The sequence below is a fragment of the Dermacentor albipictus genome, unplaced genomic scaffold, assembly GCF_038994185.2.
Source record: "Dermacentor albipictus isolate Rhodes 1998 colony unplaced genomic scaffold, USDA_Dalb.pri_finalv2 scaffold_25, whole genome shotgun sequence".
Classification (NCBI taxonomy): Eukaryota; Metazoa; Arthropoda; class Arachnida; order Ixodida; family Ixodidae; genus Dermacentor; species Dermacentor albipictus.
The window spans coordinates 1,035,675-1,107,763 of record NW_027225579.1 but is presented as its reverse complement, the minus strand read 5'-3'; the positions used below and the strand labels follow the sequence as shown (position 1 = coordinate 1,107,763).

Below are 72,089 nucleotides of genomic sequence, written 5' to 3'. Positions count from 1 at the left end.
CTATGGTAATGTTTGTACATTGTTGAAATGTTAAATTAGGTATGTTAAGTAGTAAGGTGGCAACATATTGGCCACCCAAGCTAGCATGAAAGAATGCAGTTGTTCGATTTCACTCAAAATAAGTTTGGTTATCAGCAATATAAATTATATGCTTTCAAATAAATAGTCCCCTGGGAAATATCTTATGAGTATACATATATCTGCATAAGGTCACCGCTATACATACATATTGCTTTAAGCCAGTCATAATGAATTGTACACTCACTGCTTAATCTTCAATTCTTTGCTGCATGAAGTTAACCACTCATGCACAACGTTCATGCACACGGTGAGAATTTCATTCATCGCTGAGCACATCATTTAAGGTTATAATTTGCTTAGAAAGTTTACAAGCAGGAAGTATTACATTTCTATGGTGCATGTTTCATGCCTCATCTTTGCTGTGTTTATATCTGTAAAAGAAGGAAAAGGCATTCTATGCATCCAACTGCTTTAAGCACTCTCTTAAATTTGGCAGAGTTAAAAAAAGAAAGCATGGACAAGCGTATCAGCAAGCTGTACCTGGCTGTACTGGGAGCCTCACACGCGTGCTCAGTGGTAAAAAGGTGCGTCTTGGCGACCTGCGCAAATGCACTCCGCGACAGATGTGCGCGTGTTCCGTATTCTTGCAAGCTGTCACAAGCACAACAGGAACCGCGCCACCGCGCTTTCGGCGACACTATCAGCTTCGCGTGACGCAGAACGCAGCACGTTGGATAATTAGAGAGGTTTTGTTCAACCAGCCAAGGCAGCGCGCACTGAACGTAATCATCCAAGAATACGTCGCGTGCTGCGACGTGATGTGATTGCAATACATCTGTAAAAGCTGGCGCTGATAAGACGACTGTGCAATGTTTCGAAGGAGGATGACGGTGCCAATGCAACACATACGGGTGCAGAAGAGAATGTCGCAGCCTAGAGTCGCATTTTCACCGGGACGCGGAAACTTGAAATCGCATCTGCAGAAATATGCCAGTGTCGTCTGCTGTCAAAGGTCGTTGCCAACCTTGAACACCTTTGCTCCGCCAAACGGTTGCCAGCTGTCAACAGGCCACGTCGACCAATAGGAGTGCGCGTGTGATCCGCTCGTGCGGATTGAGCCTGCATCGAATTTCGCGACACCATCCGCCTTTTGGGCGTCCGCACGCGGGCGGGCTAGGGCGGAACGGACGGGCGGATCGACCATGTACGGGCCCTTACGTCGACCACCCGCCGCCCAACCACCGTCCTGGAGCCACATGTGTGGGGGGCGTTTTGCGGCGATAGACGGCTCGAACGCAAAAAGGCCTTACGGGAGCTACAATCAGGATGGTTCCGCCAGAATGGGAAAAGTGGGAAGTACATGGATTCACCTAAACTTCCTCCTTCTGTCTTAAACATCCGCTTGAGTTTATAGGTTCATCATTTTCAACAACGCACTGTAAAATGAACGTTTAAAGGAACATTATTCAAATCATCAGCTGGCAGGATTCGAACACAGGACTTCTATAGCACAGTAGCCTACATGAAACAATTACGCCATGGACGCATGCATCGTGAAGTGGCATAGAACATTCTTAGGAAGTTTTTGTGGGAAAGCCAGCTTCGTGAGACACTTGGCGCGCTCTAAGTTGGGTACCTCGACAGGTTGAGCCGTTATTAGTAGCGATTGTGCGTGTTCGCAGAGTATTCTATAGACTCAGAAGTGAATTGTCCCAAAATGCGCAAACTTTTTAACTCAATGATGTGCTTTGTCTATTTTAGAGCTCCGCTGGTTGCCCACAGTCAAGGAGTGCAATGGCTGAAAATTTCTTCACGCTCTCTGGCTGGACCTTTGCACCTTCAACTACGCCGCCTTGGCGATTCGCGCGTTCGATACGAGGCGCCTCACCTCGTCCACCTTTCTTGTGTAGCGCCTGCGTCTTTTTTGTTTGGCATCCTTCGCAGAGCCTACGGCATGGAGAAACGTACTTGAAGTTACCTTGTGCTGGTGGCGTTTCACAATGTGTCTGCCTTTCAACAGCACGTGTTCTGGCCTATTCGAAAAGAAATAGCCGACTTTTTCTTACGGGCTGGCCGTAATTGCCTCCTCTCTGCACACTTGGCCTAATGGCCCTCCATTTCTGAAGTGGGAAAACCACCGCTCTCTTCAGCAACTGCCTTCCCTCGCTTCCGGCTACTAACAGTTTGACAAGTTACTGCTCTCAGCTGCCTGTAGAATGGTTTCTTGGTCCTCTGACCGCTGCTCATTAGGGAACGCGCCTATCACTCTCTGAGTCTCCTCACGTGCTTTTTCCCTGAACGCTCCCTTACTGGAGAAGTATTCCCCTTGTTGCTTCAACATTTCCTCCGACCTATTATAATATAAGTAGTGGACGTTATCTGGCAGGCTGGCAGAAACTACCTCCACCTTACACACTTGGCCTAAAGGGCTTTCTGTTTCTTAGGTGGGAAAATCGGTGCTCTCTTCAGCAACTGCCTTCCCCTCGCTTCCGGCTACTAACACGCTTGACTCGTTACTGCTCGCAGCTGCCTCGGAAATTGTTTCTTGGTCCTCTGACTGCTGCTCTATAGCGAACACGTCTATCTGTCTCTGGGTCTCCTCACGTGCTTTCGCACTAAAAGCTCCCTTACTGGAGAACTATTCCCCTCGTTGCTTCAGTATTTACTCCGACCTATCAGAAGAAATATTAGGGATATTCTCTGGCAGTCTGGCCGAAGTTGCTGGCTCCATACTCAGTTGGCCGAAAGGGCCCTCTATCATTACTCTCAAAATTGAAAGGAAAACGCTTTCCTCTTCCACTACTTGCCGAATCCAAGTGGTCTCTCCTGTGAAATGTTCGGAAGATACACCGCCGTGGTCAACTAGGGTGGTTGCTTGGTCTAGTTTGTAATTCATGATAAAAAATGATGTATGGCGCAGTGTATCTCGTTTCTCGCACTCCTTGGCCTTCGTGCGCCAAGCTCAGCTATATACATTGTTGCCGCCGAGTCTCTCATTACTCTATGCACAGGGCCATTCACTGAAAGCTGTCGCATATACGCCTTCAACAACTGCAGAGCTGAATAGTGGCAAATACCACCTGCTTCTCAAAGCTCCTGGCCATGTGGCTTATCTCCGCAATCGTAACAAAGAACTTTCTTCCGTGCCTCACATGCGCGCGCACTGTCAGCGGGCGCCCTCGTATCTTGAGCTACTTCCATGTGCATCACCACCTTTCCCTTGATGCGTGCTTGGGGAATTTGAAGTCTCCGGTGTAAAATTCCTGCAGAAAGACTTGTTATCCCCTGGCTTCCCTGAACTAAGTCCCGCTTTGTCGCTTCTCTCTAGTCGTCCCGGCGTAGTGCGGGAACTTTGGCACTTGCAGTAATCGTCGGCGAGTTCTGCCACTCTCTGTACACCTAAATCTGCTATCCCATCTTGCACCCAAAGCCTTCATTCCTTGCGGATTCCTTGGTAAGAATGCTGGAGCACAATGCACTCAATTACCATGTCATGGTCGTGTTAGACCTATGCGGTTTTAGGCCTCTCCACAAAATTGTCTTTAACCTGGTAGGCAAAATGCTGGTGAAAAACGTGTCCCTTGCTCGCGTACCTAAAGCGCTGGGGAAATCTGCTGCCTATGGGCGATATTTGTGCAACAACGCAGCCTTTACTTTACCATACGCTTCATAGGCCTCCTTACTCAGTGATGCAATCACATCTGAAACTTCACATGGTAACAGAGTCAACAATTTCTGTGGCCAAGCATCTTTACTGAAGCCGGCTTCTTCACATACCCTTTCAAAGTGTACAAGGTAAAGGGCGATGTTTTCACCCGTTCTGAAAGGGTGCAGACGATTTTTCACTTTCAGCTCGGTGCTTTCCGTAGCCATAGGCGGGCCATAGCTCTCAATTTGTTTAAGCCGCAACTGATCCTCTTCGCGCTTTCCTTGTTCTACGCGCTCCCTTTCTCGCGCAACTTGTTCCCTCTTGTCTCGTTCTACGCGTTTATTTATTTCAGAAATAGTGTTGTCGGCTTCACCAGCCTTCTCCAAGATGACTTTTATATTCCGAAACAGCTCTGATAGTTGCTTTTTTTTCTTTTCGTAGAGCCAACACCAACACCAATTTCCAGGATTTCTTAGACTTTATCCACGCTCACAGTGCGCCCTGTGTTTCTTCCCCACTAGTAATTTAGGCCGCGTCACACTCCCTTCCTGGCATACGAGACAAAATGCCTAATAACACCGAACATCATTGCTGACTGCCTGCGCTAATGAGCGAACACGTAGCACCCACTGCACCCACGTAGCCTACGCCGGCCGATCCCATAAGCTGCCCGCCACTGCTATGAAGTCGGGGGTTCCTGCGGCCACGAGGCTCCATCAATTGGTGCCCCGCCAGATGCCGGGAGGAAGAGACGTCCCCAGTGATGTTCAAGAGATGAGAAAAGAGCGTTTGCGTACAAATTTGCATGGTGGTAGTAGTCGTGCCTTCTTTCACTTGTTTGTCGTTCCACTGAGTGCATTACATGCAGGAGCTAGTTGTAAAACTAATGCATTTAGTACAATATTATTAGTTACTTTATCGTGGTTTAGAAGCATGTTAAAGCTTAGAAGATGTACACTGATAGCGTATTTGACTAACTTTATCATTAGAAGCCAACAAACACTGACAATAAGGACAACATAGGGAAAATTACTTGCGTTTATTAAATGAAATAACGAAACGACAAATAATGGAAATGAAAGTGGAGGAAGAAAGAACTTGCCGCAGGTGGGAACCGAACCCACAACCTTCGCATTTCACACTAGTTGCCTTCACGCAAAAAGATCATGTTCTCGTGGCGCCTGCGGCAAAAAGGACGTTCTATGTCCGCCGCCAAGGTCTGTGACTGGTGGCGCTGGCTAACATTCCCGGGGTTCTACTAGGACACATAAATACCCAAGAAAGTGTATGGGGAAACGGCGCCGCAGTAGCTCAACTGGTAGAGCATCGCACGCGAAATGCGAAGGTTGTAGGTTTGGTTCCCGCCTGCCGCAAGTTGATTTTTCAACCACTTTAATTTCAATTAATTTGTTGTTTTTTTATTTCATTTATTAAGCACAAATAATTTCCCCTATGTTGTCCTTGGTGTTAGTGTTTGTTGGCTTCTTATTATATGACTAATAAAAATAGGGCCCCTAAGTTACCTAAACCCCTTTCTTCGCGTTTATTAGACTAATTTGTAATTGAGAACGCTTCGCATTTTACCACGAGGGAACGCTGTGGTGGCATCATCACTAAAATCCCTCAATATTTTCAAAGTATTGACAGGCTTTGATTCAGCCGATGACACCAGTGATAGGCTGAACGGTGACATGTGACCTTGCTCCACCCCTTTGCGGCCATGAAAGTTCCTGCACGCCGGGCGAAGTGCGCGCGTTTCGCCTGTTGTGCTGTGCACATTGCTGCGATAATTTTGTTCCGGGAGGGCCGAAATATCTTGTTGCAGTGCGGTTGGGTGCTGAAACTAGACGAAGGATGGCAAGAAGTTATTTTGCATCCCGCGCTGCAACTAGAACGGAACCAGAAGAAAAGTATGGTTACACAAAATTTAACGGAAGGACTTTGAACCGTCGCTAGCTGCACGACTATGCGTGTGGCAAGTAACGTAGAGGGATACGAAGGTGCGATAGAAAGTATGCACGTGCCTGCGTCGATCTGTGATAGTATTTCACACGCGTGCATGAATGTTGAGGGCCGATGTTTGTGGTGAATCTTTATTTTAGTTCGTTATGAGCCCGCTGGATAGTTCAGTATGACCTAAGATGCGAAGGAGCGAAATGCCTTGTTGCTTTGAGGGTGGGGGCCGAAATCAGATGGAGGACGGCAAGAAGTTATTTTGCATCTCGCGCGGTGAACAAAACCTAACCAGAAGTTGAATGTGGTCGCATAGAATTGGACGGAAAGACTAGGAAAGTAACGTAGAGCGATACACTAGGAAAGTAACGTAGAGCGACCAAGCGACTGTCAGCCTTCTTTCTTACACGAATTCTTCGTTCAAAGTAACCGCTATGTGTACGCAGCACACTTACAAGCACAATAATTAACAGAGCAAACGGGATTAAGCGCAAGCAATCACCAAGGCTCGCGCGGTGATTGAGCGCAAACGAACGAAATGTAAACATGCGGAATCGAGGCGATCAAGCCGTCATTCCGCTCTCTTGGGCGTTTTTCTTTCAGCGTTCATTAGAAATTAAAGAACTAGATTTAGCAGTTCGGGCCCTTCTTTCGTTTTTCACCACAGTTAGGCACCAGTAGGTTTTATTTCCGCGCGTTTGCAGATATTTGTTCACCTCGCGAATGCCGCGGCGCCGCGGTTTAGCGTGGGCGCCGTCTGCTACAGGAACTTCCTAGGAGGCGCGCGAGGCAGATGTCGCTACTTTGAAAATTAGGTAGGGACCTTACTCACCACATCCATTCACCGGGCGAGCACGGCGGCTAAGCATCGGAAAGGCCCAGTGTAAACAAGCACCTGCAACGAGCTTGCAGTGCGCGACGCAGTGATCAGGCTCGACGATGGCCACTACTTCTTGGATAGTTCTGTTCCTCCGTGAGCAACCATTCCGTGCACCCCGTAAGACTGCCAATAGCTTCGGCGATTTTGCAGATCCCAACGCGCTCCTACTGCTCACGGCGTAATGCTGAAGACACAACTTGTCCGGTGCTGCTTCTGTGAGTGCGCTGAGTTCCTCCACTCTGCGTCATTGGGTGCGTCACGAATATTACATAGTGTGTGCAAAAGGAGGACAGCCTATATAGCTACGATGCAACAAGCAGGTGGTGCCGACGATGGCTATCACAACCAACACAGTAAATGTGACATCGACAAACTGCAGATAAGTATATTTCTACTGTTTCATATTAAGCATAATAATAGTGCACGCATTAAGTCACTTTCGTAGTAACGAACTGCTGGACATGCAGTTCGTTACTACGCTGGCCAAAATTTAGAAGTGATCGCGTTTGCCCGAGCTTTGAAGCCATGCCACTCCCCCAGTACGCATATGTCATAGCCAGGAGCATGGCGGAAAGCGAACTCGCACCACCTGCAGCAAAAAAGGCTAGGTCACGGCTTCATGCATCTGCTCTACAAAAAGAATTAGTAGCTTTCTCGGAGAGGCATCCCGACCTAGCCAGACACAGCAGCGAATTGTCCGGGTGCTTCACGGGCCATGAACGTGAAAAATTGGGGGCCCAGCTAGCGGAACTTCTACACGAAAGGAGCCCCGCGAAGAAGAGTGCGACAAATTGGTGGCGGTATTGGTCAGAGCTTGTCGCACAAATCAAGTGGGATGCCGTCGTTGCGCCTGAAGCGCCCACGTAAGTTGCACTGGTATTATAGTTACTTAAGGAAAAAGACGCTGCTGTTGTCGGTCTGCGTTATGCTCACAATAAAATGTCACCTTATTTGTTAATTCATTAAATTTGGACGAACTTAGAGCAGCGGGGCTGTGGTGTCACAGTGGCTTTTAGTAATCATGTTAAATACGTTTCTGTAAACGATTGACCAGTTATATTCGCGAGTAACTTTCTTATTTGGAAATTTCCTGCCTATCACCTTCTTAAACGCGTTTTGCCCTCAATTTCAGTGGCACAGGTGGTGGAAAGCTACGGAGGGAGGGTTCTTTCGTTTATTGGCCGTGAATGTGCCGTGGGCTTGGGGCCTTCGCTGGTGCTAAAAGACCCCACGCAGGTAAATGCGGTACTGCGTATGCAGTTTAATTGTATTCATTTGATCTCTATCGTAAAAGTTCCATCCATAGACTGCATAAAATCTCGCATTTCCACTCGACTACAGCAAACGCCATGTCATGCGTGCAGAAAGTTCCTTTACTGCACAATTGTAGAGCTTCCACTCAACTGCATACCATACATTACGGTTTAGCATTGTCACACTTTAAAAGGGTTTGTTTGCATGCTTTTATTTATGCAACTTATCTATTTCTTTAACCATCGTTCTACAGGAGTCACAGCCCTCGACCTCCCAATAGTCCCACTGCAGCGGTCGATTTCCGGTGTGTCATTGGCATTTTTGTGCAATTGGATATGACTTATTCAGTTGCAGCTCACCATTTTTTTTTACTAGCTAGCACAAGCATGCGTGTAACATGCCACACTGTGTTGCTTAAATTCCCTGTTCGTTTTTCTCCTCATTATACACCACTGTGCCCCACACAAACACAATGCCACAAGGCTTGCAGAGACCGCCTAAGGCTCGCACACTGCAGATAATTGCGGAAGACCAGAAGCGGCTGGCCGAGGCAGTGGGGAGCCTGCGGGCTGACACAGCACAGGCATGTATAATCTTTAATTGCAAACCATTCTGCAACCACACAAAGTGCTTGGCTTTTGAAACCATAAGACTAGGCCTTCATGCAGCTTAGGGGCTTCGTGGGTATTTCTGAAAGAGGTCGTGTGTTAGCCTTCCTTGCTTTTTTACTGTCAAGTTATCGGTTTAATCACATGTAATATTTACTAGGGCAACGTGAATTCCACAAGGTGTAATGCAGAGAATTTTCAGAATCTCGAAATGCATCACTTTGGGCAACCGGGCGTATGGGGCAAGTAATGCTTGTGCTGGCAAATGAACTTCAACGTATTTACTACCCAAAGCAGGCGGAACAGGCAATTGGTGTCTGTGTAGAGGGGAGATTGGCAGAATTTGAAAGGAATAGACTGAACAACGAATACTTTCTTCTGTGGGAAGAGGCTGACAGTCCTCCACGTCCTCCTGGAGTGTCGGGCAGCCGAATCTGAGAGAAAGGAACATTTTCCCCTAGCATACCGGCAGCAGATCCCCCTTCATCCTGCAATGCTACTCGACCCAGAACCTTCATTTTACACCAACGCAGTCCTAAGTTTCCTGAAAGATGTTGTCCTGCATGTTTTTAACCCCACATGTTCGTAGCGGGTCCTCTCTTCAGAGGATGCCGCTCTGACAGCTCTTTGGTATAGGACATGCCTCTAGGCCCTTGTGTTTCAAGGGCTCTGGCGAGGCAGAAGTGCTCCAAGTAATTTTACCATCTTATATATTTTATATTTTGCATCATTCTTCTTCGATGGATTTTAATGTTCATAGTATTCGTCATTAGTCATCGCCATAATTTTATAGCACGTAAATTTTACGCAGTTTACAGCGACTATTTTTAGGCCACTTTACAGCCAAGTCACATCTTCCATAATTCATCGTCAACATTACCACGTGTCATGGCGCTCTTTGGCCAAACCTGGCCCTTGCGCCAGAAAAACACCACACATCATCATTTCTTCTAGAAGTGCAATAACATGAAGTAGACCTGGAGAAGCACCAGTAGGAAAACAAAAAAATGAAATAACTTTCATTACATGCGCCTATGTCAGCATAGTACAAGATGTGGAAGTGTTATGTAGGGTGAATGGCAGTAATCATAGGTTTCAAATTCTTATGAATTTTGACGAGAGGAGCAAAATTAATCAAGGGAAAAATAAACCAACGTATATGCAGTCACAGTGAGAACAGATTATGTCATGCTCTTCAAAAATAATTACTGACCAATAGATAGAACAGAAAAATGGAAAGAGTGTGAATGTGGTCCCCTTTATTTAATGAATGGGACTTTAGGATACTACGAAGATGAAACTTAAGGAGGATGTAAAGCACCAGATCAACAAGTAGACAACTTTGCTCAAGGAACAAAGCATCTGATAAATGAACATGAACGTGGATAGCCTCAGAAATTAAACAGAACTCACCAAACTGGCAGAGCTGATGGACAGAAACATTATTAGGGATAATCAAATTACGGCATTGGAAGCAGTAAGGAAATAGTGATGAATTCAAGCAGCATGAATTCTGCTAGAAGAAACTTGGCTTAGGAAAGATTGAGATGTATGTACTGAAAGACTATTAGGAGAATTCAATATTGTACAAAACATTCACCAAGGTGATTTCCAAGAAAGCTAGCACAACACTTGACTCAATACAACGCAGACAGGCACAGTTTCCAGGTATGAGCTTTCTATAATGGAGCACATTCATGTCATCATCATCATCATCATCATCATTAGCTGCAGCAGCAGCAGCAGCAGCCTGTTCATGTCCACTGCAGGACAAAGGCCTCTCCCTGCGATCTTCAATTACCCCTGTTTTGCGGAAAACGATTCCAAATAGCACCTACAAATTTCCCAATTTCGTCACCCCATCTAGCCTTCTGCCGTCCTCTAGTGCGCTTCCCTTCTCTCGGTACTAATTATGTTAGCCTAATGGTCCAATGGTTATCTAGTTTGCGCATTACATGACTTGCCCAGCGCCATTTTTTTTCTCCTAATGTCTATTAGAATATCGTCTATGCCTGTTTGCTCTATGATCCAAACTGCTCTTTCTGTCTCTTAAAGTTATGCCTAGCATTCTTCGTTCCATTGCTCTTTGAGCGGTGCTTAACATGTTCTCAAGCTTCTTTGTCAGCCTCCAAATCTGGTCGCCGTATGTCAGCACCGGTAAAATGCACTGATTGTATACTTTCCTTTTTCAATGATAACGGTAAGCTCCCATTCAGGAGCTCGCGATGTCTGTTGTATGCGATCCAACCCATTTTTATTTTTCTATGAATTTCGTTCTCATGGTCGCGGTTTCTTGTGATTAGTTAACCTAGGTAAACGTACTCCTCCACAGACTCTAGAGGCTGACTTGCGATCTTGAACTCTTGTTTCCTTGCCAGGATATTTATCACTTTCTTTGTCTTCTGCATATTAACCTTCAGTCCCACTCTTGCACTCTTCCTGTTAAGGTCCTCAATTATTTCCTCTAGCTCGTCTGCATTTTTGCTCAATAGAGCAATGCCATCGGCAAACCGGAGGTTGTTGAAGTATTCGCCGTCGATCTTTACACCTACGCCTTCCCAGTTTATTAGCTTCAATACTTCTTCTAAGCACGCAGTGAGTAGCATTGGAGAGATTGTGTCTCTTTGTCTGACCCCATCACTTTAAAGGCATCTTCCTGCTTTTCTTGTGCAGAATTAGGGTAGCTGTGGAACCTAAGTAGATATTTTCTAGCGTATTTACGCAAGTGGTCTGTACTCCTTGGTTATACAATGCCTCTATGACTGCTGGTATCTATATTGAATCAAACGCTTTTTCGTAATCTATGAAAGCCATATAGAGAGATTTATTGTACTCTGCAGATTTCTCTATAACCTGGTTCATGACATGGATGTCACCCATTGTAGAGTAACCTTTCCTGAAGCCAGCTGGCGTCCTTGGTTGACTAAATTAAAGTGTTGTCCATACTATATTGGAGATTATTTTGGTAAATATTTTATATAATTTTGGGAGTAAGCTAATGGGCCTATAATTCTTTAGTTTTTAATGTCGCCCTTTTTGTGGATTAGTATGATGTTTGCAGTCTTCCAGTTTTCTGGGACCCTTAAAGTCGATAGACACTTCATATAGAGAGCCGCCAGTTTTCCTAGCATTATGTTTCCTCCATCTTTGATTAAATCGACTGTTATTCCATCCTCTCCTGCCGGTTTTCCCCGTTTCATGCCTTGCAAGGCATTTCTGACGTCATCTCTAGTTGTGGGAGGAGTTTCTGTATACTGTTCATTATTGTTTGTAATAGAGCGCTCCTGAGTCGTCTCGCTACTGTAAAGGTCAGTAAAGAATTCTTCCGCTGCCTTTACTATATCTTCGAGACTGCTGATGATATTACCCTGCTTAAAATTTAGTGCATGCATCTTGGTTTGTCCTATGCCAAGTTTCCTTCTCACTGATTTCAGGCTGCGTCCATTTTTTACGGCTTCTTCAGTCTTTCTATCGTTCTAGTTTTGAATATCACTTATTTTCGCCTTGTTGATCAATTTTGGCAGTTCCGCGAGTTCTACATTCTCTCTTAAGTTGGACACTTTCATTCTTTGTCATTTCTCTACTAGTTCCTTTGGTACTTGGGAGAGCTTGCCTACTCGTTGCCCTGGTGCCTTGGCCCCACTTCAATTGCTGCCTCTGAAGCCAGCCTCGTAACGGTTTCATTCATCACCTCTGTGTCATCATCATCATCTCTGTTCTAAGGCTGCATATTTGTTTGCAATTACCAGCATGAATTTGTCCGATTTTACCCTTTCTGCCTCTAAGTTGACCTGTTTTTTTTTTACCAATTTTACTCTTTCTCTCTTTAAATTGAGGTTGATCCTGGCCCTCACTATCCTATGATCACTACATTTTACCCTACCTATTACTTGATCATCCTGCACTACGCTGGGATCGGCAGCAAGTATAAAATATATTTCATTTCTTGATTCACCATTAGGGCTTTCCCAGGTCCATTCGCTGTTGCTACGTTTCTTCAAAAAAATGTTCATAATTGTCAGCTTATTCCTTTCTGCGAATTCTGCCAGCATCTCACCTCTAGCGTTTCTAGAATCGACAACGTAGTTGCCAATTGCCTGTTTCCCTGCCTGGTTTTCCCCCACTTTTTCATTGAAGTCCCCCATTACTATTGTATACCGCGTTTGCACTTTTCTCATCGTTAATTCAACATCTTCATAAAACTGATCTACTTCCTTATTGTCATGAGTGGACGTTGAAGCGTAGGTTTGTACTATTTTTAATCTTTACCTTTTATTGAGTTTGATTATGACTACTGCTACCCGCTCATTGATGCTGTAGAATTCGTCAATGTTGCCCGCTATGTATTTATGGATTAGGAATCCTACATCGTATCGTTTCTTATCCGGGAGACCTCTATGGCAGCGGACATGTTGAGCCTCACCAGGTCTTCTAATCACACTAAGGCCGATAATATCCCAAACAATGTCTGATAGTTATTCGAAGAGTCCTGCTAAGCTTGCCTCACTCGATAGGGCTCGCGTGTTAAACGTTGCAAAGTTCAGTTTCCATTGGCGGCCTGTCCGGACCCAGATATTCTTCGCACCTTCTGCTGCGTTGCAAGTCTGACCGCCGCTTTGGTCAGGTGCTCCGCAGCCACTGGGAACTGAGGGCCATTTCACTGAAGAGATCATTTCATTTCATCATGTCATCAATCAGGTAATTGAAAAATCTGCATAGCACAAGAAGCTTTTTACATGGCTTCATTTATAACAAAAATGCATTTGAATTGAATAGATACGCATACAGGCAGATATGTTGTACACCATAGAACAGACGAAGCACAGTATCCAGGTAAATATTGAGACTATGCCGCTATATTCAATCACCACTAGCAAAGTGGAATAGCAATAAAAAAAGGGGTGAGGCAAGGAGACAAAACCAGCCAGGTGTTATTCACCACAAAGTAGAAGTATTCGAACTGTTAGAGTTAGGCGGACCTAGAATGAGCATTCGAAAGTTGAGTAATATGGAAAAGATAAAGGTAGCCTTCACTAACTTGGTGAGATAACAGGAATTCATGAGTTACATTCAACCCGCAGAATCTAAGGAAGAGTATTGTCACGGCTCACTTGAGACAAGAGCGGAGAGCGTTATTTTAATCTTGACAATTAGAACAAGCGTTCAGTGTTCGCTTCTTCTTCTCTAGCACGCTCGCTTGCACCCACGAGGTCGTCATCCTCGTCGTCAGCGTGGTTGGGCACAGATGGCGTCGTGGCATTTGCCCCCCTTCAGAAGGAGCATCGTCCCGATGCTTGGCGGGTAGCACCCGGTGTCCAGCCCACCAGCAAGTGTCCATGTCATTCAGCCAAATAAGGTTTCATGCGCACCACGTGCACAGTCTCAGGCAGGTCCTGACGGCGCCGCGAGCAGGATTGGCTATCAGGAATGACTTCATAGTTGACGTCGCTAAGGCGTCGTAGAACCTTGTACGGTCCGAAGTATCGGCGCAGAAGTTTCTCCGCGAGGCCTCGGCGGCGCACTGGAGCCCAAACCCAGACTCTTTGGCCGGGCTGGTAGACAACGCATCGATGGCGTTGATTGTAACGTCGCGCATCACGGTCTTGCTGGCTAGTTATGCGAACGCGTGCGAGCTGTCTTGCTTCTTCGGCGCGCTCTGTGAAATCTGCGGCGTCATTCTCGGAATCACTGGAATCATGAGGAAGCATAGCATCTAGCATTGTAGTGACTTCTCGACCGTGGAGGAGTCTGAATTCAGTGTAAGTCTGAGTCTGAGTTTCTTGCCGAGCCGTATTGTAAGCAAACGTTACGTAGGGTAAAATTGGGTCCCAGTTCTTGTGTTCCACATCGACATACATGCACAACATGTCTGCAAGAGTCTTGTTGAGGCGCTCCGTAAGTCCATTGCTTTGCGGGTGATAAGCTGTCGTCCTTCTGTGTGCTGTGCCACTGAGCGTGAGTACAGTTCGCAAAAGTTCAGCCGTGAATGTGGTTCCCCTGTCGGTTACGATGACCGCTGGAGCACCGTGTCTAAGGACGACGTTTTCGATGAGGAATTGCGCGGCTTCGGCTGCTGTGCTGCTCGGAAGTGCTTTGGTTTCTGCATAACGCGTAAGGTAATCTGTCGCAACTATGATCCACTTATTTCCTGCAGTTGATATTGGGAATGGGCCCAAAAGGTCCATCCCAATTTGTGCAAACGGTGTTTCCGGCACTTGAACGGGATGTAATAGTCCGGCAGGTTTCGTAGGTGGCACTTTTCGTCGCTGACAGTCAAGGCACGTTCGAACGTAGTGCTTCACGTGTGTTGCGAGCCGTGGCCAGTAGTATTTCTCTTTGATCCGTGCGAATGTTCTTGTGTAGCCTAGGTGGCCCGACGTAGCTTCATCGTGACAGGCCTGCAAGATTTCACTGCGGAGAGTTTTAGGGATGACCAGTAGATATCTCTTCCGTGTTGAAGAGAAGTTCCTCTTAAAAAGAACACTGTTGCGCATGCAGAATGATGACAAGTTCCTTGAGAACAATCTGGGCTTGTTTGTGGTGCGGCCTTCCAAGAAATCAATTAGTGAAGCGAGCTCGTGGTCATCTTGCTGTTGTTGAGAGATGGTAGCTGCACTAACAACTCCTAAAAAGCCTGCGGATTCGTCATCATCTCGGCCTGACGACTCGATCGGTGATCTGGAAAGGCAGTCGGCGTCTAAGTGCTGTCTTCCCGATTTATAGACCACTGTCATGTCGTACTCTTGCAGCCGTAGGCTCCAGCGTGCCAAACGTGCAGATGGATCTTTCATGTTGGTCAAAAAACAGAGAGAATGATGGTCACTTATGACTTGAAATGGGCGGCCATATATGTACGGGCGGAACTTGGTAATGGCCCATACTACAGCCAAGCATTCCTTCTCTGTGGTGGAGTAGTTCGACTCGGCACGTGACAGTGTTCTACTCGCGTAAGCGATGACTCGCTCAGCGCCGTCTTGCCGCTGAACAAGGACGGCACCTAGACCCACATTGCTGGCGTCGGTGTGTATCATTGTCGGCGCATCCACGTCAAAGTGGGCAAGAACAGGCGGAGTTTGTAGACGGTGCCGCAACTCGTTAAATGCCGCCTCCTGTTCCTCGCCCCACATAAACGGGACATCTTCTCTGGTTAGGCAGGTGAGCGGTGAGGCGATGCGTGCAAAGCAAGCAATAAATCGCCGGTAATATGAGCATAGGCCCAGGAAGCGTCTGACTGCTTTCTTGTCCGTAGGCCTTGAAAACTTTGCGACGGCTGCGATTTTCTCAGGATCAGGTCTGACGCCTGTGTGACTTACAATGTGGCCCAAAAACTGTAGTTCTTGATAGCCAAAGTGGCACTTTTCAGGTTTTAAGGTAAGCCCAGCGGACCGTATGGCTTGAAGAACTGACCGTAGCCGACTGAGATGTTCATCAAATGTGGCAGAATAAACAATCACATCGTCTAGGTACACTAAGCAAGTCTTCCACTTAAGGCCTGAGAGAACAGTATCCATTAGTCTTTGGAACGTGGCTGGGGCGGAGCAAAAACCAAAAGGAAGAACTTTGAATTCATAGAGCCCATCAGGCGTCACAAACGCAGTCTTTTCGCGATCCCGCTCCTCGACCTCTATTTGCCAGTATCCACTTTTTAAGTCCATCGATGAGAAGTAACGTGCATGCCGTAGCCTGTCGAGGGAATCGTCGATGCGTGGTAAGGGATACACATCTTTTTTCGTGACCCGATTGAGCTTGCGATAGTCGATACAAAACCTCAGGATGCCATGCTTCTTCTTGACGAGTACCACGGGCGATGCCCAAGGGCTTTTCGACGGCTGGATAACATCATCGTCCAGCATTTTCTTGACTTGCTGCTGTATTGCTTCACGCTCTTTCTCAGCCACGCGATACGGATGCTGTCGGATGGGTATTGCTGTTTCCTCCGTAATGATACGGTGTTTCGTCAGTGGTGTTTGACGCACTCGGGACGTTGTAGAGAAGCAGTCTTTAAAATGGTCAATCAGTTCTCTGAGCCCTTGTTTCTGTTGCGGCGCTAAACCTGGGTCAACGTCGACGACGGGTATAGATGGCATCGTATCGGTGGTTGATTCCTGTTGTACAGCAAAGCAGTGTTGAACGTGGTCCATTTCGTCAAAGTACGCCACAGCGGTGCCTTTACTGATGTGCCGGCGTTCATTGGTAAAATTTGTCAGTAGTACCTCTGTGCGACCGCCGATTAGGCTGACGATACCCCGAGCGATGGCAATACCTTGATGGAACAGAAGTGCAGTTAGTTGTTCGGCTACACCGTCCTTGTCAAACTGTTCTCCGCAACTTACGGAGACAAGACTGCATGATAGTGGTGGTATGCAGACGTCGTCGTCGGCGACACGTAACGATGTACGTCGGCGCTCTTCGTCTTGGCTCGTGTCTGTACCAGTTGGCAAGGTTATCTCGCCGTCCCGTATGTTAACCACGGCGCCGTACTCCCGCAAGAAGTCCATTCCAAGGATGAGTGATCTGCAGCACTCTTTTAAAATCATAAAAGTGGCGACAAAAGCTGTATTTCCTATCTGGAGCCGTGCAGTACATTTTCCTGTAGGTACCATTTTCTGGCCCCCGGCATTTCGGATATAAGGGCCCGTCCATTGCATTCTGACTTTTTTAAGCCGGTCTGCCAACCGCAACTCATTATCGAAAAGTCTGCACCAGTATCAACTAAAGCTGTCACGTCGTGCCCATCAATTGTTAGGAGTAGGTCGGCACTTACAAATTTGGCGGCGTCCCGTTTCTCCGGGTTGCTGTGCTGGTTTCTCAGTAATAATGGGGGATTTTCGGCGGTTCGACGACTTGCAACCTTTCCCCCGGAGGTCGCTGATTTCAGTTTCCCCGCCGTGGGCTTGGAGAGCGGCCTCGTACCACGTCGGCGAAACTGCGACGGTTCGGCGAAGAATAACGTAATGGAGACGGCGAGCGCGACTGCAGATTAGCTGAGCTGCCTTGTTCCTGACTGACACTGTCGTCGAAGCGTGGATGTCTCTCTGGAAACTGGCGCGGAGTGGCAGGTGACATTTCCTGGATGCCACGCTGGCGATGAGGGCAAAAACGATAAATGTGCCCTGGTTCGCCACAGTGAAAACACAATGGTCGGCGATCAGCAGTGCGCCATACGTCGGTCCTGCGAGGCTGGGGTCACCTGAAATGCTCCCGCTGTGTCCAGGCAGCAATAGGTGGCCGCTGGTGGTACTGCTGTACCGGCATGGTAGAAAGCGGGCGACGGACAGCGTCTGCGTAGCTATATGCGCGTGGCTCGAAGCGCGGCTCGGGACTCAGTTCAGGGAGCGGCTCAGGAGGTGCTAATGCTTGCCGAATTTCTTGGCGAACAACTTCAGCGACCGAAGCGACAGTAAACTCCTTCGGTGTCACAGTTTGCTTCGCAATCTCCTCGCGCACAATGTCTCTTATCAGTTGACGCAGCGAGGTCTCGTCTGTCGCTGTCAGTACTGCGGCTCCTGCAGGCGCATCGTTAGTCAGGCGTTCGTATTGCCGACAACGCTGCTGGAGCGCCCGCTCGATTGCTGTGGCTTCCTTAATGAATTATTCCACTGTTGTAGGCGGGTTACGCACGAGACCAGCGAATAGCTGTTCTTTGACGCCGCGCATGAGATGGCTCAGCTTCTTCGAATCCGGCATGTTGGGATCCGCGCGACGAAACAAACGAGACATGTCCTCGGCAAACATAGAGACACTTTCATTGGGCTTCTGAATGCGCAACTCGAGAAGTCCTTGTGCATTATCTCGGCGATCAGTGCTTCCGAAGGTGTCAAGTAGCCGACGGCAAAATTCGTCCCACGTTGTCAAATGTGCCTCGCGGTTTTGGAACCACGTCCTTGCGCTACCTTCAAGAGCGAAGTACACATTAGAGAGCTTCTGGTCCGGACGCCACTGATTGACCTTAGCTACGCGTTCGTACTGGTCCAGCCAGTCTTCGGCGTCTTCGTACGTGTCACCGTGGAAGCTTGAGGGGACTAGATTGTTTTGGATAGTCACCTGTGTTGGACTTGCAATCGCCATTTCCTGAGTCATTGAAGTCGCTGACGAAGTTCGTTGCAAGGGACCGAATTCCGGGCACAGACCTTGCACGCGGCGGCTTGCACGGTGCACAGGTGTCTCAACGCGTGGATGATGTCTGGAAGGGCTGGACGCAGGGCTACTCGCAGGAGTCGTCCCTATCATGAGGTGATGATGCTATACCCAGCACGTCCACCAGTGTCACGGCTCCCTTGAGACAAGAGCGGAGAGCGTTATTTTAATCTTGACAATTAGAACAAGCGTTCAGTGTTCGCTTCTTCTTCTCTAGCACGCTCACTTGCACCCACGAGGTCGTCGTCCTCGTCGTCAGCGTGGTTGGGCACAGATGGCATCGCGGCAGTATTTTTATCCAGGGGAAATATCAATAGCAGGCACTGATATAAAGCGAGAAACTTATACCAAAATGGGTTGAAAAGCACATGGAAGGCATTACCGATTCGTGATCACCACGTTATCGATAACCTTGAAAAAAGTTTAGAATCATTGGAATCCACCGGTTATGCAATATGGAACATAAACCTGGAGGTTAACAAAGATACTTGAGAAGTGGAGGACAGTGCAGAAAGCAAAGTAAACAAAATTGTTACACATAGCTTTAAGGCAGGAAGACAGTGGTGTAGTAAACCGTGGCAACTGATATGCTAGTTGAGATTAAGAAAAAAAACGGAGTCGGCGGGCAGGCCATGCACGTCTTCAGTCACTGGTTGCCAATTCATAACACATTATTACATAAACGTGACAGAATGAATGTTAAGGAGACAGAACTCTCCTTGACATTGGATGGTAGAAAACCTATCCTCTCTTCGACAAGAGGATGGTAGAAAATTGCATAATGGGACGCAAATATGATGTTTGTAGGCATAGGATGCAATCAGCTCGCATAATACGGGATTGTAGAGAGAGGTATTTGTTGTGCAGTGAACAAAAATACGTTTGTGGTGCTGACGGTACACACTCGTGAGAGAGCGGGGACACCTCAGCTGCTGGCACACTAATCAACATGACAGCTGGCTCTGAAAAAGACAACCCCACTTCTGAAAAATAAAGCAACGTTGTCCCGACACAACGTTTTATTATGCATACTACACTAAAGGCTTCCACAGTTAAGGACGCTTAGTACCAATAGTTCACCGAGTATTTTGCTTGGTAAATGATGGTTTACATGTGGCTGATTCATTCCAAGAATCCACTTTTTTTTGCAGCAAAACATTCTGCTGCTGGAGGCACTCAACCGCCTGGTGGCAGTAGGCGAGCGCCAGGCAAGTGCTCTTGAGAGTGTGGCAGAGGTCCAGAGGGCTGCTCAGCAAGAGCAGTATCGGTGCCCTCACTGCTCTCCAGTCGAGCCCCCAGAAGAGACCTTATATAGGAGCTCTCATTTTAATATTTTGTTGAATATTCAAGAGCATGAATAAAATTATTGCAGTAAGCATTGTTTTGTGCATATTTGGACACTTGTAACACGCACTTGGTGTCTCTTCAATATGGGCGAAAACTTAAGACAACCTGTGCCACTCTTGGACCATGTCAATGAAAAATACGCTAATTCAGTATACACGTCATTGTGATGTTTGCTCTTTCTATGTGCAAGAATACAGTGCGTGTTGATTAGAAAATAGACCTCTGTATTTAGCATTCTTGAACATAAGCGGTACATACGACAACGTGAACAGGGAACAACTGTGGAACATATTAAAAGATGAAGGTATCGGTCATGAGGTCATTTATTTACTACAGGAAATATATCGAGAAAGTAATGTTGAAATAACATGGGAAGGAATTAAGAGTCCGACCACTGTCGAGGTGCAGAAAGAATTAAGGCAAGGTTGTGCTCTATCCCCGCTGCTGTTTATGCTTTATATAAGCATAGAAAGAAGGCTACAATGAAGCAATCTAGGGTATAATCTGTCGTACAGATTAGGCGGTAAGGTCTTCAGAAACGACTACCGGTTTTAATGTATGCGGACGATATTGTACTGTTAGCAGATAGCCAGGAAGATTTGCAAACTCTAGTTAAATATTGTGGAGACGAAGGAGACAGTCTAGGTTTAGGTTTATCACAGCTAAGTCCAGTGTGATGTTTTTCAACGATACAACTGGTCAGGAGCTTACAATACAAGGCCATGAAATACCCCGAGTGGGGGAATACAAATATATCGGGGTATGGATAAACAAAGGGTAGATGTAAACGGAAAAGCATGAACAGTCTCTTATAGCAAAAGGGCGTAGTGATGCCGCGAAAATTAAACATAGATAATTGCGAGCGTACAACAGGTATGAAATACTGAGACCTATGTGGAAAGGAATAATGGTGCCGGGGCTTAATTTCGGGAATGCGGTCCTATGCTTAAGGGCAGAAGTTCAGTAGAGATTAGAAATAAATCAGAGAGCTGTTGGAAGATTAGCACTAGGAGCCCACGGGAAAACCACAAACGAGGCAGTACAGCCGGATATGGGCTGGGCATCGTTCGAAGCACGAGAAGCCCGGAGTAAAATTCTATATGAAAAATGCCTAAGGAAATTGGACGATAACATGTGGGCAGCTAAGGTATTCAAAGAGCATTAGCTCACAATGGCGGAAAAGAACTAGGAAGGTAGCCAGTAAGTATGCAACACAGGAGGATGGAGAAAGACAGAGCATTAAATGACAGGTTAAAAACGCGGAAGGTAAAAATTAGATAAATTCAATGGAAAAGAAGCGTAGTGTTGAACTATGCAAAGTGCAGCGGCGGCGTAGAGGTAGAGCATCCGCCTCGCGTGCAAGAGGACCATAGCTCGAATCCCGGTGCCACGCAATTTTCCATCAAATTAAAAAAAAAATTCCCGGGTGTTGGTAAAATTTTATAAAGAGGCCTGGAGTGTGGCCTGATCCCGGTGACCAAAACCGGTAACGCACTGCCTCACCAGAGCAGGATTAGCCACCCTGGTGCAGTACCTGGCCACAACCTCCTATATGAATACAACAATCAAACCCCGGCACTCAGTCCCCAGCAGCCGCGAAGCAACTGACCACGGCGGCGGTCAGAACTGTGACGCAGTAGACGCTGCTAAGAATCCCTGGATCCGGACAGGCCGCCATTGGAATCTGAACCTGTAACGTTTAACGCTAGAACGTTATCTAGTGAGGTGAATCTAGCAGTGCTATTGCAGGAATTAGAGGGCAGTTAATAGGATATAATCGGGCTCAGTGAAGTTATATATAGGGGGACGAAAGAAGCATATACAGTGCTAAAAAGCGGGCATGTCCTGTGCTACCGGGTCTTAACGGAAAGACGAAAACTAGGCGGCGGATTCCTGATTAATCAGGATATAGCTGATAACATACAGGAATTCTATAGCATTAATGATAGGGTGGCAGGTCTTGTTGTGAAACTCAACAAGAGGTACAAATTGCAGGTAATACAGGTCTACGCCCCTACATCCAGTCATGATGACCAAGAAGTCGAAAGCGGAACGAAGACGTGGAATCGGTGATGGGTAAAGCCAAAACAAAATACACTATACTGATCGGCGACTTCAATGCCCAGGTAGGGAAGAAGCAGGCAGGAGACAAGTCAGTGGGGAATATGGCACAGGCACTAGGAATACCAGGGGACACTTATAAGTAGACTTTGCAGAACAGAACAATATGCGTATGATGAATACCTTCTTCCGCAAGCGGGATAGCTGAAGTGGGTGTGCAGGAGCCCGAAAGAAATAGACCTTATACTCTGCGCTAACCCTGGCATCATACAAGATGTGGACGTGTTCAGCAAGGTGCGCTGCAGTGACCATAGGATTGTAAGCACTCGAATTAGTCTAGACTTGAGGAGGGAACGGTTGAAAGTTGTACATAAGAAGCCGATCAATGAGTTAGCGGTAAGAGGGAAAATAGAGGAATTCCGGATCAAGCTTCCAAACAGCTATTCGGCTTTAACTCATGAGGAGGACCTTAGTGTTGAAACAATGAAAGACAATCTTGCAGGCAATCAGGGAGTGTGAATTAGAAGTCGGTGGTAATTCCGTTAGACAGGATACCAGTAAGCTATCGCAGGAGACGAAAGATCTGATCAAGAAACGCCAATGTATGAAAGCCTCTAACCCTACAGCTAGAATAGAACCCTCAGAACTTTCGAAGGTAATCAACAAGCGTAAGACAGCTGACATAAGGAAGTATAATATGGAAACAATTGAACGTGCTCTTAGGAACGGAGGAAGCCTAATAGCACTGAAGAAGAAACTTGAAATTGGCAAGAATCAGACGTATGCGTTAAGCGACAAAGCCGGCAATACCCTTATTATTATGGATGAGATAGTTCAAGTGGCTGAGGAGTCCTGTAGAGATTTATACAGTACCAGTGCCACCCACGACAATAATGGAAGAGAGAATAGTCTAGAGGAATCTGAAATCCCACAAGTAACGCCGGAAGAAGTAAAAAAAAGAATTGGGAGCTATGCAAAGGGGGAAGGCAGCTGGGGAGGATCAGGTAACAGCAGATTTGCTGAAGGATGGTGAGAAGGTTGTTCCAGAAAAACTGGCCACCCTATATACGCAATCCCTCATGACCTCAAGCGTACCGGGATCTTGGAAGAACGCTAACATAATCCAAATCGATCAGAAAGGGGACGTCAAAGACTTAAAACAAATATAGACTGATCAGCTTACTGTCCGTTGCCAACAAAGTATTTACTAAGGTAATCGCAAATAGAATCAGGGACATCATAGACTTCTGTCGACCAAAGGACCAGGCAGGATTGCGGAAGAGCTACTCAACAATAGACCATATTCACAATATCAATCAAGTGATTGAGAAACAGACAGAATATAAACAACCCTTCTATATAGCTTTCATTGATTACGCGAAAGCCTTTCATTCAGTCGAAACCTCAGCAGTCATGCAGGCATTACGGAATCAGGGTGTAGACGAGCCGTTTGTAAAAATGCTAAAAGATATCTATAGCGGCTCGAGAGCCACTATAGTCCTCCATAAAGAAAGCAACAAAATTCCAATAAAGAAAGGCCTCAGACAGAGGCCTCAGACAGAGGCCTCGGACAGAGATCTCTCCAATGCTATTCACAGCGTGTTTACAGGAGGTATTCATAGACCTGGACTGGGAAGAATTGGGGATAAGAGTTAATGGAGAATGTCTCAGTAACTTGAGATTCGCTGATGATATTGCCTTGCTCAATAACTCAGGGGACCAATGGCAATGCATGCTCACTGACCTGGAGAGGCAAAGCAGAAGGCTGGGTCTAAAAATTAATCTGCAGAAATCTAAAGTAATGTTTAACAGTCTCGGCAGAGAACAGCAACTTACGATAGGTATCGAGGCTCAGGAAGTGGTAAGGGAATACATCTACTTAGGGCAGGTAGTGACCACGGATCCGGATCATGAGACTGAAATAAACAGAAGAATAAGAATGGTTTGGGGTGCGTTTGATAGGCATTCTCAAATCGTGAACAGGAGGTTGCTATTATCCCTCAAGAGAAAAGTGTATAACAGTTGTGTCTTACCAGTACTCACGTACTGGGCAGAAACCTGGAGACTTACGAAAGGGGTTCTACTTAAATTGAGTACAAAGCAACGAGCTATGGGAAGAAGAATGATGAGTGTAACGTTAAGGGATAAAAAGAGCAGTTTGGGTGAGGGAACAAACACGAGTTAATGACATCTAAGTTTAACTCAAGAAAAAGAAATCGGAATGTGCAGGGCATGTAATGAGGAGGGAAGATAACCGATGGTCATTAAGGGTTACGGACTGGATTCCAAGGGAAGGGAAGCGTAGCAGGTGTCGGCACAAAGTTAGGTGGGCGAATGAGATTAAGAAGATTTCAGGGACGATATGGCCAGAATTAGTGCATGACCGGAGTAGTTCGAAAAGTATGAGAGAGGCCTTTGCCTTGCAGTGGGCGTAACCAGGCTGCTGCTGCTGCTGCTGGTGATGATGTTGAACTATATCGATACTAGAAACAGCAGATCAGAAATGAAGCGTTTTATGATAACTCAAGAGGCAGTGCCCTACTCTTTGAAGCTAGGTCAGGATGTCTTAGAACACGCAGCTATAAAAACTAATTAAACGAAGAAGAAGAGATATGTACTATGTGAGGTAAGTCTCTAGAAACAATAGAATACCTCGTACTAAAATGTGACGGTGTCTATCCCGATGTCGATGCGGGCACAGTCACGCTTCCTGAGACCCTAGGGTTTAGAGATAACAATAGTCATGTAAATAAATGTGTGGTGGAAATGAACAAAAAGCGATAGGAAGATTGGTGGCTCAAAAAAAGAGAGTTGACATAAGGATAAAAGTGCAGGAAGAAGTCTTTAAACAAAATGAAGAATTTTAATAACTTAGAACACAGTTAGACAAAAATAAAAAGCTGAGCGTGGTGGCAAGTGCCCTCATCCCGTTTCAAAGAGGACGCTCCTACCTTCGATCCATCCTTCCATCCTAATAGAGAAAGAATGGTCATGAATGACTTTATTCAGAATAGCACTGCAGCGCCCCTAGGCGAACTCGCACCGGATGAACTCCCTCGTGTGTTCGACCCTCTTCAATGTATCCGCATCCAAGTTTTCGCCTCACTATCACCACTCGCGGCAAGAAGTGCAAAATTTAATAATCTGCTTGATTTCCGTTTCTCATCAGAAATTTCAAGCATTCAAAACGAAAAAGATTTCCAAAAGAAATAAATGTGTTTGCCATTTTATTTGTCGTATTTTAACGTATTCGATTAAGCGAAAGTGTAGGAGCAAGAATGCGCTGCATGTACCCCGTTCGCATTCGACGGAGGATAGAAAGATAGTGCCCGCAAGAGGAGGTACGCCCTTGACGCGCCCGAGAAAGGCGCAGCCAGCGGCTGAAGGAAAACGTGCAGATAGACAGCGTAACACTCCTGGTATTGCTAAGTTCCGATAATTCGTTGATAACAATACGCGGTGCTGGCACATGTCGTTCTGCAGTCGATAATTCGTTGATAACAATACGCGGTGCTGGCACATGTCGTTCTGCAGTCTTCTGCGCTTGAAACGTAGAAGCAGCGTGCCGCGCAGGGTGCGCTCAGTTGTCATACGCGGCTTTTTGTCTACATTTTTGTTAGCCTGCAGCTTTTTCGCGTTTCATGCTGTCTCCGTTCACTGGCTGCCACCGAACAAACTCGGGTAAAACTCAGGTGAATGAGAAACTCGTCGCATCCTGCATAGCACCCTAGGTGCATTACATAACGTTGTCGTTTATAATTTAAGCACAAACGCATCGCAGGCTAAATTAGTTCGCCTAAAGTTCTAGTTGCATAAGATCACTCCTCAAAAATGCTCGAATTATTGTGGGAGAGGCACGTTTACTGGTTAAATATTCGCTTGATCGCGCAGCCCAGGCAATCATTGCGCAGCAGACTGATCCCCTTCTACTGATGCCGATACGCAGAGTGGCACTTTTTGCCCCTATGTGCATCTTACGAGAAATTCTCCTACAAGAAGAAAAGTATTGAAGCAACCTTGTAAATGGAAATGCACTTATCACATGCATTTAGTGCAAGTGCCATTGGTTGCTTCCTTATCATACAGTATAGCTATTGAAATGAAGACTCAACAAACGCTCACAGAAGAAATAATTTGGGAATGGTCAAGGAAAAATTCAAGTTTATCGCAAGTCTTTTTGCAGAATTTTTTTCTATACATTGCGTTTATCTATAGGGACATTCAATCTGGTGACCACTCACATTCTGGAATTTCTGTGGAAAACATTATTTATGCTTGGGGATGATATACCTGCCTCATCGTCTGAATATGGAAATTGGTGCATTTCTTGTTGCTGTTTATATAGCTTTTGGATTCATCATTCTAAGAACAAGGGCTACTTTTCATTAGAAACATAGTTTTTAAAATAACCTGCTCAGTGAAATTCCGTGCTGGCACTAACGATTGTGGAATGCTACGCTCTTTTGACCGAGCGTTGTTGAAAAAAGAGTTCGATGCTAAACAATCTGCCCCAACCTTTGTTTAACTATCAAAGGACTCTACCATTCCGCCATGTGGGCCTAAGCAATATAGGAGTGAGCCGCAGTACATATTGGCCGATGATATTTGATTCCACGCTACGCTGGATGAAAACCTAGGAATTCAGGTTCTGTTCAGTCCTGAAAAGCCCACTGCACCTGCCCTCTGTGGCTCCGCATGATACCGCGCACGGCACGTGCTTTTCGCGGGTATATTAGTGGTCCCAGCAACGAGTGACACTCTTGTTTCTTGCGCAGCACTTCCGGTCCACTTCCAGAAACGACCGGGGAAGAAACTCAAGATAAATGAGAAAAAAAAGTAAATAGCACAGTACCAATTTTATGGGTTTTAATATAGATATGATATTTGAGCATAAGTTTAGTTGCAAGTTGAGTTACCGAAGTGTCTAGTGTAATTAGAATTAGAAATCACTGAAAACCACACACTAAAGCAGAGAATCTCAGATTTTAGAGACCCGCCACCTCAGCCCTACTTTGGCGAAATTCGGGGAAGCCAAGAAGCAGAAAGCGGAAGTCATGGCGTCACTAATGACGTCACACACAACAAGATGACGTTAGATTTAACCGGCTGATTAATGGAAAATAGTTGCGTACGGGCTCGGTTCGTGCGGTGCGTTTGCTTAAAACAAACCTAAATAACACCAACGCCGAACACCAACGCCGAGGAGTGAGTGCCACAAAGACACACCTAAGTAAAATATTAGGGTCGTCTACCGTTTTTTTTTTGACCTTACGAAAAACATTTATGCATCATGTATTGAGCAACAGAAAGCTGGATAGCGAATACTTTGGGATGGCCTACGCTTTCCTCGTTGAGGCTTATGCGCTAGTGTATTATTTAATGAAGCTGATTAATTAATAATAACTAGTTATGTAGAAAGGCGAAACGCAAGGCAAGTAGTCCAACTTGCTCCAGGCGACGGCAAACAATATTACCTTGGTTCTGTTCAGCTATTGCTTTATGTTACCAAGTGGCGCTTGAAAGACGCGAGGAAGAAAACGCGGGACGAATTTGAATGTTACCGTGCCCTTGTCATGGCCCTTCCATGACCCTTGCAAGTCAGTGCAACACTTCTCATCAATGAGCTAGAATGGTAGGTGAACCAGTCGACATACGGAATATACTAGCCCCTGCACGTCATTGTATCGTTCAATGATTCACGCTGAGCTAAAGCAACTGATCGTATGGAATCTGTTTTAGCACGATATTGGGTTAAGTATAAAGCGACACAATCAACAGTCCTCCGTCAGCGCACTGGTGCGTGAAAGCGCACTCGATCACTGTAGACTTTCTCCCGTGTTTCGATCTCCTCACGGGGAGTTTAGTGCAATACCCAAGCCGAGGCTTTGTGACACCCTTTCTATAGGACGCGAGTCTTTCCTTCAACGGAAGAAAGGAACAAGAAAATCAGGAAACGAGCAAATTGAGTTTATATGACTGAATGAAAATGTTCCCGCTGATGGTTTCACGCATTTTCTCACGAACCGTTGGTCACCAAACACAGTGGCTTAGTTTCAGAAGAATCTCTTATACATTATGAGGCTTTTCTCGTTTCGCTACAGCGCTGACTGACACTATGGGGCGAGAATGATTCAATTAAGCCTGGTGACAAACGGGCCTGCTTGAAAGCTTACGTTCCGGTCGATGCACACTCCTTCCCTCTGCTATGCCAACAATCGAAAGCGCGTTTTCGGGTCAGACATGGGCACGTGCGCGGTAGCGTGCTACGTCAGCGCCTCAATCTTCAGATGACCACGAACGTCTAATGGCGATAGGAGCCCACGCTTGTGTGTTCGGCTTCAAGCACAAATGAAAAAAAAAAGAGATCACAGCTATAAAGAAGTCAATGCGTAGCAGGAACGCGTAGCGGGTATTGCAATATATTTACTGACTTACTTCATCACTTCCTTTCTAACTTACTTAATTAATAATTGAATAAATATGCACTTAGGGTTGCAGTAGGGTTGCTATTAGGGTTGCAGTAGGTATAGAAGGAGTGACAAAAAGAAGAGGTACTCGTAGTTTAAATCCTCAGAAAGGCAAAGAGACGTCAAAGCAAACGCACGCAAACAGAACAAAATACAGATAAAACTAATTAAATAGTAGCCGAGTTCCCGTCTGTGGTGCCTAAAGATTAATTTGTAGCAAGGAATGAAGCGTACACAAAAGCGAATTCCAATGTTGTATCGTACGTGTTAACGGAAAAAAATAAACCTCTTTAAGCGAGTTAACATGATACACGCATGGTTGCGGTAGCCTTATTCTAGTTATGGCAGCATCCTGTACCTCGAAAAAAAGTCTCAAAAGTAATGTAAGGTGGTTTATTTAACAAGCCAGAACATTACAGCATAAACAGGCAGGTCTATTGATTAAGCGTCGGGCAGCGAGCGCGCGAGCTTGTTTCTGGAGCGAGGCTTTGAAGAAGCGCCTGAAGCACATGCCTATCTTCTTCGCTACAGTACTTTAATTATCTAGTTTACTATTCATAGCTCTAGTATTATATTCATAGAAATCATCATGCACAATTGGAACGGCCAACAGCTGAGCGGGCGGCGGGTACCACAATCAGCGCCACTTGCATGCTCTGAGTGTTCAATTCAAGCGATCGGTGCGAGGATGGGTACTGTCGACCACGTGCACGTGGTCGACGTACGAGGCACGTGCAGGCCAGTCGAGCGCGGGCTTAGCTACGTGGCATTTTTGCCTTTATGAAGGCGAAAGCGTTAGCTTGCTCATGGGTGGAAAAATTGACCGTCCGTCGTTGCGGCACCAACGTTCACCGCCCTCATTGTGATACTGTAATAAATGAGCCGAGGTAGCACCGAGCTTCTACGTCTTTTGGCGGCGGTTCGAAATCTTCGGCGTCCATCGTGCACGCAAGAGCCGATAACGGAGATGTTCATAAATTATGGCGTGAACTCAACCGTGACTGATGTTCACACGCTCTGCCAGTTCATCGATGCTTATCCTCGGTTCTTGTCTAATCAGCTCATGAAACTTTGCAACGGCGTTGGGGGTCATTGCATGGTGGCTTTGGCCCGATTTTGCACCGTCTTTGCAACATTCGCGTCCTTCTTCGAAGCATTTGCTACAACGCTTCACAGCGGCAGATGAAATGCAATGTTCATCGTACGTGGCAGCCACACGTCGACTAATTTCTTCTTAGGAAACACCCTTAGCTGTCAACAAACTCACGACACCACGCTGTTAAACTTTTGGAGCGCCCATTATGTCACCCAACCATGTTCAACTCAGTGTATGAGTGCATTAAAAAACATTTACTCTCACATCTGTGTGTCACTTTTGTAAATGTGAGATGACTGAGTGCTACGCACATACTTCGCAGATAATGAACCGAACCATTATTGCACGGGGTTGGTCTGCTCACTTTCATTTGACTCGCCCTCGTACATTAGAAATGCGAAGATACAATGGAATGTACAATTCCAAAGATACAGCTTGATGAAGGGCAAAAAAGTGTCACTGGAAACGAAGTTTACTGCATGTATGCACAAAGCCTACCAATAAGATATATAAATATACATGTGAGTCTCCAATAAATCTACGTATGTAAGAAAAAGTAACTGTATATAGTGCGTCAAACAAGCCAAATAAACATGTTGCTCAATCACAGATTTACAGATCACAGACCCCTAAGTCCCGTCCTCTTCTCCCTCCACTCCACCCGATGAGTCGCGCTAGAGGGAATGTGGCGCACTTCTATTCCGCTTTTCTCCCTTGTGCACACAAAGCTGAGCCCCCATCGGCGGCTCAACCCCACCCCCCTACGCTTTCACTAGAACATAGAGCACGCGGCGCGTGGCCCTTAGATCTTATACGGAACATCAGAGCGACGGCGACGGTAGGAATGCGCTTAGGGTGTCAACATAACTGCAATCGAAATTATATACTACAATGTCTCCGGCAACTTAAGCGTCCCGTGGCCCATTACTTTCCGCAAATGAAGGAACAAAATCGAACATTTAGCGTGCGACAGTTCGCAGCGCCACAACAATGTCTTTTTTATTTGCTTTTGTGGGGTGGTGGCACCGAAATAGAAAAAAAAACGCAAAGGAAAGCATGTTGACCAAAATTGAATACCTATTTTAGTCAGCTAATGTGGCTACCGAAGGAATATCGAAGAAAACCTGAGACGCTCAGTCCGCATAGAAACATCCGCATACTGCTCGGTATCCTACACCGGCGAGACAAGACTTTCCGGAGAGCTAGTGCTCAAGCGAACACGTCGCAATTCGTTCAGTCCCCACAGTGATGGCGACGAGTGACCATTTTGTATGTTTTCCTTGTCTGCTAGTCAGAAAGCGTAGAAAATAAATAAGAACGTAGTTACCTTTGCTGGTTTTAGTGTCTTAACATTGATGCTTTTGCGCAGGTGAAAAAAATGTTATTTTTTTCGGTGACATGACGGCACAAATGAACCGCCACAACGCTTCGTGTCATCGGACGTCACTGCGTGCTTCGTCAACTTGTTTGATAGTGCGTTGATTTGGCATGTCTCGTTGTATGGCACAATGTACCACTTTAGGAAATTCAATCTACCTTTGGCGTCACATATTTATAAGAACATTACACCCACCAAGATCCGGAATTGAAAATCTCAAACACGACTTTAGACATGTCAATACACCTTTCGCGTCAGAAGTTCATGAGAACTTTACACTCATAATGTTTCGGAATTGAAATCCGTGCGCTCCCTAGACTCTGCGGCCTCCGGGGGATGCCGCAACGAGGCCGCACGCTATCAACGCGTTCTTAAGACTGTGCACTCAGAGGGGGCTCCTTGCGTTATGTGACTCCAGGTGCATGGTCGTTGGCACCAAATCAAGCCTGAGTTCGCAACGTTCGCTCCGATATGTGTTTTCGAGCATGAAAAAATTTTCCAGACAAATTCAGAGTGATTTGTGGCGCCGGGAGTTGTTTTGGTCGGCGGTGCATAGACAGCACGAAAAAGTTTCGGAGGGAGCTGAAGCCCCATAAGCTCCCCTCCCCCCCACTGCCCCCCCCCCCGGCTACACCCCTGGATATATTTACACCAAGGTCTAAAAAGCTAATAAAATCCCTGTTGGGTATCTCATGTGTTTGCACCGTTGTTGCTGACACATGAGCCACCTATCATTGTTTTTATTAGGTTTTTAGACCTTCGTATGGCTTATAATATCCCTTTATCCTTTAACAACGTATACGTTGGGCAGACAGCCAGGTGCCTAAATACGAGGCTAACTGAGCAGAATTATCTCTGCACGGCTGGAGATTCAGGTCATAAACTTTTCATTGTAATGATTGTGGCTGCACACCTGCCCTGACAGCAAATTAAGTTGCGCGCAGGGAATACAACAAAAGCCGAAGTTTTACCTGAAAGGCAAAGCATCGATTCCGGTTGCAATTTAGTAGACAGCCATACAAAAAAAGGATCATAGTTTCATCGGCTATATAAACTTGCGAGTATTCGCTTACTGAGTTAAGAAGAATAGTGTCAGAGCAGGCAGATAAACATTCACATATCACATTCGATGACCATGCACGCTAGCGCGAGCAAACATGGTAGCAGCAGCGAGCCAAGTGATCTTCGTAATGTCTATGGCTTCAGTGCAAGCTGAGCGGCGAGAACGCAGCACAAGCAATTCTAGGAGCCGTCGGCCACCCTAGACTCTGTCCACAAAGTTTATCACTTTCAAGATAACGCCCGTGCAACCGGGGGTCTCTGAGCAATAAAGCAGTAGTTGCAGTCCAGCGCCTGTATGCTCTTTTTCACTTGCGCCTGTACATGTCTGTTTTACCTGCGCTGCTTGATAAGTATCATGGCTTGCTAACTAGTGCATCAGTACGTATTAAGTAATTAAGAAGTTAAATTATGTATTTTAATTAGTTGAATATATATTTTGATTTCTCATGCATGTAATGTTGACCTCTCTGAATAATCTAGCTCAAGGACTAGAATTATCTTATCTCCTACAGGCGATTAAGGAATTCCGCGAACCGTGAAAATGATCACCCATATATCCACAAATATATCCGCCGAGATAGCGTCAGAAGCAACACCAAACAGACAGCCACGCCTAATTCGGGAAAGTAGCAAAATAGACCTTCTCTTTATATTCTTCTTCCTGAGCAGGAAGGAGATTTCAAACCGAAACACTACAGGCAATAAATTTAAATCTTTTTTGTTATATCCATAAGATCTAATTCGGTGGAGTGGTTGCCGAGCTAAACGATATCTCCGTTCCGATAGGAAAAAGACTAAGTGATTCTTTGATATCACGCTTCAGCCTTTGTCTGTGCTTTTTCGCTTTGTTTCCCTGCATTCCTGGGAGCTGCTGCTCTTTTCTTGAGGCAATGGTCGAAAGAGAATTCCGAGGACCTTCCTGGTGCGCAGCTGTCTGGTCGGATAACATCGAGGAAACGTGGAAGTTCGTCAAGCGATACAGACACCGAGGCCACTGAGTTATGCTCCGACAGCTACGTCTCGTCGGACGATGACTTCAAGGACGGGATGAGTATATCAGCAAAAAGAAAAAAAAACACTACTGCAGGCATCTTCGCCGCCAAGTATTCTACCATGACTAGTGCACCGTAGCGCTGGCCGCACCCTGTGCTGTTGATGCCCGTGGACCCGGCGACCAAGTTGCGACTCCTAAACATGCAGGTCCTCTCTTCGTTGCTCAAGGGAATCGCACCAAATGAGATTAAAGACATAAGAATAAACTCGCGCAAAAATATACTGGCAGTTGCTGTGTTATATCGCAGTGTTTACACAACGCCTAGGTAATCTAACTGAGATCGACAACCTAAAGGTTCCATCAATGGTCCCTACAGGTGGCGATGGTTCCGCGGGCGTCATTTATAACGTCGACGTTGCCATCCCGAATAACTACCTGCCAATATTGATCAAACCAATGACCGAAGGAACATTCATTACGAGAATTTTTACATTGGGAAACACAGGCTGTGTGAAGATTTTGTTTGAAGCAGACAGCCTTCCTTCCCACGTCAAAGCAGGACATCTGCGCCATCCAGTACGACCATTTGTACCGAAGGCCCTACTGTGTTTCAAGTGTTGCAAGATTGGCCACGTAAAGAGTGTCTACGTGAACTACGTGGTGTGCCCGCGGTGCTCTGAGTCCACTTCAGAAGACGCCTGCATCACAGATGTTCTCAAGTGCCCTAACTGCAGTGGTGGTCACAAGGCCTCATCAAAGGATTGTACGTGGGTGCGGAAGGATTTGGTGATGCTTAATGAAATTGTGTGAGAAAATTCAAGGCATCGAGAGACTTCTCCGCTCTTCGGCGACATCGACGTCCACGCCAAAATGCTCACGAAATACCGCAGCTGCATATAGTGACACGCCGTCTTCCGTCAGAAGGATTGCGACATCAATGCATAGTACCACCAATTCAGATACAAGGAAAATAAAAATTGGAGGACGCTTAAGCTTCGCCTTCAAGAGTGGAACGCGACAGCGTTCCCGTCGGCCCGCCAAGTGGTGTAAGACAATGGGCTACTGCGCAGTGACTACGCGCCCCGCATCGGACGCGGTGAGCGTCGAGCAACGCAGCGTTCGGCGCGGCAACGAAATGTGCGCCTGTGCAAGCGACGCACGCCTGAAACAGCTAGTTTCTAAGGCAACACCGCGTTCACTAGAGGCGCTTTTGTAGCGCTTTGAAGCATCGAGCTCCAGAGACTCCAGAGACACTCCAGAGACCCTGGTTCGATTCCCACGCAGCCCATCTTGCAAGTTGTTTTTTATTCATGAAGTGCCTGCTGGGATTTATCGCTCACGGCCAACGCCGCTGACGCCGACGCCGACACCGACGCCGACGACACCGGCGTTTCTGCGACACGAGCTCCTTAACGCTATCGCGTTAAAACAAAGCGGAAAGGCTCGCCCTTCCTGAGGAACGACCTGAACTACCGAGGGCACAGCGCCTTGCTAAGTTGTCTCAAACGAGCCAACCTCGTTGGCTTCGGCAAAAGTTGATGGCTGATGAACTCCAGGTCATCAAGATTCTGTGGTCGCTCATGAATGCCGTTCGCGTTATACTTACCAACATGAAATCTCCGTCTGTGCAAAGCGCGCTACAGGTGGTGGCACTTTCAGTGCAATACTTGCAGCTCTTGGTTGAAATCATGGCTTTCCAGAAGCTGTCTTCCCGTGACGAAGTCCGGAACGCATCGATACTTCAGTGGAACACCAGACGACTTAAGGCACGCATGTCGGACTTTCGACAGTTTGTGTTCACGAATAAGTTCCCCATCATCGTGATCTGCGAGCCCCTATTAGCTAACATCAGGCTGTCAGGATATGCCACGATAGCCACGTTAACAACATCTACCTTCTGAGAACAAGGGCTTCATATATCACGTGGAAAGTGTGCAGTGGTGTCATTTACCAGGGAAGCAATTGTCTTTGTAAGGGATATCCGTCGACGGAAAGGTAATCCCATATAACAAGTCGCAGATTTTGGGGGGCAGTCATAGACAGAAATCTTTCCTGGGTCCCTCATGTAAATTATGTGAGAAAACGCCTGACAGGAATTTGCCATATGTTTGAGTTCCTAACAGGAAATACCTGGGCAGTGCCAATACGATCTATGCTGTAACTGTACAAGGTTCTCTTTACTGGATTCCTGCGGTACAGTCTACCGGTCATCTCCTACTCCCGCAAAATATACCTGAATATAATCCAAAGTATCCAAGCCCAAGCCCTCAATATATGCGTTGTTTTACAGCGGAGTGCGTCAACGAATGAAGTTATTGCAGTAATGGAAGGTTACAGTATTACAACGCTCATTAAGACTGAAAGAATGCGTCTGCAAATAAGAAACTTCTCTCAGACCCCTACCCACCACCTCACAAGCCTCCCTGTTGAAAGGCCCCACACGACATTTAGTGCAACTGCCTTCGCATACCATGCCTCTCTCATGTCAGGTATCAAACCTGCGGCAAGACCTTCGATTGATCCAGGGTGTGTGAGCCGTACTCAAGTAAACCTTAGAATCGCAGTACTTCAGAAAAAGTTGCACTCGCTGTCATCAGCACTCAAGCTGTACAACAAATTAAGCGTCTGCACAATATTCATACTGACGGATAAACTAAATCAACCAGTTCCGGTGGCGATGTAATTATACCAACAATGGGAATAACTCCTTGGTTCAAGGCTTGCCATATTACTCCGTCTACAGTTGCAGAGCTCGCTGCTCTCTGCAGCGCGCTTTATGTTATAAGTGCTAAAAGTCCTCGAGACTCGAAAATGGGCAGTCTTCTGCGATTCAAGGCCGGCCTAGCAAAGTGTGCTATCGTTTCTCCGACATGAAACTCACGATCAGCTCACGTGCGAAGTCGTGAAAGTTGCCCATCACTTGAAAGAAAAAAGGCCATGATATCGTCTTTCAATGGATACCAGGTCATTGTGGTATCGGGGAATGATGACGCGGATAGGGCAGCTCGGACGTCAAACAAAGAAAACCGCTGCTTCCCCATTCCTCTCTCAAGGACCGACGGTGCGAGACAACTTCGCATTCTGGCACACACACTCTCTTTAGGAGAGTGGAATGCCGCACATACAAGGCGCACAAGACGGCATAAACCAAACCCTTCCCTGCAACTCAGACCTCCTGCCGGACTGTATCGACGCGAAGCGTCCCTAGTGTGTCGGGTGTGGCTGGGAGTTGCCGTCACGAAAGCTTACTCAACACTAATTTGAATGACTGATAGTCCTGCATGTGATGTTTGCGGATGCGAGGAGAACATCGGCCACTTATTGTGCTACTGTCCTCAATTGTGCCTCAATTTAAAGCGCAAAGACAATGTTTGTCCACAACACTAAGGAAATTATATGGTCGTCCTCTGAGTGAACAGACAGTATTAGAGCACCGTCCCCACCTATCATCGGCCCAGAAGGAAGTGAAGGCACTTTCGTGCTTCCTTAGAAGGTCTGTTTTTCAAGAGCGGCTGTGACTCAATGGCTCTCTTTGCACGTCTCTTTACCATCTCTCTTCCGTATCTCTCTTCCCCGTCTCCTTTCCCTCAGCGTAGGGTGGTCAACCAGACTTTTGAATGAGCAACATCACTGTCTCCCTTATATATATATATATATATATATATATATATATATATATATATATATATATATATATATATATATATATAAACGAGAAGAAAGGGAGGTAACCGAGGAGCCCAATTTTTATTAGTCATGTCATAGGAAGCCAACAAACACTGACACCAAAGAGTGGTGCCAGTGTTTGTTGGCTTCTTATGATATGAGTACTAAAAATCGGGCTACTCGGTTAACCCCCTTTCTTCTCGTTTATTACTTAACGAGGGTCCCGAATCCGGCAGCATTGATGCCTTCAGGTAGCATATGTGCGTTTATTGACCAGTTGCTTTCACCCAAAAAGATCACGTTCTCGTGACGCCTGCGGCAAAAAGGACGTTCCACGTCCGCCGCCAAGGTCTGTGAGGGGTGGCGCTGGATAACACTCCCAGGGTTCTACTAGGACACATAAATACCCAGAAAGTGGGTGCGAAAACGGCGCCGCGGTAGCTTAATTGGTCGAGCACCGCACGCGGAATGCGAAGGCTGTGGGTTCGTTTCCTATCTGCGGCAAGTTGTTTTTTCATCCGCTTTATATTCCATTAATTTATCGTTTCTTTAATTTCCTTCATTCAGCACAAGTAATTTCCCGTATGTGGTCCTTGGTGTCAGTGTTTGTTGACTTCATATGATATGAATATACATACTTCATATATATATATATATATATATATATATATTGTACGCACTATTAACGTACTTCGTCGTTTTCATTTGGACATAGCCATCATCATCTTCCCTGTTCTTCACGCGTGAGCTGGGGCGTTGCCTTTTTCGGAATAAACAGCGCTGGACAACTTGATCGGTCTTCGTATTATAATGTGGTGGAGGTACGTCAAGACCCCGACGTCCTATCGCGTTCCCGTCCTCCCTGGAGCTCCGTTCCGGTCGCCGCCTGCGCCCAGCTACCCCCACAACGATGGACACTTCCAACCCCGGCCCTTCCGGCACCTCTAACCCTACCGCACAGACAACCCCGCCTGCGCCACCCTCTTTGACTGTAAGGAGCCCTCAGCGCGATCCCCCTGTCATTGCGGGACTCCGCGGTGATGACGTCGACGACTGGATCAACCACTACGACCGCGTGAGTTCGTGCAATAAGTGCAACGACACCCAGAAATTGAGGCACGTCGCCTTCTACTTGACCGGTGTTGCAAAGACGTGGTATTTCAACCACGAATCCGACATCGCGGATTGGCCCATGTTTACCTCCAAGCTGCGGCGAATCTTCGCTTCCTCGTCTGGCCATGCAGAAGTCGCCCAACAGAAGCTGGGAACGCGCCGCCAACTTCCACAAGAGTCTTACACATCATGCATAGAGGATGTCTTGGCTCTGTGCCGCCGTGCGAATCCTAGCATGACGGAAGCCGAACGTGTTCGCCACATCGTAAAAAGCATTGGGTCTGTCGCGTTCAACGCCTTAATCGTGCACAATCTGGCTTCTGTCCAAGGCATCACTTCAACGTGTCAACGCCTAGACGAGCTGCAGTCTATTCGTCTTCCACATGACAGCAGCGATCCTCAGGTTCCCCATTCTCCCAATCTACATCCTCTTATCCGCACCATCATCCGCGAGGAGCTTCAAGTACAAGACTTAAGGCGTCCACCTGCTGCCTGAGCCCCAACCCCCCCTTCGACTTGCACGAGGTCGTAAAGCAGGAGTTGACAGCGATGACTACACCCACGATGCACGTTGCTCCGGTAGCGCGCCCCACACCTACTCACGTGGATGTTGCTTCGCTACCCAACCCTACCGTGACCTCCGTGCCTACTGACATTTCCTATGACCATTTGGCTTCGATGAGAACCAGAGCACTTGCGGCGCCATTGTACCCTCAGTGGCGTCCACCTCGTCCGGTTTGTTTCTACTGCGGTATACGTGGCCATATATCTCACTTCTGCCGCCGTCGCCAGCAGGATGAAAGACGAAGCTATGCTGAGCACCGGAGAGACCGCACTCGTCGATTAGACGCCCACTATCCCGGATCGTACTCGTTCCCTCAACAGCGTTCTCCGTCTCCTCCAGCTGCTCCCAATCTGCCTCATAGTTCCCGTTCGGCCAGACGTCGTTCTCCGTCGCCTTACCGGTGCTCTACATCACCACTTCGCCCCACTTCCCATCTTGTCGACCAGCACTCGGAAAACCAACTGTTGCAGTTTTTGGAGGGGAAACTGCTTCTTATCGGTCTTCACAAATTCCTCCTGTTCGCCCGGCCAACATGCCTTCTGTAACTGTCGAAGGTGTTCCCGCGTCAGCTCTCATCGATACCGGTGCCGACGTTTCTGTTCTTCGTAGTGATCTGTGTTCCCGGCTCCAGAAAGTAAAAACACCTTATCTTGGACCTATTTTGCGTGGTACTAATAATGCATTCATTTACCCCGACGGACAGTGTACTGCTCGTGTTCTCATCGACGGCATACGCCACCACATTGAGGTTATCATCCTTCCATCGTGTATCCATGAACTTATACTGGGTTGGGACTTCCTACATTCTGCTTCAGCCGTCATTTCATGTAGAGAGGAAGTTGTCCATATCACGCATTCAGCGCTTGCACCTGTTACGGACTCTTCACTCTCATGCGCAAACTTGGCCATCGCTGCAGACTACGTCCTGCGTCCTGGTCATGAAGACGTAGCCGTAACATCCAGTCAGATCGCCGACGGAGACGCCCTAGTCGCCCCTTCTTCCCACTGTACTTCTCGCGGTATTCTCATTGCGACCTGTCTCATCCGGTTTTGACGTGGCCGCGCCCTTCTGTCTGCTTGCAACACGACCCCAGATCCTATGATGCCGCCCAAAGGGATGACTGTGGCAACCTTAGCCGACACTCAACCTATCTCTTTATCACGCTTTGCCCTTTTTCATCGCCAGCACCAACCTCAGCTTTGGATGATTCTTACCCTCCTCCAGCCGTTCTTGGTTCTGACCTAACAGCCGCGCAGTCCGAAGCCTTAATGGTGGTCCTGGCAAAGCACAAAGCCTGTTTGGATAGCTGTTCCCCTGTGTTGAGCCAAACTCCTGCGGCTACACACCGCATCGAAACTGATGGTTACGCTATAATACGATGACGCCCCTATTGTGCATCCCCGTCCGAACGAAAGGTCATTGAACAACATGTTGCTGACATGCTTGCGCGGAAGATAATACGACCTTCATCTAGCCCATGGGCTTCTCCCGTGGTCCTGGTAAAGAAAAAAGATGGCTCCGTTCGCTTTTGCATCCATTATCGAGCGCTCAATAAGATCACACGCAAGGACGTGTATCCAATACCTCGAATTAACGCTTTGGACACACTACAAGGGGCGGAGTATTTCTCCAGCCTTGATCTTCGATCAGGATATTGCCAAATTCCGATGAACGAGACTGACAAAGAAAAGACCGCATTCGCTACACCAGATGGACTTTATGAATTTAACGTGATGCCTTTTGGCCTTTGTAACGCTCCGGCCACATTTGAACGCGTGATAGACAACGTACTTCGTGGTCTAAAATGGAAGACCTGCCTCTGTTATCTGGACGATATTGTCATCTTTTACTCTGACTTCAGCCAACATCTTCATCGATTAGACGAAGTTCTCAAGTGCTTTGCAAATGCTGGTCTCCAGATGAATATAAAAAAATACAAATTTGCAAGCAAGTCCATAAAAGTATTGGGTCACGTCGTCTCAAAAGATGGCATCCAGCCAGACCCCGAAAAGATCAGTGCTGTTCTCCAGTTTCCTCACCCCCAGCCATAGAAAGATCTCCGTAGTTTCCTTGGCTTGGCGTCGTATTTTCGTCGATTTATAGCAACTCCTCTACAATAGCAGCTCCTCTACACAAGCTACTGGTTACCGGTGCCTCTTTCACATGGACTAGTGACTGCGAGTCGGCTTATCAAGATCTTAAGCGGCATCTTACTTCCGGACCAGTGCTTCGCCACTTCGATAATCGAGCCCCCCCCCCCCCCCCCATACTCCATACTGACGCAAGCTCGCGAGGTATTGGCGCAGCACTTCTGCAACGTAATGCAGCCTCTAAAGAGCAAGTCATAGCATATGCCAGCCGAACACTTTCTCCAGCTGAGCGGAACTACACCATTACCGAGCAAGAGTGTCTGGCTATCGCTTGGTCGATTCAGAAATTTCGTCCAAACCTTTACGGCCACCACTTTACCATCGTCACCGCCCATCATGCTCTCTGTTGGCTGTCATCAATGAAAAACATGTCAGGACGCTTAGGACGCTGGATACTCCGCTTGCAGGAATATGACTTTACTATATCGTACAAGTCTGAAAAAAGTCATCATGATCCAGACGCATTGTCTCGCTGCCCACTCTCACTCTCTCCCGGTAACGCGCCGTCGTCTTTTCCACTAAGTCGTTCCGATGCTACGCCTGCCTCACACCAGCTCTCGATAACGCCCCTGGACCAAGTTACGCCTTCATCACGCTCTGATTTCGTCTCGCTACAGCCGGCCGACTCCTACTGTCGAGCTCTCATGGATCGCCCTAGTGGGTTCGCCAAACCACCCAACAGCCACTAGCGACGCCAACTTCGACAATTCCGCCTTCAAGGTGGCGTGCTTCACCGCTACGTTGACCACCCAACAGGTCACCGGTGGGTCCCAGTTCTACCTCGCTGCCTTCGCTTACGGGTATTAGAGGCACTTCAAGACGACGTTTCGGCTGGCCACTTAGGCTTCCACAAGACTTACGACCGCATAAAGACCCGCTGCTTCTGGCCTGGCCTATCCACAACGGTGGCCAAATGCATTGCCTCTTGTGCGTCATGTCAGCACCGCAAACGCTCGACATCCCCTCCTGCCGGTTTACTACAACCTCTCGCTTGCCCGGACCTACCTTTTGAATTTGTTGGTATTGATTTTGATGTCCCCTTGCCGTTGACACCCTCCGGTCACCGTTGGATTGTCACTTCAGTCGACCATTTAACAAGATATGCAGAGACTGCCCCTCTGCGATCCGGTACCGCTTCTGAGGTCGCCGACTTTTTCTTGCGCTCCATCATCTTGCGCCACGGGGCTCCTCGCGTTCTTTTCAGTGACCGTGGCAAGGCGTTCAATTCACAAGTTCTCGAGGAAGTTCGTCGGGCCACCAATACCGTCCACAAATCTACTTCTACCTATCATCCGCAAGCCAATGGCCTTACGGAGCGCTTCCACCATACGCTGTCTGACATGATTTCCATGTACATCCGTCCTGACCAAACTGACTGGGATAAAATTCTGCCTTTTATGACATTCGCATATAATACTGCTATTCAACGGACTACCGGCTACAGCCCTTTCTTCCTTGTATATGGCCGATTTCCTTCCACCATATTCGACAGAGAACTCTTTTTCGCACCTTTGTCGCCTAACGCGTCGATTCCAGAAGATTTTGCTGCCCGAGTTGCACATTGCCGTCGAATCGCCCAGCAAAGCACAGCAGCTACACAAGCTGAGCGCAAGCGTCACTGCGACAACAAACGCTGTGACCTACGTTTTCACCCTGGAGACCAAGTCCTGCTTTGGACTCCATTCCGCAATCCAGGCCTCTGTGAGAAGTTCCTTCCACGCTATAAAGGCCCATACTCCGTTGTGCAGCAAACGTCTGTAGTGAACTCCGTCACTGACCGGCGCCCCCGTAATGCCGAAATTGTTCATGTCTCGCGGATGAAGCCCTTCACTCCCCGTTTAGATAATCTCTAATCTGCGGCCAGGCTCGCCGCTTCCACGACGGGGGGAAGTTAGTGTAAGCACTATTGACGTACTTTGTCGTTTTCATTTGTACATAGCCATCAACATCTTCCATGTTCTTCTTCTTCACGCGTGAGCTGGGGCGTTGCCTTTTTTGGAATAAACAGCGCTGGCCAACTTGATCGGTATCGGCATTATAATATATATATATATATATATATATATATATATATATATATATATATATATATATATATATATATATATATATATATATATCCGATCTAAATCTTCCTATTATGCGCCCCATTTTCTAAAAAGACTTAGTGATGCATCTTTTCCTTTCGTGTAATGTTTCATTATTTCATTATTTTCTAATACATTTTGATTGCACCGCCAGGGCCACGTAAAGCGCTTGCTTACTGTGCGTGCGCCGCCTTTACTGTGCAAGCAAAATTAATGCCAACCAACTCGCCCAACTGTGCACATTGCTACAGGTCTTGCATAACCATTAACGTGAAAACCTCAAGTGCCTCAGACCTCCGATGGCCATAAAAAAAAAAAACTCCTTGTCCGGTCGAATAGTACAAAAACGATTATAATTAGTAATAGCTGATACTTACATCGCCCCGCACTCCTAAGCAAGTAAAAAATGCCATGGCTCATCCCTCTTATAATGCAGAGGCTACAAGCACTCAGCAAAATGAAGCGTACAGTGCGTACGTTCATAGGTATCATGCATATAACGTACAGAAACCCGATTTTTGGACGAGTTGTTCAAAAATAAAGAAAGAGACGTTTACTTGACTTTCTCAATAGGTCAGAGCCCCGTAAGCAAGCAAAAATGAAATAGCTCATACCTCCGAAAGGCTGAGGTTACAAGGGCTCACTAAAGTGGAGCGAACAGTGCCTACATTCATTGTAATCAATCATACACCACACAGAGCAGCATACGTGTCAATCCCCTGCTGAACGGATGCAACGTGTGGTCAAAGAAAAACGTCGTTGGCGCGAGTCTCACCCCGCCATATGAACGCGCGAAACCGCAGCTAAGCGTTGAAAATGAGCCGAAGAAGCAGAACGGCGAAAGCAGCAACGCAAAAATGCGAGACGGTGCATGACCAAACATTCATGTACTTCGATTTAGTTGTGCCTTAAAGACCGCGTGGTGTTCAAAATTAACCCGAAGTTCCCAATATGGCTTGTCGCAAAATCAGAACGTGGTCTCAGATGGTAAAACCCAATAATTAAGATTGTTTCGTTTGTTTGCTTCGTTTGGACGAAAAGGGGCATTGAATACACACGGTTTTCCACCTTTCACCTCCCTTCTTGGGTGGTCAGCCAACAAGAGGAAAGCAACTAAGGTGATTTTGTTTCTACTTTCTGTTGCCAGCTTTACCGCAAAATTATCACGGCATTCACGATTACTTTATTTGTCTCTCATGGGGTATCTGATGTGCGTCTTAGCTGTGTCTAGGTCATTCCTTTTTTTTCTCTGTAAAACCTCCCCTCCCCTCCCTCCCCCGCTGTCATCTTTGTAATGTGTCACCGACAACATGGGCACCCTAGTAATGTAAGTGTATCACAAGAAAGTTTGAGTTTATTTTACATGGCCCAGCTTAACCGTTTGAATAAATGTTACTCCTTCGAAATTGAACATTTACAGTTTGCTATGTTTCGAGGAGTACCTTATCACCTTCACGCTTGTCACGGAAACCATTTAACGGCAGCTTTCAACAGTAAGTCACCGCTTGTGCTAAGGCACGATAGAGAAAGGTCTCGATGATTTCGCCAAGGTTCTCGCAGCTGAAATCTAATTTAAATATAGAGGCTTGGCGAGAATTTCACCTTTTCATTCGATCGCCATTACTTTTGTTATGCTAACTATGCACACATTACGACAATCTGACGACGGTTATAACAGTCACAAAAATTGATCAAGCGGCTTGTCGCGAACGTGATGACCATTCCAGCATGGCACAAAAGAGGCTTTGTCTGACTCTCCTCGTCGTCTGCCTGACCTTCCTGCACAAGCGAACAATGCCCGCGCGGGCAAAGCGCATCAACCGCTTTGTCAACACGCGCAAAGGCTGCACACACTCTAGCGGCAACAAGACCTCAAACAAACAGGACAATTGATGCATGTAGAGTGACTGTATTGTATTGATGCCTGTGCAGTGACAGGAAGCACACAGAGCAACTGTAGATGTCTGGAGGCTGCCTCAATACCACCTAGATGTCCGGTATGAAGGATATTCCCTGCTACCGTCATGCAGGGCATTCTCTGTCAGCCAAGCCGCGTTTGTGCACCGCTGGCGCTAGTTTTTCTTTACTTCTAACGCACAGTATGAGTATAAAGTTGAAGAACGAAAACGACGCCTTCAAAAAACTATTTTATTTAAATAAAGCTGGCACGATGCAAGCGTTAACTTGCTATTCAGGCACATCAACCCTAGGCCAAATATCGGGAAGAAACGCAGTAATTGTAAATGTCAGTGGCTATGCTCTTGGAACTGAAACACAGTGGACGCTAGTGGAGATCAATGCCTCCTAAGTATAGCGTGCTGGATTAGCAAGGAACGGTGCACGCGATAAACACGCTCTCAAAGGTGAAGTTATCTGCAACTTTACAATAAGCAAATTCAGTACACATTAAATTTTTTTCTAGCGCCTCTTGGAATCTTTCTGGTAGGCTGAAAAGAGTTGCTGATTCACTGCTAAGAGTCAGCTCAACCGACGCTCAGGAACATGTTGCCAATGACTGTGCAGCGGCGTACGGAATCGTGCCGGCGGAGCGCGTCCGCATTTCGAAGCAGGGGCTCCGTTGCGCTCTCGTACAGAAGCCGGGCTGCGTCCGCGAATCCCGCCGCGACGGCCATGTCCAAGGGCGTCATGCCTTCTTCGTTGCGCAGGCTCGCGTCGGCCCCTGAGCCCAGCAACAGCGCTACGCACTTGTCGTGGCCGCGGCGCGCAGCCACATGCAGGGCCGTGTCGCCTCGGAGGTCTTGAACATCGCGGACACCGTAGTTCCGCAGCAACAATTCAAGCAGGTGCGCCGCGTTGCGAGACGCACAATAGTGAAGCACCGTTTGCCCGAAGCGGTCGCACAGGGACGGGTCGAGCAAGTCCGCCGTCTGCGTTTGGATGTCCCTCGTCACATCCGTTGAGCTAGCTTCCTCACCGAGCTTATGCGATTCTGCAGGCACACCTGCGGTGGAATTGTCCGTCACATCGTCTTGCTCCGCCATCGATCCATCTTGTTCTGCGACGGTCTGGATGAGCAGTGAAGCAGTTTCGTAGTGGCCCTTAACGATGGCTAAGTGCAAGGCGGTCTCCCCGCGCGCGTTCTGGACGTTCCGGATATGCGCTGCCTCGAGCAGCAGCCGGACCACTTCGGGCCGGTCGTGGCGACCGGAAGCAGCCAAGTGCAAGCACGTGTCGCCGTCTAGGCTTACAGCATCCCCCTTGCACCGCGACGCCACCTCGCGGATGACGTCCAGCTGCGGCGCTGTCGGTGCTACGCTCGAGGACACCGCTGCTTTGACGCAGGCGTGAAGCGGGGTTAGGCCGTAGACGGAGTCGGCTACGCGCTTCCACGACGCCGGCGGCACGTGCTTGAAGAGGACTGCGGCTACCGCCGGACTCCGGAACACCTCGTGCAGCGCGGTCCAGCCGCGGTTATCACCAAGGCACGGGTCACAGCCGAACTCGAAGAGGACAGAGGCCACGGCGGCTCGGTCTAGGCGCGTGGCCTCGAGGATGGCGGTGCAGCCGCCACCATCTTTGCTTGGGTCGTCGGCCGTCAGAATGCCCGATGACAGCGCTGCCGCTACGCCACTCGCATCATCCGCCCGCACTGCCTCATGTAAACGGCGGCTCAGTGCGGCCTCGATGTCGCTTCCTTCCATGCTGCACCTGCGCAAATTTTATGCGTGCATAATTACGGTGACAAAGAAAGCGATTGCCTTCGTTTAGCAACGAATCAGGGCGTAGAACTCTTGACACTGCTATTGAAAGACACAAAATGAACAACATGCAGTTTTGGGCCTGCTGTCTAATATCTAATATAATCACGAATTTATCGAAGAGCAGCTCCGCCATCTATGGCCTAGTTAACTTGAGTTAATTACTCGTACTGGGAGATGCTTGCGACGCTTTCTATGAGCCCAAGCATTATTAAAACTTATTTCGGTAGTTTTTGGGTGCGCTCGCCGCACCTGGCTTTGTGACGAAAGGTACCTCGGCCGTGTGACGCAGTTTCGTGTGTATTGAGTCTTACCGGGACAAGTGTTGGCCCGTTCTCTGACCCCAGACGTTATTGCAACTAATTTCGTTTCTTTTAGGGGTACTGAGGCCAAGTTGTTTTGGAAACGCGCAGTCAGCCATGTATTTGTGCTCGTAAAGGGCAGGAAATAATGCCCGGGAAGAGAAGGCTGCTTGAAAATCGGATGTTTTCTTCAGGTTTTACGGCATTGTTTGGGAGGAGTCTAATTCCTATGAAATGTATGTAAAAGTGAATTTATCTATAATGCCGCTCATTCACCACTTACCACACGCACTATTCCTGTAAGGTCAATATACTAAAATGATACATGCTTGTATTTTAGTTTTTTTCAGCTGATGGCATCCGGTCGAGTTTCGTACGGCAACGACTGCTGGTTACCTGGTGCCACAGCTTTGGATGAATGCACAAGAAGCCCGGAGCGAGAATTTGTACAGAGCAAAGTAAACATTTCATCGTTTCAGAAGAAGTCTTGCATTTTATTTATGGAATTGCACGTGACAAAGATTGACTGGAGGCTTGTAAAGATCATTCGTAATCATTTTTACTAAATAATAAAACGATTCCACGCTACGGCCGTGCGTGGTTCAGCAGTAGAAGCGAAAAAAATAAGTGCCGCGCCGATCAGCGGAGTCGGTGAGGCGTGTGCCAGCTGGCGTTCAAAACGCGCGCGGCCACAACTGAAACCGGCAGGTGTTGATATCATCCACTTGGTGCGCTACAGTCAGTTCGGCAGCAAGGCTCTATGGTAGTGTCCGCTCTTGATGAATGTCTTTCTCTATGGCCGAATCTCGTGTAATCCTCGTGTATGCGCGACGCGAAAGGTGTGGAACTTTCTGGAAGACATGCGGACAGCAGCGATTTCTGTGGAAAGTTCTATGACCAATGTATAAAAGCTGACGCGCTTGACCCACTAATCAGGTTTTCGACGATCGCCGACTGCGTTCGCTGCTGTCGCCCTTCTTTGAGTGTAGCCTGCTTTTGAGGGCACAAGTTCTTCCAATAAAACGCTAGTTTCGTTCTGCCCAGTTTTGTTACTTCCTTCACTGTCACTACTACGTGATAATAAATCAAGACAGAAAAGCAAGAAAGAAGTAGCAGTTTTGCCCGAACGGCCAAGCATAGAGAACGGCAGCATAGGGCTGCCTGAAAGCATTACACACAGCAAGGCTTGTAATTTCGATGGGCATGCAGTATACATTTCATTCGCGCACTTATTAAGCAAGCGTGGTGTCGCGCACCCAAGGAAATACATGAAGAGCCTTCACTGGATGACCGTGAAATCTCGCGACCACAACGTTGGCGTTGGTTGGAACGTGGCCAGCGGGAAGTGCGCATGCTTGTCCTTAAACGAAAGTTTCATGCTGTCACCCCGATTCACACGACACTGTTTCGCGCCTCTTAAACTGAGCAGATGACGAGGGATCCAACACCAGGCGCCCCGGAATATATTGCGCATTAAGGCACAGGCCTTCTCGGCTAGCCCGCGCTGTCGCCCTGACGTTCTCGCCCTTCCACAAGCAGCTGGTCACGTGACATCCAACAGAACCCGCGCGGGTTTCGCATACACCGTTGCACCCGGGAAAGCAGGACAACGGTGATAATGCGAACGAGCCTCTAGTGCCCTAAACAATGATATCACAATGAAAATTTAACTACAGGTAAGCCGGTTTCATAGGAAAGCAATGGAAAAAGATATAAAGAAAGAAACAAAAGGCATAAAAAACGGCAAGAAAGAAAGGTATCGAAGCGCAATCAACATAAAATAGGTAACCAAAAACCACAAAACATTCAAGGTAAACTTGAAAGAAATTTTCAGTGGCTAACCTCACGTTACGCGTGTCTGGATCTACCACATAATTTATGGGCTTTCCTTCTCTGCCTCAGTAATGCTGCTTAAACGGCCCTTCACCAAGCCACATAGCAATTTTTGGTTATATGATGGAAGGTGTTACATGCCCTCTACGGAGAATTCAACCACAATATTTTTTTTTTTTCAGATTGGTTCATTAATAGCCTACATTTTATTTCCGCGAACTCATCACTTCAGGAGGCGAGGTCCACCGGCAACAGAGACACTCTCTCCACTTGCCCCGTCTATCCTGCACAAGCGTAGTTCCTTCCCTGCATTCTCCCATACCGGAGCTAAGGATCGCATAGTGCATACGTCATGCGCCCGGCTTTCTTTTTCTTTTCTTCTCTCGCTATGTTGCGGTGCGGCGCACTTCCGCCGACGGTCGCGCGCGAGCGGTTGGCGCAGCGTACGGTTTTGCGCACTGTGAACGAGAACACCGGACTAGCGATATAAGTCAGTGCTACAGAAACACTGAGGCAGACGGAAGTGGATCACACACCATGATGGCGCATTGGAACGCGCTAGAATATTACATAGGTTTGCTCTCAACGCGCGCTAATGCATGACGTGAGAACAAGCAGACGAAACGGAAGAACACCTCTCTTGCTACGGAACGATGCAAAACAGAGATAAGCAGGCATTGGGTTTGCAGATTTTATTATTTCTCTAAACATTAAACACAAAAAATGTCCTTTTAATTACAGGTATTCTCTCAATAATTGCCCTTTGACGGAGGTTGATGAATATAAATACTTAGGTAATAAAATTACAAACCGCTTAACATGGTCAATACACGAGAAGAAAGGGGGTTAACCGAGGGGCCCGATTTGGTCAAGTCAGCATGGTGAACATGGTCAACATAGTCACGTCATACTACTAAAACATGCTCATCCGCATCTAATAAGCTCGTTTTCTTGAGGCACAAACTAACGACAGCTCCATCGGAAATAAAACTACTGGCCTATAATGCATTTATAAGATCTAAATTAGGTTACGCAAGTATTCTTTGGGGTCCATATCTTAAGTAAGATATTTGGAAATTCGAGATGGTGCAATGAAAAGTGGTCCGTTTAATATTTAATGCTTACCAGAGAAATTACTCGCCGTCAACGCTCCTGGCTAGTAATAACATCTCTGTTTTACAACACGGAAGAGCAATTGCTAGGCTTGAATTTCTCCACTTCCAGGTAAATTTAAAATGAAACCTGAAACCTACTTAACACACCGAATTTCTAGGCAAACTAGACATGCACATGCTTATACTCTTCCACCTTACTTGGCGCACACAAAATTTTCCGTGTATTCTTTTTTTCCGCAGATAGGATAGGATAGGGATAACTTTTATAAAGTGCCGGCTCCTGGCTAGTAATAACATTTCTGCTTTGCAACACGGAAGAGCAATTGCTAGGCTTGAATTTCTCCACTTCCAGGTAAATTTAAAATGAAACCTGAAACCTACTTAACACACCGAATTTCTAGGCAAACTAGACATGCACATGCTTATACTCTTCCACCTTACGTGACGCACACAAAATTTTCCGTGTATTCTTTTTTTCCGCGGATAGGATAGGGTAGGATAACTTTTATAAAGTGCCGGCAAATGACGGTTTGACGCGTCGTGTCGATGGCCAAGCGTCCACCCGGGGTTATACCCTACTCTGCACTACCCCAGTTGGGCCCGTTTGTAGTGGGTAATGAGGCCTGTGCTTTTCGAGCGCACCCCGGGCCTGCTGGACGTCCCATAGTTGTGTTTCCTTGTCTCGAGACTGCAGTGCACCTTCAAGTTCGGGCGGGTAAGTCCTAGAGGTAGCTGCCGTTGGGAACCTGGCACATAATAATAATAATAATATTTGGGGTTTTACGTGCCAAAACCACTTTCTGATTATGAGGCACGCCGTAGTGGAGGACTCCGGAAATTTTGACCACCTGGGGTTCTTTAACGTGCACCTAAATCTAAGCACACGGGTGTTTTCGCATTTCGCCCCCATCGAAATGCGGCCGCCGTGGCCGGGATTCGATCCCGCGACCTCGTGCTCAGCAGCCCAACACCATAGCCACTGAGCAACCACGGCGGGTAAAACCTGGCACAGTCCTACATGATGTGCCATTGGTCAGCCGGACCCGTTGCACAAACACCGCACATTCCACTCGGGTAGAGCTATGGGTGAAGCACGTGCAGCATTGCGGGGGCGAGGAGTGACGCGGTCTGTATCTGCCTTAGGACTACGGCCTCCACCCGTCTGAATGCCGGGTGGGGAGGCGGCATTGTCCGTCGAGCTAAGTGGTCATACTTTGTTACTTCAGCATAACTAGTCAATCTGTCCTTGGTTTCGAACCACCACATGGAACGGTCACTCTCGGGGGCGCGGAAGGTAAGCGATCGCGCCGCCGAATCGGCCGTCTCGTTCTGGTTCGGTGTGGATGCACACTCGCCGGCGTGCGCCGGGAACCACTTGATACGGATGGCGCTGCTGTGGTCTTGAAGTTGGAGCTTGCCGATGATGGCGACCGCCGGCGCGTATATGCGCCCCTTGGCAAAGTTGCGCACGACATTCCTCGAGTCGCTGAGCACGGTGCGACACTCGGCCTCTGTTATCGCCAGAGTGATGGCAAAAAACCTGCTTAGAATCTGTGGCGTTCGTGCACCGCACGCTCGCTGCCGTTGTCTTTGGTGCCGGTAGCCGCCGCAACACTACTGCCACGAAGCCTTCCCGCTTGTGTTCCGCTACGTCCACGTACCAGGCGATCGGGTCTTGGGCGTCTTGTACGGTGAGGGTCTTGGCTCGCGCCTGCCGCCGTTCTTGTTTGTACTCTCGGTGCATGCTCTTCGGGATGGGGTCCACGTAAATGTGGGTCCGCGCCGCATCTGTGATCTCCCACGGTTGCCGGCTGCGAGCTTGGGGGTTGTAACCCAGGGACGTCAATATACTGCGGCCCGTCTTGGTGGTAGAGAGGCGCTCGATTTGCGCGGTGAGCTGCGCCTCGGCTATTTCTTCTAGGGCGTTGTCGACGCCGAGTAGCAGGAGCCGAGCCGTACTCGTGGTCTCCATTAACCCCAGCGCCGTCTTGTAAGCCCGCCTGACCAGCGTGTTGATCTTGGTCCTGTCAGTGACGTGCCAGTTGAGGTAGGCCGCAACGTAGACGATGCGACTGATCATGGACGACTGGACAAGGCGCACGAGACTGTCTTCACGCATGCCCGCCCATCGTGTAGAGAGTCTGTGTATGAGCCGGATGGCGTCCATTGCCTTGGTGGTAAGCTTGTTGATGGTCTCGTCGTTGCGGCCGCGCTTGTTGAGCAACAGGCCCAGCACCCTGATCTTGGGAACTTCGGGGATGCGTTGTCCCAATACACTCACAATCTTGATGTGGTCACACTCCCCAAGGGGAGCGCGCTTCCGTCCCAGTCGAAGCGGTGTGAGGACGAACAGCTCGGATTTTGCGGCAGAGCACATTAGGCCTGTGCCGTCAAGGTGCTGCTCGATGGTGGTAACCGCAGCTTGCTGCTGTTGGTCGATGCTGGCGTCGGTGCCGCCGGCCGCCCACAGGTTAATGTCGTCGGCGTAGATCGTATGCCAGACGCCGGTCCCCGCTACTGCCCTCGCTACCGTAATCATGACGAGGTTAAAGAGCAACGGCGAGATGACCAAACCCTGTGGTGTACCCATGCTGCCGAGCTTGTGTTCGGGGACTTGAGGTCTCCGGCGTGCAGTTCCACCGTGCGGTTAATATGCCTGAGTGTTTATATGCCTGAGGCTAATAGCTAATATGCCTGAGTGTTTGACTTTGTCGAATGCACTTTGTAAATCGAGCCCCAGAATTACTTTGCTGTCTTGTGTCTTGTTGTCAATGATTTCTTGTTTGAGTTGTAACATGGCATCCTGTGTGCTGAGTCTGCGCCGGAAGCTGATCCGTGTCAGGAGAGGCCATCCCTAAGTATTCCTGCCACCGGTTGGCGACCACGTGCTCCAGCACCTTGTCCACGCAGGACGTGAGCGAGATGGGACGCAGGTTGCTGATGTCCAGCGGTTTGCCCGGTTTCGGAAGCAGAATCGTTCTTGCCGTTTTCCGCTGTCGGGGGAGCTTGCCCGCATGTCAGCATTCATTTGGTAAACCGGGTCAACTCCGTCCTTCGTGGCATTCTGAAGCATGTTGCTTATGATGTCTCCCCCAAAGCTGATGTGTTCAAAACTGTGTCTTTACATAATTTCAGTTCTTTGCTGCTAGAAACTGTTATCCTAAAGCATTTTTGGATAAGCCACTATAATATTCCTTATCGGCCTGTTCGTTGCCTGAGACCAAAGAGTCCTTATGCTACACCCCGCTGTAAGACGAGGTATGGTCGAAGACTCCGTAACTATTATGTCCCAGGAATGTTTAATTTACTTCCCCAAAGCATACAAGATGTGAAGCCGAAATATTTTCTCAGAAAGGCTCTGAGACACATTAGTGCGTGATCGGAAGCCTGTCATGTGTGTTTGTGTGTGTTTTCTCACTGTTGTCTACAATCTAATAACCAGTTACTGATGACTCTGTCGTTTTCTGCCAGGCACTGCCGTTCAAGCCCACTGCCGCTTTGACAAGCCCGATTCTTTCTTTCTATGATTCCCAAGTCATCAATAAATTATTATTATTATTATTATTATTATTATTATTATTATTATTATTATTATTATTATTATTATTATTATTATTATTATTATTATTATTATTGTCATTATCATTATTGAAGTAATGGGTTAGGGCCTCTATCGAAGCATCGAACCATAATAGAATGGAATGCGTTACTGTTGGAAGCATGTGTGTGATATGAATAATCCTAACTTTGGGGGCTGTGCTCCTTTCTGTTTCTGACCACACGGTACAAATTGCAATGTTGGTTTTTTATGTTGTGTATCTGCTTCATTGTGGTTTGCACTTTTGCGCTTTCCGGCTGACTTTTGATTATAATTATGTATTATACTGTCTTCTGCCGTTTTATCATGTGCTTTTGTGTTGTTTGAATTTCATTTGTCAACTGCTTTAGTTGCGCCCTCCTGTTTGGTCTTTCGACCACAGCATGTTGTAAAGAAATAAAGAATTTGTCTCTTCAAGCCACAGCTCCAACAAATAACTGCTGTTGCCTTGAATAATTATCGCAGTCACGTGTCACTGAGAGTGACGTCACACCACGGCGATGCACATAGCCCACTCGCGATATATACGTCACTCGGCGGCTGGGAGCGTGGCGGCCGCGGGGAGGACAAAGGGCGTTTGGTTTGAAATTGCAGCTCTTTCGCGGCGCGTAGCGACGTAAGGGCTCAATCACACCGGCGACTGGAGGAGCTCGCGCGACCATTTGCTACTCGCGATCAAAAAGTGACTGAAGGAGAACGATGCTCACACCGGCAAGCTCGGCTGAGCGCGACCTGCAAGTCGCATCCTGGAGATGATCGTTCGCAGCGAGAACACTACAGCGAGAACACTTCGATGATTTCGCGTTCCGGCAACAGCCATGGATTTTGATTCGAGCGATGAGGAAAGCGTCGTCAATGTGCCCTTCTGCTCTGCCGTCGTGTCAGTGGTAGCAGCGCGGAAGACTCCGAAGAAAAAGCGACGCTATACTCGCGGACAACTTTCTGTGGCTATGCAAGTAAGGTTACGGAGGCAAAGCGCGCACAAGTGAGAATACTTCTGAAAATAGTCCCATGTTTTAGCCACGTTAGCCTAGGATGGGGAAGAGAAAACACAAGCACCTTATAAGTTACAGGTAAATAAAAGAGAACACTACACTTAGTGTAGAGGTTTGCTTATTTTGCGGCTTTTCCCTTCCGCGTCTGGGAAAAGGCGAAACCATCGCACGTGGAAGCTGCGTCGATTCAGCGTCTTTTCCAAGCAACCAAAAGCACTGTCAAAGGCTGCCGGTCTACTTGGCACGGTAACACATGTGCAGCTGCCACGCGCCCTTTGCTTTCCCTTCATAGCCACAGGAAGCTGTCCAAGAATATAGCGCAGAACGCCTCTTTAAATATGACTATAGTGCGTGCGCCCGTGTATCCGTACGGGATAAGTGGCCGGACAAGCTGCCGCCCTCCTGCCCGAACACAGCGCGCATGGTGAGGAGTAATATCGTTAGTAGGTTGTAATTTCTAGTGGGCGTGGCGTGGGAATCGGCGCATAAATTATGCGCATTATTTTGTTGCTGTTTAGCTTCCTGGAAATGTTACCGCATACATTCGACACGTTGTTGGAACTGCTGCGACCCAGCATCACGAGGCGAGACACCCATAACAATCCTGCAGTCTGCCATGGTGGCGAGAACTTTGTGTTTGGTGGGACGCAGGTTGACGCCGGATGAAAACACATGCGAACGTTACTTTCCGCATGCCGCTGATTGGTTTAGCAGTTTTGCGACCACAGTCGCGTGACTGAAAAACCGAGCAGCGAGCGACTGGCCCAAAATAGTCGCTTTTCGAGAAACGTGACCACTTGCGACTGGTCGCTTTGCCACCAACTTGGTGGTGCGACCACTGTCAGTCGCCGGTGTGAATGAGCCTTAATACTTAGCAGACACGATCGTTGTAAGCACTGCGCTTGTCAGGTCAAGATGGCCAGGCCTGGGGAGGGGCCTTTTAAGCTATTGTGACCACAGAATATCTGTCAACAAACAGTGTTCTCAGCGTAGAGCTTTCTCGTTTTGTTCGCGAGAGCGAATGAATGACATTTTTCTTCTTCTTTTGGATCGCTTCTCCGAACATGACGTCCCTTACATAAACAGGCTTTCCAACCTAGGCAGCATAATTGTTGCCGAGGGGCAAAAGTGGAACATTTTTTTTTGTTACTAATAACCTCTCGATTAAGGGACGCTTGAAGACCTCCTAAAACAGCTTTTCATGACATGTAGCTCTAGTTGCGAATGAGCGATAGTTACATGTCACACCGGCAAACCGGAAACAGTACACAGAACGTATCCCCGAGCCTTGTGCAGTAATGGCTCGACACGGGTCAAAACTTTCGAACACAGTTGCCGCTGATAGAAGGCATTGCTGCTACGAATATATTGTCAAAATACAGCTTGCTTTCCCTTCCATTGCGCTCACTTACATCCCGCTACTGTGGTTTCAATCCACGTTAACGGAGCATAACTCGCCGCAGATATTGCACCGCATAAATGAAATTCAGTTAGAAGCTACTGCCGAAATGATATTCGGCTTTCCAAAATTTGCTTTTAAACTAGCTTGTTCTTTGATTTTTGTGCTTGATCTATTGCACCGAGTTACTTGTGTTATTTCTGACACGCAGGACGTGCACCTTGTTTCCGCGCCTTAAATGCCAAAATAACCTAGCTTATCATAACAGCGCAGTGACTACTGTTGTACAGACCCTAGCAAAAGCCTTAAAATCAAGAATGTCGCTTTTCTTTTTTTTCACTTTTTCTTCGCATCTTATCGGCATGTAGCCGGAAAAGAAGCGGCACAGTGCGCATTTCAAGTACGCTACCAATGTAATACACTTGAAGGATCTTACGTTACACGCTTGAGCCATACCATATATTAACTATTTTTGCTGAGGTTGTGATTCCTAAACTGTTGTTTGTGGGAATAGTTTTCCATTTTGACGCGACCATTCCCGAGTTCTCTGAATGTCACCCTATAATACATTGTGCAACGGTTAAAGGCCGCATGTCGCGCACGTATATGTATAGCGAGAGGGCTCTAGCAGTGTCACCCGATTTGACGACCAGTGACCATAATTACCACTGTCTTATTACTGTGCTTTGTAGGCAAAAGTTCACCGAACATGCACGTGGATTATTCCACGTTGTGACCACTGTCATTGCCTCCCGCCTGTTAGGTGCCAATATGATCCGCCACGATTAATTTCAATTATTTTCGTCTATTAAACGTAGTAGACGTCGCACCTTTCCTGGCTCTGGAAATCAAAAACCTGCCGCGATAACTCAGTGGCTATGGCTCCGCGCTGCTGAGTATGAGCTTGTGGATGCGATTGTCGGCAGTGGCGGCCACATTCCGAATGGGGGCTGAATGCAAACATGCTCGCGCAGTGTGCATTGGGTGGAGCCCCAGGTAGTGGAAAGCAAACCAAGCCTTCTACTACGGCATCCCACATATCCCCCTGTGCTGTTTAGGGTCGTTAAATGCCACATTATATTGTATTTTTAAATAAATTTAGCCAACATTGTCATTCTTGCAGTGATAAGCTGAATTGATTCTGGTTCTATGAGAGTCATGGGCCAGGCTATTTACAAAACAGTCTGATCAATGGTGAATTCTATAAGGAGGATCACTGTCGTGAGAAAGGCATCTTGCTTTGGTTGTCGCAGACAGGTGTTTTAGTTTCTCTGTCACCGGACCCAGTGGTTGGAAACTCTGAGGAAGCAGCAAAGAGACAAACGTTGGTGCCTAAGGCCATCAGTATCCCTGACACTGAAGAGCAGTATGATGGCTGGTTGCCTAGAAGGGGTTTACGTGTTTTTTTTTAACGAACGAGCACTCCCTAGAAGCAGCGCTTTTCTCAACTCACGACCTTTAAAAGGGAGCAATAAAAGAGATAGGAAAAGCAGGGAGGTTAACCGGAATATATATATCCAGTTTACTACCCTGCACTGGGGAAGGGGTAGGGGAGACAGAAAGACCTGAAAAAAAGAAGAAAAAACACAAGGAAGGGCACACACATGAACAGACTGGGAAAGGGGAAAGAAAAAAATGCACAACACACACACATACACACACACACACACACACACACACACGGACACACGTACACACACACTCGAAGGAACGCAGGGGTGTAACAGTCATTCAAGTAAGCTGGTTGATCGGAGAAACCTCTGTATTGCCTTCATCACCTTCTGGTGTTAAGGTCGCATCAGCACGCACTCCAAGATCCTCTGCTCAGAAAGCGGCCTGTCATCAAGGCGTGCCAACGCCGTCACGAGCAATTTGTCCCTGAGAACTGTAGAGAGAAGAATGACAAAGGATATATCCGATTGTTTCCTCGCTGTCGCAACTATCACCGGCAACACTGTCAGTAATTCTGATGCGCCAATCAAATTCGTTCGTGAAAGACATTCCTAGCCATAGCCGGCAGGGAACAGTTGTCTCGATTCGGGATAGTCAAGATAGAATGCGTAGTCGGAAGGATAGGTCCAAACGGTGCAGTCGCGCATGTCGGAAAGCTGGCGTTTTCCGTATGAATCGTCTGACATGACATGCTAGTATGCGAAGCTTTGTTACTTCGTCAGTTCTTGATAGGGGGATGGGTTCCGTCACGACCTCGTCATGAGCTTTCCTAGCAGCTTCATCGGCGCTTTCATTGCCCTTGACGCCGCGGTGGCCTGGGAGCCACTGAAAAGTGACGCTGTGTCCTCTCTCTGCTAGCTGGTAATTTAAATGCCTTATTTCTGGTACAAGTTGGCTTCGTGGTCCACGGCCTAGAGCGTATAGCATAACAATGCAGGGCTGCCTTCGAGTCAGTATATATACTCCATCTTCGGGGTAGATCTTAATCGATCATGTGAAGTACAGCAAGCTCCGCAGCAGCCGGCCTTGTCCGGTTAAATATTCCAAACTAAATGGCCACAGCTTTTTCTGGGAATATTACAGCTCCTGTAGATCCATCCACAGTTGTCGAGCCATCAGGGTAAACCTGGATATGGTCCTTGTGTGCCTTGTACAGCATGAGTACAGATATCTACTTGAGCGCTGGCGACTAAAGTGCTGTTTTCGTTCGAATTATCGATACTAACAGTCGAACTTGTGGGCGAACAAAACAAGCAGGTGCAAGGAGCCTCTTGGCAGGCGTATAATTTCTAGGGAGGGAGTCACCATACCCTGATATCTCCTGGCAAAAAGAGGTACTGGGCCGGTCTTTCGGTAGGGTGGTGTATGGTGGAAAGGGGTGGATAGAGTATGGTGGATGGTGGAAAGAGGCGCGGGAAACCTCCTTGGTGTGTGCTCTGAGCACCTCAAATGTCATATGAGTTCTAACTGAGTAATCTGGAGCTATCTTCATTTTCTCCGCTCTTGATGTGCAGCGCGGCAATCCAAGAAAAACGCCGAGTGTGCGCCGTGCACTCTCAATTGTGCAAATGTTACTTCTGCAGGTATTGCTCAGTACAGGTAAGCTGTACCTCAGATACCTGAGAAATAGCGTCCTATAGAGTTGTAACAGCGTATACTGATGTACCCCACGTTTTCCCCTCCAAGAATTTTGAAAACGTGTGAAATGGCCGTTAGGTGTTTCTTCAAGTAGGCCACATAGGGACTCCATCTGAGGTTTCGATCAATGATCACCCCCTAATAATATATGCGTCCTGGCGTAACATAGATTTTCCCCATTGATAAGTATGGCAGGACGTCATTGGCTTCCGGGTAAACGCGACCTACACACACTTGTCAAGTGAAATCTGCAGACCTTGCTCGCAAAGATACGCCGATATTGAATTCGCGGCTTTATGAAGCCTCGCGCCCACCTGAGTACGTGTTACACCACATGTCCACGCGCATATGTCATCGGCGTATGTTGATACCTGGACATAACTTGGTATGTGTTCCACGAGAGCAACAAGACCAAGATTGAATAGTGTGGAGCTCAAGACGTCACTTTGCGGAACAGAACATTGTGTATAGTGTTCAGAAATCGGACCGTCATCGGTCTGCACATAAAATGACCTCATGTGTAAGTAGTTGGGGGCCCACCACTACACTCGACCACCAAGGGCAACCGAATCACGAGCGTCACGTATAGCGCCATGAGCAACATTGTCATGAGCTCCTTTTACGTCCAGAAACATGGCGACAGATAAGCGTTTACATCTCTTTTGATGTTGGACTTCAGTGACCAGATACATGACATTATGAATGGAGCAACGGGGATGTCGAAATCGCGCCATAGCGTTCGTAAGCATGGCCGTCTTCCAGGTACTACTGAAATCTGGCAAGGATCATGCGTTCTACCACCTTCCGTCCTCAACAAGCCAGCGCGATTGGCCGGTATGACGTGAGCTCTACTGGTGAGTTGCTAGGTTTAGGGAGTGGTACCAGACGGCGTCTTGCATTCTTGAGAAAGGTTTCCATTCCACCAGGATTCATTGAATATATCCCGCAACGCATTTCGTGCTCGCTCACCCGGATGGCACAAGAAGCGGCACGATATGCCATGTGGTCCAGGCGTCGACGACCGATTACACAAAGCAAGAGCCGCATCGAGCTCCTCGGTGATGAAAGGCAGGTCCATGCGTGAATCCCATGAATGCGGCATGATGCCATTCGTAGCAAGGGAGCCTGTGTACATTAATGCAACTGCTACTTATAGGGGTCGCAATTGAGCGATATCATCCTATTCAGAGCGAATGTGCGCGTGCCCTACGGGTGTGGTTGTATACCGCTCCTCTTCACGGCTTTTACAGCGAAGCTGTATATGGCTAGCCAATTCGTCCGTCCATCCGTCTGCCGCCTCTACGCCAAAAACTCCTCCGTCGCGACCCCATGCGCATAAGGAAAAAAAAAAGAGAGAACGAGAGTTGCGCGATTGGCTGCGCCAGTAGAGACGTCGTTGCTCCCCGTCGCAGCCGAGCGCGCACGCAGCACTTTCTCTCCGGCTCCGAGACGGGTAGGCCACGCGTATGGGTAGGGCACAAGAACAGCTTCGTGCAGCCGAGCGTAAGAAGCAACTGCGTACCGAGGATCCGATAGCTTACCAAACCGTCGTTTAATGAACTGTCGGTATTAACATAGTGATAAACACCTGGGACGCATGTTTCAGCTTCGCTGGTTACCTGTCTGTACGGAGTGCTTGGGCAGTAGTTTTTTTTCGCATAACTTTGGTCAAAGATAACCTTTAGCAGAGTACAGAGGCTCTCGATATTGCTTATTCTGCCAGCGGACACTGGCGAAGTGGGTTAACAATTCGGAGCAGGGAGGGACGACAATTTTTTTTAAAGAAAAGGAATACTAGACGCGTTCAAGTATATTTGCCTTGCATCCCGCTATGGACGACTACTGCTTATACCATTTGTGACAGCGGTGTCGCAGCGAACTCGTCATTAAACCGTCCATTTCTCGAGTTTATAAGCAGGCTTCGTCTGAAATAGTAGAGTTACAGTGAGACAACATTTTCGTGTTAAGCTTAGAAAAGACCGCAAGTAATATAGGCCACTGAAGTTCTGCCTAGATGTCAAATAGCATATTTCATCAACGTCATTCATTGGTGTTTCCATTGGTATTCCCCCGACAAAGCGCCCCTCACCAAGAAAAAAAAAAGAGAAGCTGTCTTCAAATTCTGGAACTGCTGCTAAAGTGTGCAGTCGTAAAAGTAAAAAAAGTAGCCAGGGCATTAGCAGAAAAAAGCAAATAATGCAAGAGATTATCATCCAAGGATACGAATCTCCAAGTATACGAATCTCCAAGGAATCTGAGAAAAGTGTCATCGCTACTCTAGCTGTAGGCTAATAATCCATTTAATTTCTTCGCAGACTCTATGTTTTGATATGTTTTTGAAAGAAAGTTGATGAGCTGTTGATTATTTCCAAAACTTTGAATGTCTTTGTTAATAGTTCAGGCCCTTCTGGGCCTTACTGCACCAGACTCCATCGCAACGCGGCCAATAATCGACGCCTGCATGTCTGGAGTGCAGACTGTTTTTCTGGGCACAGGTTCACCCAATAAAGTTAGTTTGCCATTCACAGTTTTGTCGCTGTGTCCTCAACCGTCACTTCCACGTGACAATATCTTGATGTATAACTGATATCCTGCTATATAACTTATTAGAAAAAGGAATAGACAAGACTGAGAATCATGTCACGACATGAATGACATGCCACGCATGTCACAAATGACATGGCTTCAATGCATTTAAGGACAAGCCCTGCATTTTGTTAACTGCATATATTGTGGATATGCGTGTCATGACATGCATGTGTGACATTATATGTCATGGCACATATGTCATAAAATGATTAGGTGGAAGAATGCGATGGTCTGTATGTCAAGTTATGACGTGATTCCCACGAATGTGCTGGCATGTGTGAGAGGAACGCGACAAATTCGTGACATTACTATGAGAAGAATTTATTCCGACCCAGTGGAGCAAGTTGTCTACTAACTTGGGCCAATGACTATATAAGCACGCTCCGGTTCGCGATGGTCGTTGCATCCTCATTCCAGCTTCGCAATCCGACTCCCGCCTACTATTCTCGCCTCAAAGCTGTACTGGAGCCATGTGGCATGCGTGAGAACACCTCACCATCTCGGCGGCAGAACGCCCGTTGGTTGCTGGATTCATTCAAACACTGATTGAAGAGCATGTTTCCGAAGCACGTTATTTCCGAGTGCCCGACAGCAACGCGCCGCCTTCTCGATCCTCCCCAAAGCTAGTGCCATACTTTCACGGCCCTTCTCGCCGTTACTCAGCCGCTTAATCAAACATAGAGGCGTCCTACTTCCCGGTACGCATAGTGACCAGGTACGACAGCGTCGCATCAAATTCCACTGTGGTAGCGTCATAACAGCTCGGCCAAGGCAAGCAGCATCACCATGCCACTTGTGCTAATAGCTATAAAGCAACACGGGCTTTAGTTTCTGCCAAGCTAGCGCCAATCGAGTCACCCTTTTGTGTCCTCCATGTAATACCAGGGGGCGTAGTCACTGCGAGCACTTTGTGCCTTTCTTACCCATTTCGCGCCGCTATGCCGCTTGTTCACATCAGTTCGGCTGTTCGTGGAAATCGTGTTCTCGTAGTTACAAACGCTGTTGCTGGTGTAATCGCACGCACAAGAGGGCCCGCGTTAATTCTACAGTTCACTGTAGTCGCGTTACAAACCAAACACAAAAACTGGATTTTGTGGGTATTGAGGTGCGTTACGGTGACTACGCGGGCATTCGCCTGTTCTGTCATCCCTACGCCTCCCTCTTCCCACTCGGCATGGTTGTCATTGGTGGGCTTTGCCGTGAACCCTTTGTTTTTTTTGCTATGGTGGCGCTCGCGTTGTCGGAGCTTGCGGGACATGCCTCTGGCACAGCACTTGGGTTGGTGCACGTTTTCCTCTCGTCCACCTTTGCCTCAGATTTCAGCTCGCCTGCGGTGCCTTTTTGCTTGTACGGCAAGCGGTACCCTGTGTTGATCTTATTCCGGAAGCTAAGCCAAAGACCAATGCCTTGTGGGCTTACTACGCCGAGCGGCACTTATCGGAGACCGAACCCGACGCAGATTGCCGCAACTTTCGCGAGCAAGCCCATTGGTTATCACAAGGGCAAGAATGATAGTCGCGTGGACTTTTCCTAGCGGCGTGTCGCGGGGTGCCTCCCACTCGCATGAACGTTCTAGCGGCGTCTTTTTCAGTATTTTGCGCTAATGGTGAGGAAGCCCTTTTATTCGCAAGCTGGACCGGTACTGGTACATTGTTTAGTGTTGGGGTGTGGCTGTAGACAAACGATTTCCGTTAACTAAGCGCAATGTTCTATTTTCTTGCGCGCATTGTGCTTTGAACCGCAGCGTTCGTTACTCCTCTGAAATACCAGGCCCACACAATTTACACAAACACGTTGGTCACCCTCGTAATCTTTTGCGAAACCCCCAATAATAATGCTTCGCATAACGTCCATTCCAACAGAGCGTGGGATCTGGACAATTTCTTTTCTTTTAGTGCGAGAGCATCACTTGGCATTATCCCGCTGTCATCGAAAAGCCGTGGCCGAAAAACAAATTGCGCCAGCTTCGTCTAACTTGAAAAAAGTGAGATGGCCACGGTGAGGATTTGATTTTCTGCCCGCACGCCCTTACTATCGCTCCGTAGCCGAGCGCGCATACCACCGCGGTACCATTGCATTGGGCTGTCGTTGCAACAAGAGGAGACAGTGAGGGATATGTTCAAAGTTGTACTCATGGTCTGACTCTGCCTGGCGGCCGATTCACTAGATGGCAGAGCGTGCGGTGGCGGAGCAAGCACGGCGAGCGACTACGTTGTCGGGAGCAAATGCACGCAAAATTATCGCGTGACTCGCCGCTCGAGGTGCTTTGCGTGTATTCGCGGACTTTAACGCTCGGAAAAAACATTTTTAGGTAGCAGGTACTGAGCAAACAGAAAGCCGTATCAGGAGTTTTTCATGTCACTCTACGATTTTCTCATTAACACTTCTCATGTAATTATAATATTTGAGATGTTCATTCAATGACTTTACTAATTATCTAATTAGGCGGAATGAAAAATATATATTGAGTACCTCCAAGCGCCGGCAAACAACGTTACTTTCCTTCCGCCCAGCTACGTGGTATTTGCATATTTTAAAACTCCTTAAAGTTAGCTGGGACACCTTGTATATGCATGTACGGATGTATGAGCTGCTTTGCCCGTCACGTATACGTCGTAGGTGGCGCAGTTCATACATACATGCATGCATACATGCATACGTACATGCATATATATACGCCATCTAGCACAATAGTGCCAGATGGCACTGTGGAGCTTTCACACTGCACTTACGGCCTAAGTAGTCGGCGGCTGTACGGTGGTTGGCGCTGGGTGACTCCGACGATGACTGGTTTCACCTCCGCCTCGAGATCCCTGCGACCACGTATAAACACGATCCTTCAGACGCAGTGAGTTTTCGCGGTTTTGTAACGTCGCGTGACAGGCAGGTGAAGTGGATGCAGTCCGAAAAATTTGGCCAATAGTCGAGGGCTAATGGCGAAAACCCGTCGAATGAGAAATAACTATTTTTTAGTTCGGTCCAATCATGCATAATCAGTGTGTACACGTCCTATCAGCTGGGGAGGTATCGCGGTTTTCGGGACGTCGCGTGACCGACAGGCGAAGTGGGGGGTGGGGTGGGGGGGGGGGGGGGGTCCTAAATGTTTTCGACCAATCGCGGAGCGCTCATTGCAGAATTGGAGTAGAAATGTTTAAAATAGCTTTACGTTATAGCGCCCTAGTTCTCGCAGAAGCATCGGCAGCTGATAAAGTATATCACATAATAATGATAATCAATGATTCCCGTTGACAAGTTTCCTTTACGTCTAAAATATCGAAAGAGGACCAGATAAATTCTGTCTACATTATCTTAGGGTTGACTGATATTCATGTTTGTTGGACTTTCAGGCCAAGGTCATCTATACCTTAACTAAAGATTTTGAGCATTCAAAAGTAGTAACAAATGCCATTGTGTTGTCTAGCCTGCACTAAATACATAAAGAATCCTGTTCGCATACTGGGCAAGAAAGCTTTTATGCACAAGTTAGAAGGCTATATGAATCAGGCTGGCCAGCTAATTTTAACAAGGCAGATGAAGCAGAATAGCGGGCCCAGGTGAATGCAACAAGTGTGAGGGATAAGTGAAAGAAAGTAGCTGTTTTACCTCACGTTAATCGCATGTTACTTGGATTAAAAAATGCTTCCAATGCTTATGGTGTCACTATAGCACTCGCAGTTCTTGTGAAACTAATTAATGTTTGTTTGGCAGTTGACAAAAAGAAAACTGTGAGGAATAATCGTAACTTGTGCAAAATAATCACAGGTTTCTGCTGTTATCTTGTTATCATAGTGTCGTACCTTGTTATCTATAGTTTATTATTCTGACAGGTATTTGCCCCCCCCCCCCCCCCAATCACAAGATTATTTTTATAAGCTTAAATTGTTAGTGAGCGCTCCTATTGTCTTGTATCTTGTCCCCGTTGCCTTTCAGCGCTATTTATACTTTCATGATGATGGGAAACCAACTCGCCCAACCTGCGGTATTACTGCATCTCTTGCTCAGTTTCGTGCTGTATCAGTTGCAGTATATAGTCCCTAATGCACGGAGAGTAATATCATATCCAGAGAAGAAGAAATAAGTCCATTCATAGCGCCCTAGTGTGTGTACGTGTCTTGTTTTGAACGCACAACACAACACCATTGTAGTGGTGGTGCTCGCCTGCGGCTATTCCTTCCTCTCATTTTTTGTACCGCATTCTCTTTCTAAGGCATGCTGAGGTTAAATATTTTTCCTCAGTGCGAGTTGACACTTAAGCTGCAGAGGGTAGCGTCAGCCAATCACAGCAGCTAGCGGTGCCAATGATCGGACCAGGCGTAATATTTTTCTCTGCTGCGGCACTGCCTTACTATTGAACGCTGTTTTAATAACTGTAAAGGTGACATTTTATCACGTGATGGTCTCCATTGAAGTTTGCATAAAGAGTATGATTTAAATTCTCACAGTTACTGCGGCTGCATCTTGGGGACGTGTTCACGGACGATCACTTTCGGCGATACTATCACATCCGCCTGACGTAGTGCTCAACCAGCGAATCAGCTCATCCGATTTTGTTAAGGCAGCCAATCGTACGCTTGATGTCCGAGGCGATAGCATCGCAGAAAGCGATCCTCCCAGAATACATTCCCTGTTAGGACCTACCATCCCACATGTTTTTACTCATAGGACGGCTTAGCTATGGTAAAGTCGAATGCAAAACCGAAATGCAGAAAACTAGTTTCCAAAAAACAACCTTTCAGACAGATGATTACGCACCTGAAAGGCAGTTATGAACGGGAAAATGATTTTCAACTTTTGATTACGCGTTTAGCTTTACCTGTTTCTGAAATATAGGGGGATAGTGCGTGCATTAAATGGTTATCTAAGCAGTCATGGCTTTCCTGGAATGGGATGTGATCATCTGCTGCTTTCTATACTGTACCTAGTTAATTTACTGATATTTTACTAATTTTAATGAATGTTATGGAAAAAAAAGTGGAGTAGCTGAGAGGCGAGAACTCTGACTCCCGCTATGTGCAGCCAGAGTTAAAGTTTACGTGAAGCACTGAAGATGTTTTTTTCCTTACATTATTTATTCAGTTCATCGTAAACCTCTCGAAAATTACACAGCAAGCATTTCAAGAATACCAACCAGGTGTTTCTTGTGTTCACGTTCGTTCTATATTTCTGCACTGCTGGGAACAAAAATAGCGATGGAATTAGTGACCGCTTGCCGAGAATCGTTGCTTCAAATTTCGTCATCTGTTCGCTGCACAGGTCATCGTTCCTGTACATTGAAGTTCAAGTGCAATAAACACCGGTTGTTAGCGCTGTGTCTGTCGCCTTTACTTCGTACTGTTTGAAGCGCTGCTAGATTACTTTTTGCGAATACACCAACCAGCCCAGTTCAGCACACTCTTTAACAGTTCATGATTGGTTCCACTAAAGGAAAATACGCTGAAAAAATCATCCCATCCTTTTCTCCGGTAGCACCATGCCCAAATGCGCGTGTTAACGATTTCATTGACTATTAGCCAAAAGCGCCAATCTGTATGTTGTCAAATAAGTATCATAAGTATAAGAAGAACGAGCTTTCGTCGCCACCCAATTTCAGATGTATTGCGCGTAATGTTTATGCGCCCATTTATTGTCCCAAATATCATGCATCAGTGCCCATCACTTTGCTTGTATTGTAAAATTCGGCATGGTGATGTCCGGAAAAGTGGTAGGCAAATAGATAAAAAGTCTACTGGGATACAGCCCCCATAGCACAATTGGGAGTGCATCGCACGCCTCGTGGAGAGGTTGGAGGCTTCGACTCCTACCTGCGGCAAGCTGTGTCGTCGTTGACGATTATTTTCCTTTTTCTTTCTATAGGGACATGAAGCGTACTGCAAGGTTAATCCTTATTTTAAAATTATTTTACATTTGCATTACAATATGGTCAATTCACCCTGTGCTTTCAATGCCTTCGTAAAGCTCGACCAATGGTGTAATAATGCGGTAACACAGCACAACTTAGAAGTAGTGAAATTGTGCACCATTGCAAAATTATCCACGAATGCAACGCATGAAAAGCACGGTAGTGAAAAATAACATCATCATGGGTACTCAAGTACAAAATACATTTTAAAATACAGGCACTTATATTGGCAAGCTTACGATCATATATTAGGCATATGTAACTGCATTAGTAGGGGGCTTTTCAAACCCGCCGTGGTTGCTCAGTGGCTATGGTGTTGGGCTGCTGAGCACGAGGTCGCGGGATCGAATCCCGGCCACGGCGGCCGCATTTCGATGGGGGCGAAATGCGAAAACACCCGTGTGCTTAGATTTAGGTGCACGTTAAAGAACCCCAGGTGGTCAAAATTTCCGGAGTCCTCCACTACGGCGTGCCTCATAATCAGAAAGTGGTTTTGGCACGTAAAACCCCAAATATTATATTATAGGGGGCTTTTCAATTGCAGAACGTGCCATAAAGGAATAATTTAAACGGAAATTAGTTATCCTTTAAATTATTTAAAACTGCGATTTATTATTCATATATGATACTTCCGTTCATAATCGACTTGAGCTCACGGATGTGCACGCTCTGCCAAAACCAACCTTACAAAAAAATTTTTTTTTTTGAAAATTGAGTTGGTACACACAAACAGGAAGAAAAAATGACTCGGTCTTTTATTATCCGCTACTGAAAGCGAACAGTGACTGCTGATAAAGAACAAGTGGCAGCAGAATCGGGCAGTAGTATTCAGTACAATAGATAAAGGCGGTGAGCTTTTCCCCCATTCGTTATACAGGTTGTACAGGAAGCAACAAAAAAAGGGGGGGGGGGGATAGCAACTTGCCCCAGGGTGCGAATTGAATTCGCAACCTCCGCGTGTCGTGCAGTGCCAGTTGAGCAATGACAGAGACTCAGCTCCTCGTTAATTTTCGCGGGCACATCAAATGCTTACGGGTGCATTTCCAGGTCTGCTTCCGACTATTGTAGCGGATGTCAAACATCCTTTGTTTCAGGCTGTGACACGTCGTGGTACGTGGTGTTCTTTTTTTATTGTTTACGAGAAAACAGCTAGGAAATTCTTTTAGGTAGCCTATCATAACCTTACTGCCACAGATGAAATAATCTCGATGCAGTGCGCAGGAACCATAAAATATGATCCCCTCGCATACTGTCAAGCGCAATGCGGCCGCGTTGTGGATGCCCGGCTGAACCCTTTATCGTGGTCTGGTCGCCTTCAAGAGCTCCGTGCGGTGGTCGCGACACATGACATAGTAGCGATTTCTAATCGTCGCGGGCTCGTATCTGCATGATAAACATGCTTTGCGAAGAAGCACAGCTGTGGTTGGTAGCCGGGCTACAATCGCGACTTGGTCGAGTGCAGTGACTCCACAAGATAAGTTTGGGCTGCCTTTTTTTCAATATTGATGATCTCCGATTACCGAGAAAAGCGAAATATGCAACAAAATCTTTACATGAGTAGACTTTTATATCAGTTGAAAATGAGGCCAACTTTAAAAATAAAAAATACGTGGACATTGTCGAAACTCAAGATTTAGTTATGGGAATTGTCGTGTTCTGGTACGCTACACTAGCGGCTGCAATGGCCCGTAATTGCGACCAAACAACCATCTCGTACAAGTTGTTTGCTCGCGAATTTTCGGGACAAGAGAAAATGCAAAACTGGACACATGGCTTAGTTATCTCGCAAAAAATAGAAAGCAGATACATACTCGAGCCGTAGAACTGCGGAAAAACACCAATATTTTACAGTCACAGAAAGGCTGCGATTATTCTAGCTCAATTAAAAGATCAATAAAGGCTCTGATGCAGCAAATTTCAAGAAGGCAACCTACATGGATTGCGCGCTTCGTCGTCATCTCCAGAATCCCCATGCCGCAATAGAGACGGCAGATGTTCCTAGAAGCAAGTGCAACGCCAAGCTACTAAAAAATGTGTGAAATCTATGCTTTCAGGGGCCAGATAAAGAGCAAAAGTAAAAAAGACAGTCCCAAGCACCAAAGCCTGACAATCCGTCTATTCAGCCACTGTCTGATGCCATCGGACAACTAAAGAAATACGCGCTAGCTGCCCCGGACTAACATCGATGGACGCCAGGCTCGCGGCAATGGCATTCGGTATGAAGGCTTAGCAGCAATGAAGGAAGAGCTGCATGTCTCCGGCTACTCAAGCACAAAGCATCATCGATCATCTCGTTAGCACTCACTCTTCGTCGCTGCTGGGCAGCACGCATTGGCGTTTGTCCATGGCTGGCGGAATGGCAACAGAAGCACCTGCCTCCATGACTCCTTTTCTCCACTCGATGTTTCAGCCGGAGGTCGCTGCCTGCAGCATGCGTCCCTTCCTGTGCTCGCGAGGAAGCAGAAAAAATGGTAGAGCGGGCAAGCGGAGGAGGACGTATGACGCCACATCCGTCCTACGCTGCGACGACTGATACCGGCGCGGCCTCCAGTTTTCAAAAACACACTGCCTCGCAGAGCCACGCGCGTCACGTCTGCAGCCGTGCGTTGAGAGGCGCGCGCTCGTTCGGTCGGCTGGCGTCGAAACTGATACGCCTGTATCGCGTGAGTCAGAAACGCGCGTAAAGTGCGTGCGTTTGTTTCCGCGGCGCTGCCTCACAGCATTCCGTTTCGCATAACGCGGAGGAGCGCCTGTGGACAACGGAGTTCTACCCCCCCACCCCCCACCCCCACTCCGTTTTTTCTGTTGCACCATTCGCGCGCGTACACAGGTGGTAGAAGATCGCAGAAAGTATGGAACTAGCCAGAAACCGAAACACCCGTCGATCTAAACTTTCAAACGGAGGATATGTAGGGTGTGGATATCCTTTGCTGACGTCCACCACATATTCATAAATAGTCATCCAAAGATATTTGTTTCCAAATACCCTACGGGCATTCTATTTTTTCCCGCATTCTAGGGTTTTCACGGGCGGATCTGTAGGGAATACCTTTGGCAGGGGCCCATATGTGCCGAAACATATCTCAACATTTTTTTTGCTTAAGACACTACACTCTGTAAAGCAGGCTGCTTTCCTGTTAACGTTCATTTGTTTCACATTTGCTATCCCAGCTAATGGGCTTATTGCAGTTAGAATGATCTTGATAAATATGTAAATATCTAACTACAATTAACTAAAAATAAATTACCGAGCTGGCATCTTATATCCGTAATTTGCGTCAAATTTAGCCTGCAAGTGTTTGACTGGGCAACTTCATTTGTACGAAGCATAGTTCAAGTGTAAAACTTGATGGATATCTCAAATTTTTGAGTGGCGCAAAGGTTTAAGCCTTGTTGTCGTAGAGACACATCAAGTTTTATCTTTTCAAAAGTATCGCAGACGGGGAGAGATATGCAGGACACTCAAGCCATTTTACCCCCATGAGACGTCTGATTAGCAACGTTAGAGAACTCTGAAAAAAAAAAATTTGCCGGTCACGAGTCCAGCACTACCACATAGTTGCACATGTCGGTCAACATTGGGTATGTGTGAATAAATGTTAATAAGAAAGCGTGCTGCATTTTCGGTTGCCTGATCCGAAGAAGCACATTCGAGTAAGGAATAGTGCAACATCCTTTTACATGGAAATTTGATGGCTTTAAGTCCATAAGCTAAGTGCTTTAAGGTTGTTCGCTTTCTTCATTATCTTTCTCTTTTTGGGGGAACGCGAATGCTAACGCGGCTGAAATTTTATTTCATAGCACGCGGTATTGCTTTACGCAGAAACTGCAAAATATTTATTGTGGGACTAATCGTTCATGATTAAACGCATGTACAACTCTAAGAGCGCTTACGGCAGAAAGTACCAAGCAATAAGCTCTAGCTTTCCGCTAGCACAGAACAAAAAAAAGTATACATTCATGAATTTTTAAAAGTTCTTGCATATAAAGAATAAAGGCTAACAAAGATGCTTTAGAGGAAGCTAAGAGCCCTGCAACAAGTTACGGGATCAAAAATATTAAGCGAGACGTTAAGACATTGGGAAAGAGCGGTAAAAGAGGAGGCAACGAGGGCCTCGATTTTGTTAATCATGACCATATAACTCTACCAGACAATAAAGCCAAGGAAAGCATCGGGTAAATCAGCTGCGGTTGAAATAGAAATGTAGGAAATGTTAAAGAAATGTAAATGAAAGTGGGATTTCATTACGTGTTGCCGGTGGGAACCGAACGCACAAAATCCGAATTACGCGTGCTTTGTACTACCAATTGCGATACAGCAGCGGCTATCAAATCGTCCACTTAACTTCGGTATTTACATGGTAACAATAAACTTCAAACAGCGCTAAACGACAGGACCAGAATGAGGAGGAGACAAACACGACGCTGAACTTCAAACAGCGTTTAGCGCTGTTTGAATTTATTTGTTACCATGCAACACCAACTCGCCCAATACGCTGCCCTTCTTGGGTATTTACGTTTCCTAGATCTAGTCGTAGGAGTTTTAGCCAGTGTCAAACAGAGCCAGGGACGGCGTATGTGAAACATCCTTGTTCTCTTTCGATGGCGTAACGCACCACGTGATCTTGCAGAGAGCAGCAATGTGGCTAATAAACCCTCGTCTGCTACCTAATGACAGCCTGGCAGCATGCGCGGGTTTATCAACTAGCAAAATGCCATGACCGTTTAACATGCTTTCCCCCACGAACTGGCGAGTCAAACTAGCAGCAACTGAAATCGAAAATGCTGCGTTTAATAAAACTGCACATTCCCACCGTCGTCGTCTTCGTCCTCGTCCTCGTCATTATCATCATCATTATCATCATAATCCTATTTTATTTCCACTGCAGGACGCAGTCCTGTCCCTGCGTTCTCCAATTGCCCCTGTCATGTGCCAAAAGATTGCAACTAGCACCCGCAAATTTCCTAATTTCGTCGCACCACCTAGTCTTCCGCGGCCCTTTGCTGCGCTTCCCTTCTCTAGTTAGGCATTTGGTCACCCTAATGGTCCAACGCTTACCT

At 47.1% G+C, this 72,089-nt stretch overlaps 1 protein-coding gene across 2 annotated transcripts; it reads right to left on the bottom strand.

Moving 5' to 3' along the window:
• Window positions 1-44,618: 44,618 nt before the first annotated feature.
• On the bottom strand, window positions 44,619-69,552 carry LOC135914812 (ankyrin repeat domain-containing protein 65-like). 2 transcript variants are annotated; one of them, XM_065447740.2, is made up of 3 exons: window positions 69,334-69,550; window positions 63,862-63,942; window positions 44,619-46,158 (listed from the first exon to the last, which is right to left on the bottom strand). In XM_065447740.2, exons 1-3 carry the CDS (start codon window positions 69,408-69,410, stop codon window positions 44,973-44,975), a joined length of 1,344 nt encoding a protein of 447 aa, XP_065303812.1. In that variant the 5' UTR covers window positions 69,411-69,550; the 3' UTR covers window positions 44,619-44,972. The 2 variants fall into 2 exon arrangements, with proteins under 2 accessions (XP_065303812.1, XP_065303813.1); XM_065447741.2 differs by lacking the exon at window positions 63,862-63,942 and having other exon boundaries at window positions 69,334-69,552.
• Window positions 69,553-72,089: the final 2,537 nt, after the last annotated feature.

Excerpts from the sequence above, each read along its gene's own strand:
- LOC135914812 (XM_065447740.2), bottom strand. The coding sequence starts at position 69,410 with ATGGAGGCAGGTGCTTCTGTTGCCATTCCGCCAGCCATGGACAAACGC. Across the intron at positions 63,943-69,333 it reads CTGCCCAGCAGCGACGAAGA|GGATCTCGAGGCGGAGGTGA; the intron begins GTGAGTGCTAAC and ends ACGTGGTCGCAG. Across the intron at positions 46,159-63,861 it reads AGCCGCCGACTACTTAGGCC|GTGCAGCATGGAAGGAAGCG; the intron begins GTAAGTGCAGTG and ends AAATTTGCGCAG.